This window comes from Ammospiza nelsoni, chromosome 23 (assembly GCF_027579445.1).
Source record: "Ammospiza nelsoni isolate bAmmNel1 chromosome 23, bAmmNel1.pri, whole genome shotgun sequence".
NCBI classification, from domain to species: Eukaryota; Metazoa; Chordata; class Aves; order Passeriformes; family Passerellidae; genus Ammospiza; species Ammospiza nelsoni.
Genome location: NC_080655.1, coordinates 5110892 through 5171450, shown reverse-complemented (window position 1 = coordinate 5171450; position 60559 = coordinate 5110892). Strand labels below are relative to the sequence as shown.

The 60559-nt window shown below is 50.4% G+C and overlaps 4 protein-coding genes across 4 annotated transcripts; 1 reads left to right on the top strand and 3 right to left on the bottom strand.

The window, feature by feature from the left end:
* Positions 1-272: 272 nt before the first annotated feature.
* On the bottom strand, positions 273-20306 carry SLC16A4 (solute carrier family 16 member 4). Its single transcript, XM_059488145.1, has 9 exons — positions 19943-20306; positions 19250-19431; positions 18000-18132; positions 16813-16956; positions 14770-14931; positions 12812-13342; positions 9813-10024; positions 6820-6913; positions 273-595 (listed from the first exon to the last, which is right to left on the bottom strand). The coding sequence occupies exons 1-9, from the start codon at positions 19950-19952 to the stop codon at positions 453-455; spliced, it is 1611 nt and encodes a 536-aa protein (XP_059344128.1). The 5' UTR covers positions 19953-20306; the 3' UTR covers positions 273-452.
* Positions 20307-23603: 3297 nt separating this feature from the next.
* Positions 23604-28014, bottom strand: LAMTOR5 (late endosomal/lysosomal adaptor, MAPK and MTOR activator 5). Its single transcript, XM_059488013.1, has 4 exons — positions 27824-28014; positions 26268-26329; positions 25214-25331; positions 23604-23902 (listed from the first exon to the last, which is right to left on the bottom strand). The coding sequence occupies exons 1-4, from the start codon at positions 27856-27858 to the stop codon at positions 23842-23844; spliced, it is 276 nt and encodes a 91-aa protein (XP_059343996.1). The 5' UTR covers positions 27859-28014; the 3' UTR covers positions 23604-23841.
* Positions 28015-32273: 4259 nt separating this feature from the next.
* On the top strand, positions 32274-39322 carry LOC132083357 (embryonic pepsinogen-like). Its single transcript, XM_059488015.1, has 9 exons — positions 32274-32329; positions 32657-32819; positions 33463-33580; positions 33962-34080; positions 35633-35832; positions 37276-37389; positions 38156-38300; positions 38833-38931; positions 39148-39322. Exons 1-9 carry the CDS (start codon positions 32274-32276, stop codon positions 39283-39285), a joined length of 1152 nt encoding a protein of 383 aa, XP_059343998.1. The 3' UTR covers positions 39286-39322.
* A 4857-nt stretch (positions 39323-44179) lies between these two features.
* KCNA10 (potassium voltage-gated channel subfamily A member 10) lies at positions 44180-45730 on the bottom strand. Its single transcript, XM_059487998.1, has one exon. The coding sequence runs from the start codon at positions 45728-45730 to the stop codon at positions 44180-44182; it is 1551 nt and encodes a 516-aa protein (XP_059343981.1).
* Positions 45731-60559: the final 14829 nt, after the last annotated feature.

Here is a 60559-nt window from a genome sequence, read left to right as displayed (position 1 = left end):
TGGCCCCACTGCAGCATCCTTGCCCCAGAGAGAGGAGCCCCTGCAGGATCCTCATGGAAGGAAGGATCTCCCTGCCCTCCCTGTCCCTGCCCTCGTCCCTCCCCAGGGCCAGTGAGCAGAAATGAGCTGCAATCTCTGGCACTGGGAGCTGCTCATGCCACCAGGTGAGTGAGTCAGGACAGAGCTGAGGATTCAATCTGAGAGGCACAAAAACCCAGCTCAGGAGCAGAGGCACCACCATGGGCTGCATTCCCCCCATACACTTCACACTGTGCATTTCTCAGCTGGCTTTAATCAGCACAAATATCCAGCTATCCAAACTGAATCTGACATCCAAAAATTCCAATTCTTTTGGAATATTCTGGTATTTTCAGTGTTGCTGCTGTTGATCCTTCCCAGTTCAGGCAATGGCTTTCCCACGTAGATATGATCAAAGCCCAGCCTTTAAAACTTCAGTTTTTGTTCAAATTGGCTTTTTTTAGCTTCCATTTTTGGGCTGCAGGCTCGAAGAAGAAGGAAAGGGGTGAGATGAGAGCACAGGCTCCAGCAAAGAGGAAGGAGCAGGCGTAGGTCTGGGTGTAGTCATAGAGCCACCCTGCAGGAGAGAAGGTTGTTATTAAAGCTGGAGGATTTTTCTCAGGGAAAAAAATAATTCAGGGAGGTGGGTGGGAGGCAAAGGATGTGTGTTCTCATCTAAGAATTGCTCAGATATTTTCCTTAAATTATTTTAACTCTTCCTGGGCAGCATTTCCTGTAAGGAAATGACATGCAGGTCATTTTTCCCAGAGCCAACTTTGATCCTTGTAGTGGACATGGTGTTTAATTTAATGTGAATTTAATCCCTGATTTTTATTTTTTTTCCTGTTTAAGTAAGTGGGCCAAAAGTGGCTGATGGAAGAGTCTCTTGGATTGAAGGGATGACTTGCACATGTTGGTATTTGCAACATCTGGGCTGCAAACCAGATGTTCTCCAGCCTTGTCTTCTGTGAGCAGACCCACTTTCATGTCCTTTGTCTAACAGGAGACACCCCAGGCCAGGAGCTGGAAGTGAACTTGATAAAAGTAGCTCTGGGAGGACTTAAAAGGAAAAGCTGAATTCCACTGAGCCTCAGGAATGTCTGGAGGGTTCAGGTCACCTTTTAAAGTGACCTCCAAGTGTTGGGTTTGGTCCTGGCAAATCATCTGGGCTCTGGGCAGAACTTTGAAAGGTGGAGAGTTCCTCTCTTTGAGTCTAAAATCTGCAAAGTTTTAGATTCTGCTAAATTAGATTCTTCTGGGAGATGCTGCTGCTGCACATAAAACCCCTAATCCAGTCCCAAATGTGGGGTGGGGTGGGTGGCTGTGGGGCAGCAGCTGAGCCAGATCTGCTGCTAGTGTGAAATGCAATTCCTCTGGAGACATCCATGGAATCCAGACATCCATGGAATCCAGACATCCATGGGCTTCCCTGAGTTTACAAACAGCAGATCTGGCTCAGAATTTGGCTTCTTAACCCAGGAAGGGACAGGATGCAGTCCCTGAGGTCCAGAAACAGCAGATCTGGCCCAAACCTGGCTTCTTAACCCCAGGAAGGGACAGGATACAGTCCTGAGTTCCACAAACAGCAGGTCTGACCCAGAACTGGGCTTCTCAAACCCAGGAGGGGACAGGATACAGACCCTGAGTTCCACAAACAGCAGATCTGGCCCAGAATTTGGCTTCTCAAACCCAGGAAGGGACAGGATGCAGTCCCTGAGGTCCTGGGCTCAGGGAGGGTGCCAGTGAGGTTTGGGATCTGTGCTGGAGCAGAGGCACTGACATTCCCTGCCGTGGATTTCCACAGAAGGGTTTATAAAGCACAGCTCAGCTGCTTTTGCCCAGTTTCAGTTTGTCCTGGCTCACTGCTGTCTCAGGGGGAGTCCCTGTGTGTGTTTGCTCCTCAGGGATGGCCTGGGAGCCACGTGCTGGAGGAGCTGCAGCTGGAGAAGAGGATCCATCCCATGGTGGGATCTGTCCTGTGGTGGTATGCAGCCCCTGCTGGGATCCATCCCCTGGAGAGATCCATCTCATGTTGGGATCTCTGTCATCCATCTCTGCCCTTTGGCAGTGGTGGGATCCATGCCCTGCTGGGATCCACCTGGTAGGATCTATCCCATGGTGGGTTCCATCTCCTGCTGGGATCCACCTCATGGTGGGATCCATCCCTGCTGGGATCAGTCCTGTGGTGGGATCCATCTCCTGGTAGGATCCATCCTCTCCTTGAATCCATCCCTTGATGGGATCCATCCTGTAGTCGGATCCATCCCCTGGTGGGATCCACCCTTTGGTGGGACCCATCCCATGGTGGTACCCATCCCCTGGTGGGATCTATCCCATGGTGGGATCCATCCCTTGCTGGGATCTGTCCTGTGGTGGGATCCATCTCATGGTGGGGTCCATCGCCTGGAGAGATCTATCTCATGATGGGATCTCTCCCATCCATCCCTGCCCTTTGGCAGTGGTGAGATCCATTCCCTCCTGGGATCCACCCCTTGGTGGGATCTATGCCCTGGTGGGATCCATCCCCTGCTGAGATCCATCCCATGTTGGGATCCATCAATCCATCCCACAGTGGGATCTCTCCTGTGGTGGGATCCACCTCTTGGTGGGATCCATGCCTTGCTGGGATCCATGCCCTGTTGGGATCCACCTCTTCATGGAATCCATGCCCTGCTGGGATCCATCCCCTCATGAGATCCATCCCATGTTGGGATCCATCCTGTGGTGGGATCCATCTCCTCCTTGGATCCACCCTTTGGTGGAATCCATCCCCTGTTTCCCATCCCCTGTGGGATCCATCCCCTCCTGGGATCCATGCCCTGCTGCTGCACTGGGGGCCTCTCCCCTGACCCTGGGGTTCATTCCCAGGAGTTTCTGTTCCTGCTGCCTGGAAGTCTCTGGGATTTGGAAAGAAATGCTGACGTAGTTATTTGTGAGAGGAACAGAGTGCTCCAGTAGAGCTCTGATTCATTGCAATTCTTAAAATATCCTTCAGGATATTTCTTTCTTTTTTTTTTTTTTTTTTTTTTTTTATTTTTTATTATTTTTTATTATTTTCCTGGGTTTTTTTGGTGCTGGATGGGATTTAGGTGCAGTGGGATTTACCAGCATTGCCTCACTGGCAGCACAGCCACCAACTCCATCACACCCCAACCTTCTGAAGCAACTCCAGTCTCTGTGCCCCAAATTAATTTCCAAAACAAAACAATAATCACTCCTGCTGCAGAAAGCTGAATTAGGAGCTTGTGGTGTTCAAACCCCAGCAAAGCAGCAGTTTTTTGAGGAATGCTGGTAAATCCCAGCAATGTAATCCAAACTAAACATTCCCAGCACTGCTGCTGCTACCAGCTGGCTCAGGCTGTTTAAATGGCACTGCTGATCTTTAATCAGAATTTTTATTTATTCTTGATGCCCTGAGGAGTAAAATTCAGTGGAAGGAGAAGGTAAAATTTAGCAAACATCTAAATACGTGTGGCAGCAGAGCTTTTGATGACTCCATCCTCTCCCTTTTCACCACCCAAATTTCTTGGGACTGTAGTTTGTCCTCTGGTGGCTGGAATATTTTCTAGAATTTTCATTACATGCTTTGGTTCAGCTCTTTTGCATTTTGAGTCAGTGATTTGTACTGCTTGTGAAAATAAACTGTGCCCTTCTCTCCTCAGCTTGCTCCAGGCTGCCAAAATTATGTTTATTCTGCTTTGGGCTGGGTTATTTCAGCATCCAGAGGTGCCAGTGCATGGGGAGCTCTGAGGGAGACTCCAGACTTTCCCTTTGGGTCCTGCCCTGGATTTCAGGGCTTTCAGCTGAACAGATTTGCAGGTAAGTCACCTTTTCCTTGTGTTGGGCTTTGGTCTAATATGTAAATTAGGCAGTTTTAACCTTTGCAGTTCTCATTGTCCATCATCATTATTTCCACTGTATAAAAGCATTTGAGTTTGATGAAATTGTAATACTGAACTCAAATTTTTTGGGAGGTGAGAGCACCAAATCCCAGGGTCTCACAGAATATTTAAATCCTGCATTCTGCAAGGAGCAGATGGTTTTGGACACTTCATCAGGAGTTTTTGGTCTCACTCATTTTTCACACTTAAAACTGCATTGCAAGAGAAAATTGCAGAATTTATCCTGGATCCTGAGCTCTGGATTGTTTCAGGTAAGTCACCTTTTCCTTGCATTAGGCTTTGGTCTAATATGTAAATTAGGCAGTTTTAACCTTTGCAGTTCTCATTATCCATCATCATTATTTCTACTGTGCAAAAACACTTGAGTTTGATGAAATTGTAATTCTAAACTCAAGGTTTCTAGGAGGTGAGAGCACCAAATCCAGAGCATTTAAATCCTGCTTTCTGCAAGGAGCAGATGGCTTTGGACATTTCATTAGGAGTTTTTGATCTCACTCAGTTTTCACACTTAAAACTGCATTGCAAGAGAAAATTGTAGAATTTATCTTGGATCCTTGAGCTCTGGATTGTTTCCATCTTGCTCTGCCTGTAATGAGATGGATCAGGAATTGTTTTGCTCCTTGGCTTTATTTGGCCTTTATTTATCCCACCTGCCTTAAGCCTGATTTCTGTGCAAAGCTTTTTGCAGGAAACCTGCTTTACAAACCCACTGCAGAGAGCAAAAAGCTTCCCATTAGTGCAGAAATATTGCAGCTGGATGGAAATTTAACTTTTTTAACTGCAATGTGAGTGTGGATAAGTGACAGCCAGGGTGTTTAGCCCCTGCTGTGTTGCTGTGCCAGGGGATTCAGGGGAACTGAGGGATTGTTTTGTGCTCAGTGCACACCTTGTGCAGCAGCAGGGATCTGCAATCCAGGCTGTGCATCACCCTGACACCGGGGAGCTCCTGGTCAATGAAATGTTTTGGCTCCTTGAAATTGCATCCAGAGGCAGGGCAGAACCAGCCCAGGGATGTTGATTGGGAATATTAATTTTTTTCCTGTGCTTGGAGCTGGAATTTACAGAACCCTTGGCAGCTTTGAGCTGGGTGCCTCTGCAGGCTGGGGGCGGCTGATTTGGAGGGCAAGGAATGAAAAATGATGGTTTGGGTTGGAAAGAACCCTAAAGTTCTTCTCATTCCACCCCCTGCCATGGCAGGGACACCTTCCATTGTCCCCGGCTGCTCCAAACCCATCCAGCCTGGCCTTGGACACTTCCAGGGATCCAGGGGCACCCACAGGGAACTGAGGGATTGTTTTGTGCTCAGTGCACACCTTGTGCAGCAGCAGGGATCTGCAATCCAGGCTGTGCATCACCCTGACACCGGGGAGCTCCTGGTCAATGAAATGTTTTGGCTCCTTGAAATTGCATCCAGAGGCAGGGCAGAACCCAGGGGTGTTGATTGGGAATATTAATTTTTATAGAAAGAATAGAATTTTTATAGAAAGAAAGTTGCTGAAACTTTGCATGGAGCTGGAATTTACAGAACCCTTGGCAGCTTCCAGCCAGGCACCTCTGTGGGCTGGGGGCAGCTGATTTGGAGGGCAAGGAATGAAAAATGATGGTTTGGGTTGGAAAGAACCCTAAAGTTCTTCCCATTCCACCCCTGCCATGGGCAGGGACACCTTCACTGTCCCAGGCTGCTCCAAGCCCCATCCAGCCTGGCCTTGGACACTGCCAGGGATCCACAGCTGCTCTGGGCACCCTGTGCCAGGGCCTCCTCACCCTCACAGGCAACAATTCCTTCCCAATATCCCATCTAACCCTGCCCTCTGCCAGCAGAAGCCATTCTCTGTGTCCTGTCACTGTCATATTTTATGAAAAATCCCTTCACCAGGATGTTTCATAAAATATGACAGTGACACTGTCCCTCCTTCCCTTGTCCCAAATCCCTGTCCAGCTCTCCCCGATCCTCTTTAGGCTCTGAGCTCTCCCTGGAGCCTTCTCCTCTCCAGGTGAGCGCTCCAGCTCTCCCAGCCTGGCTCCAACCCTTGGAGATCTCCATGGGCTCCTCTTATCTCCAGCAGCTCCAAGTCCTCCTGATGTTCCCCAGGGTTGGAGCAGCTCTGAATGGGGCAGAGGGGCAGAATCCCCCCTCAAATGCTGCCCACGGCTGCAGGGAAGGGAAAGCTTTGTCCTGGCCAAGCTGTTTGGATGAGAACAATTCCTCTGCTCCTTAGAGATGCTGGACACTCATTTCTAAGCACTTGAAATCTCCCAAATCCTCCCAGCTGCCTTGGTTTCCTGGCAGAGGGAGAAGAGCAAAGGCTTTTCATGCTCCTTATCTCAGGGCCCAGAGCTGTGGTGGCTGAGCTGTGTAATCTCTGTCAAAACAAGAGATTACTGAGCCTTCTCCTGGTGTGTCAGTGCCTCTGCCTGGTGGGAACCTTGCTCAGTCTGTCCTTTCTTCCCCTCCAGTCCCTCCAGTCCAAGTTCAGTGTTATTTTAGCACCACTGGGAGTAAAATCCATGGAAATGTGCTTGTTACCCTGCTGTGCTCAGGGCTGAACTCTGCACATGGAGCTTCACTGCATTTTCCAAATATTTCGGGCATCATTTTTCAGATATTCCAGGCAGCATCTTGTAAATATTCCAGGCATCATTTTCCAAATACTCCAGGCATCATTTTCCAAATACTTCAGGCAGCATTTTCCAAGCTGCTGGTTGGATTTTGCAAATTCCCAACCAAAATGTTGCCTGTCTATACAAATACATTTCTGAAATAGGATTTTTTGTTTTCTCTCTCTCTGTTTGAACAGAAAACCCATCCTGGGATGAATCCCTGTAGGAGAGTGAAGCAGCAGCATGGTTTATCCCTGGATTTCTGGGGTGGGTGAGGGTTTTATAAATCATCACTCACCTGCCAGAGGGGGTCCTCCCATGGCTGCTATCCCTGCAAAGAAAGCAGCAAAGCCCAGGTTGCTGTGGAGCTTCTCCACACCCACCAGATCCACCTGTTTGGAAACCAAAATGGATAATTAGTGACTGGCTTCATAGGAATGCATTGCACAAGAGATTAATTGATTTTTTTTTTTTTTAAGCACAAGAGATTATTTAATTCTTTTTTCCTGAGGAATTTCCTCTCCAGCTGCAGCTTTGGAAGGACTTTGCCCCTGTAGGGCTGATCCAGACTGGAACCTGTTTGCCTCCCTAAGGCAGCTGTGGGAATGGCTGGGATGGGAGAGGCTTCTCTGCCTTCAGAGGAAGGAGTTTGACACTCTGGATGCCTTGCAGAGAGAAATTCCAAATTATAATGGTGCCTCCCTGCCTGGATCAGGGAATCCTGGGTATCCAGAGATATCCTGGGAGAATGGTTTGGGTTGGAAGGGACCTCAAAGCCCATCCATTCCACCCTTGCCATGGACACCTTCCACTGTCCCAGGTGGGTCCCAGCCCCGTCCAGCCTGGCCTTGGGCACTGCCAGGGATTCAGGGACAGCCACAGCTGCTCTGGGCACCTGTGCCAGGGCCTCAGCACCCTCAAGAGAAGGATTTTTTCCTAAAATCTAATCTAAACCCGCTATATTTCATTATTTGGGAGAGTTATTTCATATCTCTTTTATTATTTGATGTTTCAGAGGATTTTCTTTGGCTGGGCCCACACGGGAGGGAGCAGGAGCAGTGGCCAGGCCCCAAATTCTGCTCCCCTCACTCAGGTGTGAATCCTTCAGCTGCCCCTTCAGTGTGAGGGTGCTCAGTGCTGGTGCTGAGCCCAGGGACACTCGGGGAGCCCAGAGCCAGCCCTGGGCTCAGGGGACACCACAGCCCTGGGCACAGCAGTTCCCCTGCCAGGGGAGCCCAGGAGCAGCCCTGGCCTGATGGGCTGAGCTGGGGGCAGCCAGCTCTGAGATGTTGCAGATTTTTGCATTTATTATAGAATGGTTTGGCTTGGAAGGGACCTTCAAGCCCTTCTCATTCCACCCCACCATGGTGGGTACACTTCCACTGCCCCAGGCTGCTCCACGCCCTGTCCAGCCTGGCCTTGGGCACTGCCAGGGTATCCAGAGATATCCTGGGAGAATGGTTTGGGTTGGAAGGGACCTCAAAGCCCATCCATTCCACCCTTGCCATGGACACCTTCCACTGTCCCAGGTTGGTCCCAGCCCCATCCAGCCTGGCCTTGGGCACTGCCAGGGATCCAGGGGCAGCCACAGCTGCTCTGGGCACCTGTGCCAGGGCCTGCCACCCTCACAGGGAACAATTCCTGCCCAATATCCCATCCATCCCTGCTCTCTGACAGTGGGAAGCCATTCCCTCTCATCCTGTCCCTCCATCCCTTGTCCCCAGGCCCTCTGCAGCTCTCCTGGAGCCCCTTTAGCTCTGGAAGGGGTTCCAATGGGATCTGGATCCCATTTAGGCTCTGGAAGGGCCTCTAAGGGAATCTCCTGGATCCCTTCTGGGCATTGAAAGGGGCTCCAAGGGGATCTCCTGAAACCCCTTTAACTCTGGAAGGGCTCTGAGCTCTCCCTGGAGCCCCTTAAGGCTCTGGAAGGGGCACCAAGGGAATCTCCTGGATCCCCTTTAGGTCCTGGCAGGGGCTCTGAGCTCTCCCTGGAGCCTTCTCCTCTCCAGGCTGAGCACTCCCAGCTCTCCAGGCTGGCTCCAGCCCTGGGAGCATCCACGTGGTGTCCAGGGGAGCCCTGCTGCAGGTCTGGGTGTCCCTGATGATTTTGGGGTGTTCTGGGACACCCAGGATGATTTTGGGATGGTTCTGGTGTCCCAGGTGGTTCTGGAATGGTTCTGTGTGTTCCAGGTGATTTTGGGATGGTTCTGGTTCTGGGTGTCCCTCTCAGGTGGTTCTGGAATGGTTCTGGGTGTCCCAGGTAATTTTGGGATGGTTCTTGGTGTCCCAGGTGATTCTGGGATGGTTCTGGTTGTGGTTCTGGAATGGTTCTGGTGTCCCAGGTGGTTCTGGAATGGTTCTGGTGTCCCAGGTGATTTGGGGATGGTTCTGGGTTTACCAGGTGATTTGGGGATGGTTCTGGGTTTACCAGGTGATTCTGGAATGGTTCTGGTTCTGGTTGTCCCAGGTGATTCTGGGATGGTTCTGGTTCTGGGATGGTTTGGGTGTCCCAGGTGATTCTGGGATGGCTCTGGATGTCCCAGGATGGTTTTGGGATGGTTCTGGTGTCGCAGGTGATTCTGGAATGGTTCTGGGTGTCCCTCCCTGGTGATTTTGGGATGGGTTTGGGTGTCCCAGGTGATTCTGGGATGGTTCTGGAATGGTTCTGGGTGCCCCAGGTGATTCTGGGATGGTTCTGGTTCTGGTGTCCCAGGATGGTTTTGGGATGTTTCTGGGTGTCCCAGGTGATTTTGGGACAGTTCTGGTTCTCGTTCTGGGTGTTCTAGGTCAATCTAGGCTGGTTCTGGGTGTCTTAGGATGATTTTGGGATGGTTCTGGTTCATGGGTGTTCTAGGTGATTCTGGGATATTTCTGGGTGTCCCTCCCAGGTGATTTTGGGATGGTTCTGGTTCTGGGTGTCCCTCCCAGGTGATTTTGGGATGGTTCTGGTTCTGGTTCAGGGTGTCCCTCCCAGGTGATTTTGGGATGGTTCTGGTTCTGGTTCTGGGTGTCCCTCCCAGGTGATTTTGGGATGGTTCTGGTTCTGGTTCTGGGTGTCCCTCCCAGGTGATTTTGGGATGGTTCTGGTTCTGGTTCTGGGTGTCCCTCCCAGGTGATTTGGGATGGTTCTGGTTCTGGTTGTCCCAGGATGGTTTTGGGATAGTTCTGGGTGTCCCTCCCAGGTGATTTTGGGATGGTTCTGGTTCTGGTTGTCCCAGGATGGTTTTGGGATGGTTCTGATTTTGGGACAGGATCAGCACCCCCAGCCCTGTTGGGCCCATCAGCACTCACCAGCACGGGCAGCACCAGGGCCATGAAGCCCCCGCAGAAGGTGGCCAGGGCCACGGTGTAGGCCAGCAGCAGGTGGAAGGAGGTGGCCAGCGGCCCCAGCAGGTTGGTGGCCCCGCTCAGGAGCAGGTAGGTGACATGGAAATGGTACTTCTTGGTCCAGTTGTGGTCGGCCACCCAGCCCGAGAGCAGCTGGCTCAGCATCTCCGTGATGCCTGAGGGAACAGGAGCGCTCAGAGACTTCGTGTCATCTTTAAATTCTGTTATTTCTAGGTATTTTTATAAATTATTTATAAATTATTATTTCTAGATATTTCTATCAATTTTATTTATTTTTATAAATTATTATTGTTTTATAAACTATTTTATAAATTATTTATAAATTATTATTTCTAGGTATTTCTATGAATTATATTTATTTTTATAAATTATTATTGTTTTATAAACTATTTTATAAATTATTATAAACTTGTTTATAAAATTATTATTTAATAAATTATTTATAATTTATTATTATAAATTCTTTTTATACATTATTAGATATTTTTACAAATTATTTTTATGAATTATTATTTTTACAAATTATTTTAAACTTCATATAGATTTATTACATATCATAAATTTAGCTGGATTTTACAGTATTTTATATGATTATATTTATTATTGGTAGTATATGTAATATATTAAGACTTGACTTTGTGCAATATTGAAATTCTGTTGTTTCTAGGTATTTTTATATGTTATTGCTTCATATAAATTCATTAGATATTATAAATCTAGCTGTATTTTATAGTATTTTATATAATTATTTTTATTATTTATAGTATATGTAATATATTGAGACTTGACTTTGCGTAATATGGAAATTCTATTATTTCTAGATTTTTAATAAATTATTACTTCATATACATTTATTAGATATTATAATTTTAGCTCTATTTTATAGCATTTTATAGTATTTTATTTATTATTTGTAGTATATGTAATATATTGATACTTGACTTTGTGTAATATAGAAATTCTATTATTTATAGATATTTTATATATTATTATTTCATATACATTTATTAGCTATAAATTTAGCTATATTTTATAGTATTTTATTTATTATTTGTAGTATATGTAATATATTGACTTTGTGTAAGGTTGAAATAGTATCATTTCTAGATATTTTTAGATATTATTGCTTCATATAAATTTATTAGATATTATAAATTTATCTATTTTATATTTTATATTTTTCATAATGTTCTGTATTATTCCAATTATAGTTTATTATCAGTAATATAATTAATATAATATACATGTATGATATTATATTATATTTTTTCTACTATATTACTATATTAACTTCTATAAGTGTATTTCATATAGGTAAATAATACTTTCACATTACTGTATTTATTATTTAGTATTTGCATATTTTTAATATTTTTCTATTTTTACTATACATTATAATACAATATTACATATTATATTTTCTAATATAGTTCTATTTTACAGTATTTTATAATATATTATTTATATTATTTTTATACATTATTTGTGTTACACTTGAATATTTATACTAACCCTAATATTTTATTTTCTATTTATTTTATAATCATTTAAATTCTTAAATTTAATTTTTCTAAAACCCCAGGCGTTTTATAGAAACCCAGACATTTTAGAGGCTCAGCAGCCTTTTAGTTGTTGGGGTTTTGAGAGTCTGGGTTTTCAGAGTTGGACTTCTGAGAGTTGTTTTTTACATTTCTTGTTACATTTTTATGAAGCAAAGATCAAGAGCTCTTGAATGAGCTCATGTCCCACTGAGCCCTGTGTCCCTCCCACTCCTAATCCCAAATATCCCAGTAATTCTTGGGGATCCTAACACCTCCACAACCCCACACTGCTGAATATTCCCCAACACTGCAGAAATAAAAGTTTTGTATTTTTGTACAATAAAATATTTGCTGCTGACTCAGGCTGGAGCCACTTTCTTACCCCACGATGGCTTTAGTGTTAATCCTGGCTTAAAACCAGGCAGGGGTTTGGGTTTTGGGGAGTGTGCCTTAAAACCAGGCATGGGTTTAGGTTTTTGAGGAATGTGCCTTAAAACCATGCATGGGTTTGGTTTTTGGGAGTGTCCCTTGTTTTAACCCCACTTTGAGGTAGATATTCCAAATCCAAATACCTGGATCTGGGCATGGGTTTGGGTTTTGGGGAGTGTGCCTTAAAACCAAGCATGGGTTTGGGTTTGGGAACTGTTCTTTATAACCAGGCTTGAGTTTGATTTTTGGGGAGTGTGCCTTAAACCAAGCATGAATTTGATTTTTGGGGTTTGATTTTTGGGGAGTGTGCCTTAAAACCAAGCATGGGTTTGGGTTTTGGGGTTTGTGTTTTGGGAAGTGTGCCTTAAAACCATGCATGGATTTGATTTTTGAGGACTGTGCCTTGTTTTCCCCCAATTTGAGGAGGATATTCCAAATCCAAATGCCTGGATCTGGGCATGGGTTTGGGTTTTGGGGAGTGTGCCTTAAAACCAAGCATGGGTTTGGGTTTTGGGGTTTGGTTTTTAGGGAGTGTGCCTTAAACCCAAGCATGAATTTAATTTTTGGGGTTTGGGTTTTGGGGGATGTGCCTTAAAGCCAGGCATGGGTTTGGGTTTTGGAGATTGTGCCTTCTCTTTTCCCCACTTGGAGTTTGGGATGTGCCAGTCCAAATGCCTGGATCCTCATTAATGTGGGAGGTTTTCCCTCACTATTGAATTTCTCCCTTTTGGGTCAAACTGGAGGGTTTTGGATGCTTCTCTGGCCTGTGGGTTTAAGCCCAGCAGGGACTGTGGTGGGCCCAGAGCACCTTTTAAGGGAAGATTTGGGATTTTTGGGAGCAGGGAGGATGTGGGATCATGGCCCTGGGAGAAGCACCCAGGAGGATCCATCCCAGGACATATCTGGGGCCACTTTGGGGCAGAATTGGGGTGTTTTCCTGTGAGCTGGGGGTGTGGAGGTCCCTGTGCCTACCAGCCACGGCGATGAGGTAGGAGCCATCCCTGCTGCTCAAGCCCAAGGTCCTGGCTCTGGCCACCAGGTGGAAGAAGGGCACGAAATAGGCCAGGTGGCTGAAGAGGAAGGACCAGGTGAAGATGTAGAAAACGGGATCCTTCAGCGGGGAGAAGTCCAGCAGAGGCTGAGGAGGTTCCTTTGTGGTGGCTGCAGGGGTTTGGTGGCTTCTCCTGGCCTTGGTGAGGGTTTCTGAGCAGGAGCTCTCCAGGCTGGGTTTCTGCAGATCTCCCAAGGCAGATGGATCTGCTGGCTCTGAGACATCTCTGCCATGGGGCACCACCAGTCTCTCCTGTGCGTGGAGAAGCTGAAATTCCCTCTGGGTGCTTCCATCTGAACACCCACCAGGAGTTTCTGGATCCTTCTCTGCCCCTGGAGACCCCTGGTGTTGATTTTTGGCAGATTTCTGAGGCAGATGGGGGCTGGCAGGCCACAGCAGCATGCTGGAGGGCACCAGGTTCAGCATGATACCTCCAAAAATCAGCAGAGTACCTGAGGGGAGGAAAAAGGGGGTTTGTTCTTGGGTTGGAAGCGGGGAGCAGCAGGAAATGGCATTTTAGAACAGGGTGTGATTTTTGCTGGCCATGGAGAAAGCTCTGTTTGCCTTCTCCTTCTGCAGGAATTAACAAAACAGGGATTTTATTCCTGCTTTTCTAGCTGGAAGTTCATTTTGCTGTGATGCACAGAACAAATCCACAGCTACCTCTGGGCTCTGTTTTGCTTCTCCTCATTCCTCATGATGGACCTTCAAGATGGTCTTGAAACACTACAGTAAAATTAGGGATTTCTGGTTTTGATTTCTGAGATCCGTGCTTTGACTCTGATTTTAATGAGGGATTTCTGGTTTTGATATCTGAGGTCTGTGCTTTGACTCTGATTTTAATGAGGGATTTCTGGGTTTGATTTCTGGGATCTGTGCTTTGACTCTGATTTTAATGAGGGATTTCTGGGTTTGATTTCTGAGATCTGTGTTTTGACTCTGATTTTAATGACTGATTAAGTGTTTAATTATTACCAAGATGTCCCCAGACTATCGTAGAAGAGGGAGAATCATTCCTTGGTGTGTTGAATTTTAAGAAGAGCCTCTTAGAGCCTGCAGATCTCCCCAAATTCCCTGTCAGAGCTGATGAATTGGAAGGAACAGGATCCAGCTGCAGCTTTGGAAGGACTTTGCCCCTGTAGGGCTGATCCAGACTGGAACCTGTTTGCCTCCCTAAGGCAGCTGTGGGAATGGTTGGGATGGGAGAGGCTTCTCTGCCTTCAGAGGAAGGAGTTTGAAACTCTGGATGCCTTCCAGAGAGAAATTCCAGATTATAATGGTGCCAAATTACAATCAGAGAATCCTGGGTATTCAGAGATATCCTGGGAGAATGGTTTGGGTTGGGAGGGACCTCAAAGCCCATCCATTCCACCCTTGCCATGTGCAGGGACACCTTCACTACCCCAAATTGCTCCAACCTGGCCTTGGACACTTCCAGGGATCCAGGGGCAGCCACAGGGGACTCAGGGATTGTTTTGTGCTCAGTGAGAAGCAAGGTTCTGTACAGCAGCAGGGATCTGCAATCCAGGCTGTGCATCACCCTGACGCTGGCAAGCTCCTTGTCAATGAAATGTTTTGGCTCCTTGAAATTAATTTATATATTATATATTAATTTTTTCCTGTGCATGGAGCTGGAATTTACAGAACCCTTGGCAGCTTTGAGCTGGGTGCCTCTGCAGGCTGGGGGCAGCTGATTTGGAAGGCAGGGAACAAAAAAAATTATGGTTTGGGTTGGAAAGGGCCCTCAAGCTGCTTCCATCCCACCCCCTGTCATGGCAGGGACATCTTCCACTGTGCCAGGCTGCTCCAAACCCATCCAGCCTGGCCTTGGGCACTGCCAGGGACCCACAGCTGCTGTGGGCAGCCTGTGCCCTCTCACCTTGCCATCCATAGGCCTCGATGAGCAGCTGGGTGAAGGGGGCCATGAGGAAGGTCAGCCCCATGCCCGAGCGGGCCAGGGCATTGCTGAGCCCCAGGCGAGCCTGGCAGCGCTTGGCTGTGACCACTGCAGCTGCCTGGTACAGACAGGCAAAGCCCAGCCCTGGGGAAAGGGGGAAAATGAGAATTAGGGGCTTCCACCACACAGAAACTCCCACCAGGCAAAGCGCAGCCCTGGGGAAAGGGGGAAATGAGAGTGAGAGACTCCCACCCCAGAGAAACTGCATCCCTGAGGGAAGGGGGAAAATCAGAATTGGGTTCCCACCGCAGAGAAACTCCCATCAGGCAAACCGTGTCCCTGAGGGAAGGGGGAAAATGAGAGTAAGAAACTCCCACCCCAGAGCAACTCCATCCCTGAGGGAAGGGGGAAAATGGGAATAAGAGGCTCCCACCACAGAGAGTCTCCATCAGGCAAAGCCCAACCCTGAGGAAAGGGGGAAAATGAGAATTAGGGGCTCCCACCACAGAGAAACTCCCATAAGGCAAAGCCCATCCCTGAGAAGGGAAAAATGAGAGTAAAGGCTCCCACCTCAGAGAGACTCTATCCCTGTGGGAAGGGGGAAAACAATACGAGACTCCCACCACAGACTCCATCAGGCAAAGCCTATCTCTAAGGAAAATTAAAATAAAAGTTCCCACCACAAAGAAACTCCATCAGGCAAAGCCCATCCCTGAGAGAAGGGGGAAAATGAGAGTAAGAAACTTCCACCCCAGAGAACTCCATCCCTGAGGGAAGGGGGGAAACAAGAATAAGAGGCTCCCACCACAGAGAAACTCCCACCAGGCAAAGCCCATCCCTGAGGGAAGGGGGAAAATGAGAATAAAAGTTCCACCCCAGAGCAACTCCATCCCTGTGGAAGGGGGAAAACAAGAATATGAGACTCCCACCACAGAGAGTCTCCATCAGGCAAAGTCTATCCCTGAGAGAAGGGAAAAAATGAGAATCAGGGGCTCCCACCACAGAGAAACTCCACCCCTGGGGAAGGGGGAAAATGAGAATAAAGGTTCCCACCCCAGAGAGACTCATGGTGCCCCATGGCAGAGATGTCCCTGACCCAGCCTTGGGAAAGCTCCAGAAACCCAGCCCAGAGAGCTCCTCCTCGGACACCCCCACTGAGGCCAAGGGAAGGCACAAACCCCTTCCAGGCCCAAAAGGGGCTCCTGTGTGGGGATTCCATGTGCTGCTGTCCCAAGCTGGCAGTTCCTGGGTGAAAGGAGAGGATTTCTGCTCTCACACTCAGGGGAGAGCGAGATTTGGTGGGTGGGTTTGGTGTCTGGGAGGCTCTGCCCTTTTATAAGGGATTTTAAAAGGCCAGGATCTGTGTAGGTCCAGGAAATTATCAAGGTTGGTTGGGACTGGGATATTGAAACTGATGTTTTATTCTGAGCATGAAGCTTTGGGAGTTCACAGGGTTTCTCACAGAAAGGAGCTGGGGATGATTTGGCACTGAAGTTTCATGGAATTACAGAATATCCTGAGGTGGAAGGGACCCACAAAGATCACATCCAACCAGGATCATATCCAACCATGTACAGACACCCTCAAATCCCACCCTGGGCATCCTTGGGAACATTGTCCAAACCCTCCTGGAGCTCTGGCAGCCTCGGGGCTGTCATTCCCTGGGGAGCCTGGGTAGTGCCAGCACCTTCTGGGGAAGAACCTTTCCTGAGATCCAGCCTAAATCTCCCCTGACACAGCTTTTGCATGAGTCTCTGATCCTCACCCACCCAGGAGGGCCCTGGGCTGTTTTTGGGAGCACAGGGTGTCCCTGGCAGGGCAGGCAGTGCCAGTACTCCCCGGGGGAAGAACCTTTCCCTGAGATCCATCCCAACCCCCTGGCACAGCTCCTTCCTTGGGTCCTGTCCCTGATCCCCTCAGCTCCTCCAGCTGAACAAACCCCTGCAGAACAAAACCCCTTTTCCCCAGGTTTAAGGCTAAAGGAGCTGATTCACTGTCACTGCAGTAAAACAATGCCCATCTCACCCAGCAGGAAGCCCATGGAGAAGCAGAGGAAGGGGACACTGGTGGCCTGGGTGCTGAGCAGGCAGCCCCCAGCCACCAGCCCAGCGCCGAGGATGGAGATCGGCCGCTCTCCCAGGCGGCAGCACAGCACGGACACCAGCGGGGCTGCGAGGGAAACAGGGACACAGATCAGCATTGGGGACATGGATCAGCCATGGGGACACAGCCATGGGGACATGGATCAGCCATGGGGACATGGATCAGCCATGGGGACACAGCCATGGGGACATGGATCAGCCATGGGGACATGGATCAGCCATGGGGACACAGCTCAGCCCTGGGGACATGGATCAGCCATGGGGACACAGCCATGGGGACATGGATCAGCCATGGGGACACAGATCAGCATTGGGGACACAGCTCAGCCATGGGGACACAGCTCAGCCCTGGGGACACAGTGTTTAGCGGAGATAATCAAAACTCCACAACTTTTGTGAAAGTTGTAAAGCTGGGATGTGTGACCGTGTTCACAGGGGTCCCAGGATGAGGGAAGAGATGAGGATCTGACTCCGTGTTTCAGAAGGCCTGATTTATTATTTTATGATATATATTACATTAAAATTATACTAAAAGAATAGAAGCAAGGTTTCATCTCAGAAGGCTAGCTAAGCTAAGAATAGAATAGAATGTCAAAGAATCATAACAAGGGCAGCTGTCTTGGACTCTCTCCGAGCCAGCTGGGCTGTGATTGGCCATTAATTACAAACATCCAACATGGACCAATCCCAGATGCACCTGTTGCATTCCACAGCAGCAGATAATCATTGTTTACATTTTTCCTCCTGAGGCCTCTCAGCTTCTCAGGAGGAAAAATCCTAAAGAAAGGATTTTCCAATATCAAACCCCAATTTCCCTTTTTCCAGTAGAACCCATTCCCCTTTGTCCTGTCAATCCAGTTCCTGATGAAGAATCCCTCCTGATCCTCATACACAATCTTGTACAAGGGAAGGATTCCCTCACAGGAAAGGATTTCTTCCCAATTTCCAATTTTTTCCCACTATCCCATCTGAACATCCCAGCGTTTAGAGCACATTCCTGCTCAGACCCGTGTGGGTGCCAGCTGTGTCCAGCTGGGAGCAGTTTGGAGTGGGAATGGGATGGGAATGGGGTGCACAGAGCCCCCTCAGGGCCCTGGGACAGGAGCTCACCTCCCAGGAAGCGCAGCGAGGACATGATGGAGCCGATCCAGCTGAGCTGCTCTGAGGATCCCCCCATCTCCTCTCGGAAAGCCACGAAGAAAATCCCAAAGGTCTTGAGCATCCCCATCACGAGCACATTGACCTGGCATGAGAGGGGGTGCAGGGGAGGTGCCACAGGGCATCAGGAGGGAGGAAAAGCTTTTCCTTCTGCTCATTTTGTGGGGGTGTGGGAGAAACAAACGGGGACACTTTGACTGGTGCTGGGGAATGCCAGCAGGGTGGGTTGGGGGTGGCCATGCTGAGTTTGGCCTCAGCAGATCCTCAGAAAACCCTTTGAAAACTGATTTTCCAAAGGGGAGGAATAAAGTTGCCCTTTCCTTTTCCCTTTCCCCTTTCCTTTTCCCTTTCCCTTTCCCTTTCCCTTTCCCTTTCCCTTTCCCTTTCCCTTTCCCTTTCCCTTTCCCTTTCCCTTTCCCTTTCCCCTTTCCCTTTCCCCTTTCCCTTTCCCTCCAATCCTAGAGCTCAGTTTTCATAGGATCCTTTTCCCTTTGAAGTTATTTTTTAGTACTGCAGCAATGGTCAGATGGATCAGTGTGGAGCTCACTGGGAGGGGATGAGGGCAGCAGGGATGGACATTAACTGGGGCAGTTTCCCGGGATTTCTCTGCCACAGGGGCAAAGGACAGCCAGTTTGTGTCCTGAATTTTAACTCCTGCTGTCTCCCTGCTGGCAGGGGGTTAATGATTGCCAGTGAGTCACTCGGGGTGGATTTGAAGGGAGGAAAGCTCTCCTAGCTTGGGGGCATGGTGCTTTTTTACAGCTGGACTCAGTGACCTTAAAGGGCTTCTCCAAGCTTCACAACTCCTTGATTCATCACTGGTGGGAAGATAAAGCCTGGGGCACAGAGAATTGGTGGCTTTAAGGGGTGTTGAGGTGCCAGGTCCTCCCAGAGAGCCCCCAAGAGTGTGTGCTGCTCCCAGTCAGTGCCTGGCTCTCAGCTCACTGCCCTTGCTGAGGGGACAGAACACCCCTTTGGGGTTTGTCACTCTTTTGGGGTTTGACATACCTTGAGGGTGATGTGTTTGACCAGGGAAAAGCCATCCTGGCAAGGGGACCCTCCTGTCCATCACTGAGACGTTTTCAGGGGGCATTCCACAGGGAATGGCATGGCTGGGGTGTGCCCTGGGATGGATGGGGTCAGTCTGTCCTGGAGATCCCCCTGCCCCAGCCCCGGGAGGGTTTGGATCATTCCCCACTCACCAGGAAGAAGTGGAACACCACTCCCCAGGCCCACCCTGCTCCTGCTGCTCCTGAGCCTCGGCTCTTCCCAGCTGACGGAGCCTCCGGAGCCTCCAGCTCCTCATCCTCCAGCTCCTCATCCTCCAGCTCTTCATCCTCCAGCTCCTCACCCTCCAGCTCCTCATCCTCCTTCCCCTCTCCTGCTGGTGAGAGCGTCAGGACACATGAACACCTTCCACTGCTCTGTTCCCATTCCCAACCATTCCAAACCACTCCCAACCACTCCCAGCCATTCCCAGCCATTCCAACCATTCCCAACCCTTCCCAACCCTTCCCAACCATTCCCAACCATTCCCTGGAACCCCAGGGCTGTGCTGGGGCAGACACCACGCTCTGCACTCACTCAGGTGATGCTTCCACCAGACTCTCTGACAATTCCACATTATTCCTGTCTGGAAACAGTTCAATTTTCTTTCTCATTCCCACCAAATCACTGTAACCACTTCAGCTTTAAGTGCCTTAGTGCTGCTTTAGCAGTTTGGGCTGTGCCAGAAGCCCGGGGATCCCTCACAGCTCTCTGCCAGCTCTCCCACTCCAGATTTCTCAGCTCCCATCCTCTCACCCATCCCATACCCCTGGCAGGGGCAGAATACTGCCCTAGGGAGCAGCTGGACCCTGCAGCACCTGGGGCGATGAACTGGAACTTTTCCTTACCCCCTGGCATGCTGGAAAATCCTCCCCGGGACTGTCGACAGCAAAGAGGAATCTCTTCAGAGCTTCCTCAATATCTTCAGAGCTCCCTCAATATCCTTAGAGCTTCCTCAATATCTTCAGAGCCTCTTCAATATCTTCAGAGCTTCCTCAATATCTTCAGAGCATCTTCAATATCTTCAGAGCTTCCTCAATATCTTCAGAGCTTCTTCAATATCTTCAGAGCTTCTTCAATATCTTCAGAGCCTCTTCAATATCTTCAGAGCCTCTTCAATACCTTCAGAGCTTCTTCAATATCTTTAGAGCTTCTTCAATGTTTTCAGAGCTTCTTCAATATCTTCAGAGATTCTTCAGTCTCTTCAGAGCTTCTTCAGTCTCTTCAGAGCTTCCTCAATGTCTTCAGAGCTTCTTCAATCTTTTCAGAGCTTTTTCATCTGCCCCAAAGTTTAAATCCCCAGATTCTGCTCCTTCATTCCCGTGCGGTGAGGATGAGGATGGTGTCGGTGCTGAGCGGGACATGGAGCCGGGCAAGGGCTGGGGGGACGGACCCATCCTCCTCCTCCTCTTCCTCCTCCTCCTCTTCTCTGGAGGCAGAGCTCGGCTTGCGAGGCCCCAGGGCCGGCAGTCCCTCCCCTTGCCCAGCTGGGAACAGGAAACCCGGAGCGTTCGGAGCAGAAATCCCGCAGGGAAGGAAAAGGAGGGGGAGCCTGCAAAGTTGTGATCGCGGGGAAAGCTCCGGATCTCGGCCGAGCCGAGCCGAGCCGGGCTGGGGCTGAGCCCGGTCCCTGCCTGGGAACAGCATCACTGAGCGGGGACAGGATGGAAAACTGAGCGTGCGGCAGCCCCGGGGGTTGGCTCTGTGAAAAATACCTATTTTACGATTGGCTTTTTCCAAATATTAAAATGGATATTGTGAAATACCAAGCTGTGTTTGGTGTCAGGTACAAACAGGCAACGTGTGTGTTTGTGATTGTGAGATGTGTGGAGACCGACCACGGGACAGTTATAAAGATGAATTCTAACAATAACTGAGGAAAGTAAAGCATGGAAGAAGGCCTTTGAACCTATCTTTTGTTTGCAATTAACCTTGGTTGATTTAGGAACATTGGAATTAAAGCGTTAAGGATGTTGCTTTTTGCTTGTAGCTAAGCCTGAAAGAGTTTTGCAATAATAACCTTTTGAAGTATAATTTTAGAATATTGCTTGTATCCTTGAAACTATAGCTTTGGAATATATATAAAGGAAATATGCTTATCTCACACCTTAATAAAGCAGTGAAAAGCAGCTTGAGAAAGGAAGATGAACATCACCTCAAGGATTTATAGTTTTGACCAAGGGAAGCTGGACATCACTGCTATGAGATTTATAGTCTTTGCAATTAAAAGGTGGATCCACATCTGGAGAGCTGGACCTCACCAGATGGGATTCTTCTTCCTTCTTTCAGAAACCAGACCAGCACCATCTGGGGATGCTCCTTTTGGGATACATCCTGAGAAAAACTAAATCACAATAGTGTATAGAATTGTGACGTAAAAATTGGGAATAGAAATTGCTGATGAGTAAAAATTGGAATAGAAACTGCTGAGAAAGCTGATGAGTACCCCTATAAACACCTGTAAGCCCCAACTATGGGTGTGCAGTTGGAGGGAAAACTTCCCCCACTGCACCCAGCACTGTGTTGCTCATACTTTACCATATTAAATAATAAATTGATTGCTGCTTGAATATTGGCCTAATCAAGCTTCTTATTCATAACACTATTATACGTGTTGTGTTAAAAAGTGGTGCTGTATTAATTCTCTGAAGTAGCATGTTAAATATAGTTTTAGGTTGTAAGAAATGTTGAAATAGAAACTATGCTATGTAGGATACTTTTCTTTAAAGTATCTTGACTTTTTTTTTTTTTCTCAAATAACCATATATCCCTACATTATCCAAATCATTTGTCATCAATACACTTTCAATTAACCTTCCTCTATATTTCCTAGCATCAAAAACAACCGTCATCATCACTCCACAACCACCCCTAAACAAGAATAGAATTAACCCCAGAACTAACCCCCCCAAAAAACCAAACAAAAATACAAACCATGATGATAAATCATCAACCAATCACCCACCAAATTTTAGGTTCTTGTAGCTTATAAAAAGCATGGCACTGAAGATGTCAAGATAAAGGACTCAGATGTAAAGAAAGGACTCACAGAGGAATAGCAGCCACAGGACACCTCAATCTTAGAGAGAAAAATAATTTATTGCCCTCTTATCAGAAGATACGAACTCCTTCCTGCCTCAAAGGTGCTGTTAGGATTCAGAGGAAGAAGTTGAGGATGACCAGACAGAATCCTGTGCTTGAATGGAATTTATGCATCATGTATGAGGTGTATGAATATGCAACAGGCTGTTGCTTTTAAGGGTTAATCCTCTGTTAACGTGGGTCCTTTTTCAGGTTTATTTTGCCCAGAAAGAGGCACCCAGACTGTCTGTAGCTCTTTGTTTCTATTGTCTCATATTGTCCTAATCCAAATTGTCCAATTTATTATTACTGTAATTGTATTACTAATTTTATAACCATTATATTACTATTAAACGTTTTAAAATTTAAATAAACCACAAGTGATTAGCATTTTTCACAGCTTCCTGCCTTGCTGTGAATCTGCCTGAGCTCCTGGGTGAGCACAGCCCTGCTGCCCCTGTTGAGGTGCCACCCCAGGTGGGGTTCACTCCTGAGGTCACAGAAAACTGGCATCAGTGTGGACAGGGATGGTCTCTGCAATATAATTATAATTTTATTGCTATATAACATTTTCTATGCAATATTTATATTCCGTATGTTTCTATAGTTGTAAGTAAGGATATGCCTTAAGAAAGTGAGAAACTGTATGGGTAAGATGGTGAAAGGTTTATAGTGTAGTAATAAAATAGTATGGAGTAGGCTGGGAGTTTAGAAGTTATAATAGAAATATTAAGTTAAAACTTGTGAGTTAAACACCCATTAGATAAAAGTATCTGCAGAAATAAGTAAAGAAGATAGGTCAGAAAAGCAAAATAAATCCTGTAGCCTTTTCTGTTGGGTTAGAAAGTTCCATATTGCCTTATAACAAAAAATCTTGTGCTACTCTTGAGCTATGGCTGACTGCTGGCTCCTCTAAAATCTCACAGCCTCTGAGACTGATGTTCATCTGAGCAATAAATCATTTTAGCTTGAAAATAATCCCATCCCTTCATTTCTAGCAGTGACAATCTCCTGTTTTTCCCTCATGCTCTGCTGTGAAACTCCCCTTCCCCTCCCCTTGCTGCAGCCCAGCTCCTTTTCCCTCCCCAGCACACACGAACCATTGGGGTGCAGCAGCTCTCCCATTTTTTGCAGGATTGTTTCCTGTAGCATTTAAAATCTGTGAGAGCAAGAGGGGCCTGGATTTGTGGGGACATTGCCAAGATCCCTTCACATCTCCCAGGGCCAGGTTTGAACTTCAACCCAAGGCACAGTGAGCAAGAACTCCCACAGAATGTTTAACTTGGGGAGGTGAAATGTTTCCTGGGAGAAATTCCTCAGAAAGCTTTTCTGGTGAGGAGCCTCCATGAGTTCCAATGTTTCTCCAGAGAAATGCTAATGAAGGCAGTGGGAAAAGTTACCTTGCCAGCTAGAGCAAAGAGAAGGAAGGAAAGTTTTTACAGTTAATTTATTAATTTTTTTCAACAAATGAGCCCCCCCCAAATAGAGCAGGGAGGATCTGCTTGTTACAGGGCCTGGGGGGTGCCCATGCTTCATCCTCAGCAGCACAAGGGCTGAAATGTGAGCTGGAGAGGCAGGCAGGGAGGGAGAGCCTTCATCCCAGGTGAGGAGCTCCAGAGGGAGGGTGGCAGTGCAGGGAGGAGCTGGGGCAGAGCTGTGCCAGGGCTCAGGACAGCAGCTTGTGCACTGCCACGGTGATGCTGTCGTGCTTCTGGATCATGATGTTCCTGCAGCAAGGACAAAGGCAGCTGGGCCAGCAGTGGCTGTTGGGGGTGGGGAGGGGGCAGGGGAATCCCTGAGCAGCCCCCACTGAGGGCCCATCCCCACCCCAGAGCTTGGCTGCTCCATCTCCCTGCTCCATGGGCAGCGATGGAGACATCTCGGCTGCCCCAGGGACTGATGGGCTGTGCCACCCACAGGGACCCAGGATTTGTCACCCACAGGCTGTGCCACCCACAGGGACCCAGGATTTGTCACCCACAGGCTGTGCCACCCACAGGGACCCAGGATTTGTCACCCACAGGCTGTGCCACCCACAGGGACCCAGGATTTGTCACCCACAGGCTGTGCCACCCACAGGGACCCAGGATTTGTCACCCACAGGCTGTGCCACCCACAGGGACCCCAGATTTATCACCCACAGGGACCCCAGGATTTGTTATCACAGGGACCCCAGGCTGTCACCCACAGGGACCCCAGGATTTGTCATCCCCAGGCTGTGTCACCCACAGGGATCCCAAGCTCTGTCACCAACAGGGACATCAGGCTGTGTCACCCACAGGGACCCCAGGATTTGTCATCCACAGGGATCCCAAGCCTGGTTATGCACAGGAATCCCAGGATTTGTTACCCACAGGGACCCAGGCTCTGTCACGCACAGGGACCCCAGGATTTTTTATCCAGAGATCCCAGGATTTGTTACCCACAGGAATCCCAGGATTTGTCGTGCCCAGGTTGTGTCACCCACAGGGACCCAGGATTTGTCACCCACAGGGACCCCTGGCTCTGCTATCCACAGCAACCCCAGGCTGTGTCACCCACAGGGACCCCAGGATATTTTACCCACAGGAATCCCAGGATTTGTCATCCCCAGAGACCCCAAAATTTGTCACCCACAGGGATCCCAGGCTCTGCCACCCACAGGGACCTCAGGCTGTGTCATCCACAGGGACCCCAGGATTTGTCACACATAGGGACCCCAGGATTTGTCACCTACAGGGATTTGTCATTCCCAGGGACACCAGGATATTTTACCCACAGGAATCTCAAGCTCTGTCACCCATAGGGACTCCAGGCTGCGTCACCCACAGGAACCCCAGGATTTGTCATCCCCAGGCTGTGTCACTCACAGGGACCCCAAGGGGGTGAGAGCTCCTGAGCTGCAGTAACCAGCAGCCCCTGGAAGGTTTCCCCTGCCTTTCCACCCCCATTATCGCAGTCCCTGTGGCAGTGCCTCCCCCAGGGCTGCTCCAGACTCTCCCTCAGGCACTCCCAGGGCAGGGGAGGGCCCAGGGGGGGCTCAGAGGGCTGGGGCTCACCCGCTGTCTGACTCCAGGCACACCACGGGCGTGTCCGTGGGGTCCGAGGTGAGCTTGGCCGCCTGCTGGGCCAGCACGGAGATGATGCCAGCGTGCTCATCTGACAGGGTGCCCCTGCCTGCAGGGGGGAGGCCATGGGTAACCCCTCCCTGTGCCAGGGCACTGCTCTGGGACAGCCCTGATCACCCCCCAGGCCCAGGGGGTGCTCCTGCCCCAGGCATTTCCCTCCCTGGTCCTTCCTGGGCCCATTTCCCTCCCTGGTCCTGCCCAATTCTCTCCCTGGTCCTTCCTGGGCCCATTTCCCTCCCTGGTCTTGGCCCATTTCCCTCCTTGGCTCTGCCCAATTCCTTCCCTGGTCATGCCTGGGCCCATTTCCCTCCCTGAGCCTATTTCCCTCCCTGGTCCTGCCCATTTCCCTCCCTGGTCCTGCTCATTTCCCTCCCCAATCCTGCCCTGCCCCATTTCCCTCCCTGGTCCTACCCTGGGCCCACTTCCCTCCCTCAGGGCTGTCCCAGCACCTCCCCAAATGCTTCCTCTCCCTCCACCCAAAATCCCAAATTAAGGTGTCAGGAGGAGCTGGCCCTGGTAGGGACAGGCAGGTGGTGGCCCTTGGGGACACCCAAAGGAGTGGACAGGGCACTGGGGCAGGGCAGGTGTCCCCAGGGTGATGCAGGACAGGGAGGGTCTGTAGGGCTGGGCCTGGTGCCCCCAACCCCAGAGCCCCTCAGAGGGGATGGGCAGGACCTGGGGCACCCCAATCCCTATGGGGCAGGACCTGGGGCACCCCAATCCCTATGGGGCAGGACCTGGGGCACCCCAATCTCTGTGGGGCAGGACCTGGGGCACCCCAATCCCCCCATGGGGCAGGACTTGGGGCACCCCACTCTCTGTGGGGCAGGACCTGGAGCACCCCAATCTCTGTGGGGCAGGACCTGGAGCACCCCAACCCGTATGGGGCAGTGCCAGGTGCCCCCAGCCCCAGGAGCCCTGGAAGTGCCCGGGCAGTGCCAGGAGCGCCCCCCAGTGCCCCCCATGCCCGGAGCTCCTCACTCACAGCCCAGGTTGAGCCCCTGTGAGTCGGTGCACAGCACACCCACCACGGCCGGGCTCTTCATGCTGGGGGAGAGAGAGAGCAGAGCTCAGAGCAGGGACAGCTGGGACAGAACAGCCCCCTCAGGGGGACAGCCCGTCCCCATGTCCCCATCGTTCCCCTGTGTGGGGGACACCCCCAGTGTTCCCCGTGTCCCCCCCATCCTCCCATATCACCTCACGTCTCCCTGTGTCCCCCCGTGTCCCCCATATCCCTCCATGTTGCCCCTATCCCCCGTGTCCCTATGTCCCCCCTGTCCCCCCTGTCCCCTACATTCCCCGTGTCCCCCTCTGTCCCCCATATCTCCCCGTGCATCCATGTTCCCCCCGTGTCCCCATATCCCCCCATGTCCCTCCATGTCCCCCCATATCTCCCCATACTCCCCTGTATCTCCCCATGTCCCACATATCCCCCCTCCCCGTGTCCCCCCATGTCCCCATGTCTCCCAATGTCCTTGTGTCCTTTCCATATCCCCCTGTGTTTCCCCGTATCCCCCCATGTCCCCCCTTGTTTCCCCATCCCCCTGTGCCCCCCATATCCCCCCACGTCCCTCCATGTCCCCCCATATCTCCCCATGTCCCACATATCCCCCCTCCCCATGTCCCCCCATGTTTCCCTTTATCCCCGTGTCCCTGATGCCTCCCAATGTCCTTGTGTCCTTTCCATATCCCCCTGTGTTTCCCCGTATCCCCCCATGTCCCCCCTTGTTTCCCCGTCCCTCTGTGCCCCCCATATCCCCCCACGTCCCTCCATGTCCCCCACATCTCCCCGTGCCTTCATGTTCCCCCGTTCCCACATGTCCCCCCCACATCCCCATTGTCTCTCCATGTCCCCCGTGTGGGGGACACCCCCAGTGTTCCCCGTGCCCCCCCAATCCCCCCGTCCCCCATGTCCCTATGTTCCCCCACGTTCCTGTGTCACCATGTCCCTCCCGTGTCCCCCATATCCCCCGTGGCCCCCCCACGTCGTTTCCATATCCCCCCGTGTTTCCCCGTATCCCCCCGTGCCCCCCCATATTCCCCCCTGTCCGCCGTGTCTCCCCATGTCCCCCCGCCTCCATATCCTCCCATGTCCCCCTTTATCTCCACATATCCCCCGTGTCCCCCGTGTTACCGACATCCCCCGTGTCCCCCCATGTCCCCCATATCTCCCAGTGCCTCCATGCTCCCCCCGTCCCCCCGTGTCCCCCCACATCCCCCGTGTCCCTCTTTATCCCCCCATATCCCCCTCTGTTCCCTCATGTTTCCCTATCCCCCAATGTCCTCCCGTCCCCGTGCCCCCCACATCTCCCCTTGTCCCCTCACACCCCCCCAAATCCCCGTTTCCCCCGCGTCCCCCATATTCCCCAATGTCCCCATGTCCCCCAGTATCCCTCCGTACCCCCTCATGTCCCCCATATTCCCCTATACCTCCCCATGCCTTCATGTCCCCCCACATCCCCCCGTGCCGCCCACATCCCCCCGTGCCCCACACATCCCCGGTGTCCCCCCCGTGTCCCCCTGTCCCCGCTGTCCCCTCACGTCTCCTCCAGGTGCTGTTCCAGCGTTCCCTCCATCGCCGCTCGCCTCCACTTCCGCACCGCTCACGTGACCCCCGCCACGGCGGCTCCGCAGGGCCAAAAGCGCTCGGGGCGCGCTCGGCTCCGCTTTGGGGACGCCCCGCTTTGGGGACGCCCCAAAATCCGCCGGCACCGAGATCCCCCGAGCCCGCGGTGCCGCTGCCGCCTCTCCCGGCACCGAGATCCCCCGAGCCCGCGGTGCCGCTGCCGCCTCTCCCGGCACCGAGATCCCCCGAGCCCGCGGTGCCGCTGCCGCCTCTCCCGGCACCGTGCCCGGCTCTGGGCGTTCGCAGCAAACCCGCCCCCCCGAAACAGCCCTCCCCGCTGGCTGTTTCCCCCCAGAGCACGCGGCACAGTTGCGATATTTTGGTTTTTTTCCTTCTTTTTCTCGACTTTCTCGTCCAGTTGCGTCCCTCCTTCCCCGCAGCGCCGCCCGGGTTTGCAGAGCCGAAGGAAATTCAAGTGGGGTTTTAAGGATCCTCCTGGATTCTCCGCGGCATCACAAATCCCTTCCCCAGGTGTTGGCTCCTGGATGCTGCCCGTCAGTTTCCACAGCCCCTCTTTATTTCCTCCAAATTATTTTCTCCCAGCAGAAATATATTTCTCCCCCCACAACAAAACATCTTAGCAAGAAACTTCTAGGAAATATCCTTGGGAATATCCTTTTGACTTATAGGAAATATCCTTTTCATTTTTAGGAAATGGGAAATATCCTAGGGAATGTCCTTTTACTCCTAGGAAATATAATATAATATAATATAATATAATATAATATAATATAATATAATATAATATAATATAATATAATATAATATAATATAATATAATATAATATAATATAATATATATTGCCATTATATGAATTATAATTATATAGATACTATTGTATATTATATTAATATAATGATTACAACACTTAATAATTGTAGTAATAATTATAATCTATTAATTATAGTAACATATTATTATATATCATTATAATACAATATAGTATTATTATAATATCATGTAACATATCATATTAGAAATTATTATATTAATTATATGAATTATATTATATTATGACATTATATGACATCGTATGACGTAATATGACGTTATGCTACATTTTAATAATGTAGATATTATCATATATTATTATAATGATAGTAATTATATTATTATAATTACATAATAATTATAACGATTATAATAGATTAATTATAATTATATAATAGTCTATATTAATATAATAGAATAAAATATAATTATAGAAATTATTGTATTAATTATATTAACTATATTAGGTGAAATGTTATATTATATTATATTATATCATATCATATCATATCATATCATATTATATTATATGAGATTATATGACATTTTATTAATTGTAATTATATAGATATTATTATGTATTATAATAATAATACATGCATGATTATAATTATATAATAATTATAATGATTATGATAAAATCTTAATTATAATAATATATAATTATATATTAGTATAATATAATAATATGTAATTGTATATTAATATAATATAATATAATATAATATAATATAATATAATATAATATAATATAATATAATATAATATAATATAATATAATATAATTTATATTAATTATATTAGATTATGACATTATATGACATTTTATGCCATTATATTAATTATAATAATATAGATAATAGCATATATTACGTTAATATAATGATAGTAATTATATTATTATGGTTACATAATAATTAAAATAGTTATCATCATACATTACTTATAATTATATATCATTATATATTAATATAGTTTAATATAATGTAATATAAATATAATGTAAGTACAGAAAATATTATATTATATTATATTATATTATATTATATTATATTATATTATATTATATTATATTATATTATATTATATTATATTATATTATATTATATTATATTATATTATATTATATTATATTATATTACTAAAGAAAGAGAAAGGAGACATCAGAAGGCCAAACAGGAATGAATAATAAAAACCTGTGACTGACCAGAGTCCCAACACAGCTGGACTGAAATTGGTCATTAAATTAAAACAATTCACATGCTGAGTGTGAATTCTCCAAATCACATTCCAAAGCAGCAAAACAAGAAGAAGCAGAAGCTTCCCAAGAGAAGAAATCCTAGCAAAGGGATTTTTCATGAAATATCCCATTGGCACGGGGCTCCCTGTTCCAGGCACAGCCTGGCACCAGCCCAGCACCCACAGGGTCACCTTGTCCTGTTTGCATCCCGGGGTCAGAGATAAGGGGGGGTCACCCACGTCAGCAGCCACAGGGGCCCCCTCGTACCAGCCTGGGGGGCTCCTGCAAACAGGAGAGTCCTGCACACAGGAGTCCTGCAAACAGGAGTCCTGCACACAGAGGAGTCCTGCACACAGAGGAGTCCTGCACACAGGAGTCCTGCACACAGGAGTCCTGCAAACAGGGGTCCTGCACACAGAGGAGTCCTGCACACAGGAGAGTCCTGCAAACAGAGGAGTCCTGCAAACAGAGGAGTCCTGCACACAGGAGTTTGAATAAAGCATGGCCACTCCACTGAAATCTGATGGGACCAACAACAGACCCCCACCATTCACCGTCCCCTCGTCCCCCAGTAACCCCAACTCACACCCTACAGCAAGCCCCACCACCACAACCAACCCCATTCCAAGGCCATAACCAACAACACCGCAGCTGGCCCAGGTTCTGGGTAAGGATCCGCCACCAACAACACTGAATAAACAAACACTACCAACATCCCCCCTAAATAAACCATAACAAGCACCAAAGACACAAAAGAAACCCCCAAATTTACCAGCCAGCCACACCCTGCAACTGCTACTGCAACCAGCCCCAGCACCCCGTAATAAGGGGAGGGGTTAGATGAACTGCCAACCCCACTAAAACAAAGCACAACGCTAAAAACAAAACAAATTCTATCATAAATCTATCATAAATTCTTACTCGGCATCTCTCTGAGATCTATGGCCTGCAAACAGGAGAGTCCTGCACACAGAGTCCCTCTGCTCTTTGAAATGGCCAAGGGTGCCAGGCTGAAAAGCCCAGACGGTGTCTCCAGCTCTGGGGTTTTCAGCATCAGGGCATGGAGATGCTGGAGCAATTCCAGAAGAGGCCACAGGGATGATCCCAAGGTTGGAGCTCTCTGCTCTGCAGCCAGGCTGGGAGAGCTGGGGGTGCTCACCTGGGGAGGAGAACTCACAGAACTCACAGAATGACCAGGTTGGAAGAGACCTTAAAGATCATCTAATCCAACGCAGCCCCAATGTGGTGGTGTTCAGTGGGGTCCCAGGATGAGGGAAGAGACGAGGGTCTGACTCCATGTTTCAGAAGGCTTGATTTATTATTTTATGACATATATATTGTATTAAAACTATACTAAAAGAATAGAAGAAAGGATTTCATCAGAAGGCTTGCAAGCAAGAAGAAGAATGATAACAAAAGCTTGTGTCTGACCAAGAGTCTGAGCCAGCTGACTGTGATTGGCCATTAATTAAAAACAGCCACATGAGACCAATCACAGATGCACCTGTTGCATTCCACAGCAGCAGATAATCATTGTTTACATTTTGTTCCTGAGGCCTCTCAGCTCCTCAGGAGAAAAAACCCTAAAGAAAGGATTTTTCATAAAACATGTCTGTGACACTCCAACACCTCAACTAAACCCTGGCACATAGTGCCACATCCAGAGAAGGCTCCAGGTAGAGCTCAGAGCCCCTTCCAGAGCTAAAGGGGATCCAGGAGAGCTGGAGAGGGACTGGGGACAAGGGATAGAGGGACAGGACACAGGGAATGGCTCCCTCTGGCAGAGAGCAGGGATGGATGGGATTTTTGGGAAGGAATCCTTCCCTGGGAGGGTGGGGAGGGGCTGGGATGGAATTCCCAGAGCAGCTGGGGCTGCCCCTGGATCCCTGGCAGTGTCCAAGGCCAGGCTGGATGGGGCTTGGAGCAGCCTGGGACAGTGAAGGTGTCCCTGCCATGGCAGGGTTTGGGACTGGATGAGCTTTAAAGTCCCTTCCAACAGGCATTATCCTGGATTTCTGGATCCATGCCCACAGCCAGGCAGTGCCTGGTTGGGATGAAGGATTTGGGGCCTCAAGGATGGAGAGTTTGGATTTGGGATCTAGAAGGGAGCATGGGGTCCCAGGAGAGGACCATGGTTGGCATTAGGGGACAATTCCACCCTGCCAGGTGATGTGTGGCTCGTGTGTGCTGTGTCCTTCAGGCCCTGGCTGTCACCTGCCTTGGCTGGGTGCCCAAAGGAGGGGAGGGGGCAGCTCCTGCTGGTCCTGGCTGCTCTTGGCACGGCACAGGGGGTGGGCAGGGGCTTTATGGGCTTTATAAACCTGAGGGAACTCGCCCTGGCTGTCCTGGCAGGATGTGGTTCCTCGTGCTCCTCTGTGCTGCCTCTGCCCTGTGCCAGGGAGTCACCAGGTGAGCCAGAGCAGCATCACTGCCAGGGACACTGGGAAAAGTGAGGGGGAAATGGGAATTTGGAGGCTTTTTGTGGCTTTGGGGAGCACAGGTGAGGTCTGAGGCTGCAGAAAGCTGCTCCTGGGGTGCAGAGAATGAGGGTGTGCCTGGGGAGGGGGCAGATTTCTTAGGCTGTTTAGGGATTTTTGAGGAAATCCCAGATTCAGAGTTTTGGGGGAGTTTCCTGTGCTCCTGCTGTTGGATCAGGGCATTGGAAGTGTCAAACACTGGAGCTGCAGGCAGCAAAATCCCATCTCCCTCTTTTATTTCCCTTGTTGCTTGTGCCAGGCTGCCCTTGGAGAGGGGGAAGAAGCTGAGAGATGTCCTCAGGGAGAAGGATTTGCTGCACCAGTTCTTCCAGCATCACCACTACGACATCGGCACCAAATTCCCGCACGCTTTCCCCAACGGAACCGGGTTGGCCACCGAGCGCCTGCTGAACGCCCTGGACGTGAGTATGGGCTCCAGTCCCCCAGAACACAGCCCTGGCAGGGCCTGTGGGATGTCCATCCCTATGTCCAAACCAAATCCTTCATCCCAAAACCTTTAACTCACATCCTTCACCCCTCCTTGCCCACACTGAACGGAGAAATATCCCCCAGGAGCTCTGCTGGAAGCACGGGTGTCACAGACATCTTTTATGGAAAATCCTTTCCTTAGGATTTTTCCTCCTGAGGAGTTGAGAGGCCTCAGGAACAAAATGTAAACAATGGTTATCTGCTGCTGTGGAATGCAACAGGTGCATCTGTGATTGGCCCGTGTTGTTTTTTCTAATTAATGGCCAATCACAGTCCAGCTGGCTCGGACAGAGAGCCCAAGCCACAAACATTTGTTATCATTTCTTTCCTATTCTATTCTTAGCCAGCCTTCTGATGAAACCTTTTCTTTATTCTTTTAGTATAGTTTTTTTATAATATATGTCATAAAATAATAAATCAGCCTTCTGAAACATGGAGTCAGATCCTCATCTCTTCCCTCATCCTCGGACCCCTGTGAACACAGTCACACAGGGAGTCTCCATGAAGCAGGGGACCAAGCCCCTGGAGAAGGTCCAAGTTTGGTTTCATGCCTCCAAATCCATCTCTGGCCTGCAGGTGGAATATTATGGGACCATCTCCATTGGCACCCCCCCGCAGGACTTCAGCGTGGTCTTCGACACCGGCTCCTCCGACCTCTGGGTGCCCTCTGTGTCCTGCCCCAGCCTGGCCTGCCGTGAGTAGGGCCCAGCTGCATGTTCTGGGTTTGGAATGGCTCCACCAAGCCCAGAAATTGGGGTGACATTGCCAGGGGAGGGGGATTCACCCAGCTGGGCCATGGCAGCTGTGAGTGATGAGTATTTGGGCTGTAGGGGCTGCTCAGGGCTGCATTCCTCAGGTGATGTGATTTCTGCTTGGTGCCTCAGTTTCCCCATGTGCCCAAGGGGGGTGGGAATGCCTGTAGTTGCTGGAGGAGGGGAAGGATGAGCAGCAAATGCTCACAGCTGAATTATTCTTGAAGGCAAGATAATGTACAGCAATTCAGGGGTCCTTCTCCCACACGTCCCTTAGGCTTGGCCTTGCTTGAAGGTTTAATTCTGTGTTTTGCCACTTATAGAAACCCACCAGATGTTTGACCCATCTCAGTCCTCCACCTACAAGAGCACAGGGCTGAGTCTGTCCATCCACTACGGCACAGGAGAGATGGAGGGGACCGTGGGTTCAGACACCATCACTGTGAGTGTCCCCATGGCACGGCTGGGGAACATCTGTGGGGAACATCCAAGGGGAACATCCATGGGGAACATCCATGGGGAACATCCATGGGGAATATCCCACATCCCACCTGTAGGGCCAATGGGGGTAGGACAGTCTGTTGGGGAAAATGAAGCAGAAAAGCCTTATAAATATGATTGCCTGGCAAAAGATTTTGAGAATATAGAAACTATAAGTGAGATTGAAATGAAAGCAAGCTTTGAGATACCTCAGTTACTGAACAACTGGAAAACAATGGTGTGGCCAGCTGAAGGTGATCCCCTTTTGATGGAACAACACCCTCTGCTTGCAGACAGGCCCAAGGGTCAGAGCAGACCCTACAGCTTGGCAGAAGGGCCCAAAGAGGAGTTTTTAGGGTTTAAAATGTAACACAGTGTGGTAATGTAGTGATTCTTATAGGCTGTATGTAAATGCTATAGGATTTGTATCTTGTACTGGATTGGTTAGTGAGAATGAGAATATTCAACACAGAAGAAAATTTATGGTATTGTAACGGGAACTCCACTCTTTTTACTCTTCCTTGTTCTCTCTCATCCTCTTAACCACACTCTTGCCTTCTCTCTCTTTATGGCTCTCTCCCTCTTTGGGGCTACTCCAAGCTGTGGCTGGCAGCTCCCAGCAGGGCCCTCCGTCTGTCCCCACTGTTGTAGGAGCGTCAGGGGTGGGATGGTGGGGATGGATGGAGAGGAGAGATCTCTGCAGCCAGGGCTGGGAACTTGTGGGTTATTGCAAAGGGCCTGGGTGCAGGGCCCTGCTGGGAGCTGCCAGCCACAGCTGGAGCAGGGCTGAGAGAAGAGAGGGGCAGAGAGGATGAGAGGGTAAGAGAGTAAAAGGCAAGAGAGCGAAGTTCCCGTTACAATACAATAAATCTCCTGTGCTGAGCATTCTGATTCTCACTAACCAATCTAGTACAAGATACAAATCCTATAGGATTTCCATACAGCCTATAAGAACCAATACATTACCATACTGTGTCAAAATCAAATCCCCAGATGCTCTGGGCTCTGTGCCAGGGTCTCTGAGCCCCCTGGCGGGGTCCTGGCAACTCTGGACACCCGGAGGGATGCACTGAGCTCTGACAGCTGAAGAGACCCAGAGTCTGTGTGTTACTCATTCATCTGCAGTGGTGTCTGCAGGAGCCTTTTCAGATGCAGGAGGTGCTGGGGCTTCTCCTGCTGGGGCTGGGGGTGCTGCGAGGGAGGGAGGCTGAGAGAGGAATCCCTGAGCTGCCTCCTCGCTGTCATCCCTGTGACAAGGAGGGAATTCCCAGCTGGGCACCTTGTACATCTCTCCTCTGTCAAACCTCAGTGAGAATTTCAGCCTTAGAAGGGTTTTATTTTGTATATTTAACAAAAGAGATTATTTCTGTTCCACTGGAGTGAATGGGGCTGGTGTTTGGCAACTCTGGACACCCGGAGGGATGCACTGAGTTCCGACAGCAGGGGATCCCCAAATTAACCAGATTAACACCAGAATCCCAGTGCCTGCTCAGGCCTCACCTCCCTGTCCCCAGGTGGCCTCTCTGGTGGACACCAACCAGCTCTTTGGCTTGAGCACCGCTGAGCCCGGCCAGTTCTTTGTCCACGTCCAATTTGATGGGATCCTGGGCTTGGGATACCCAAACCTGGCTGCTGATGGCATCACCCCTGTCTTTGATAACCTGGTGAACCAGAGCTTGCTACAGGAGAACCTCTTCTCTATCTACCTGTCCCGGTGAGCCACGTGGACTTGGGGGGCTGAGGAAGGGGGGATTGTCTTGGTTTGGAAAGACAGGAGTCTGCTAAGGAAGGCAGGAGCCTCCCCTGAAAGGGAAAATGTAAACCCTCCGCACCCCTCTTAATTGCTATAAATTTTATATAAATTTTAAATTAAGGGGCTCTCAGGTAAAAATATGGGAGCAGGAAATAACAGTTCTTTAATAGGGAAGAAAATAAAAGGATAAAATAAACAATGCAGTGCACTAAACCAACACTGCCAGAGTCAGAACACAACCTGACACCCTGTGGGTCAGGCTGTTGGCAGCAGTCCCATTGGAATTGTGGCTCAGCCCTCCTGCAGTGTCAGGACTGGTTCTGCTGGAGCAGGGATCCTGGAGAAAGGTGCAGTCTCTGCCTCTGAAGATCCAGGGGAAGAAGAGGCAGCTGCTGTTCCTCTGGGCAATCCAGTGGAGAAGCTGTGCTGGTGTTCCAGAATCTCCAGATTCTATCCGGGTAGGAATGCTTGGCTCCTCCCTCTGGGCTCACATCTGCCAATGGGATGCTGTAGTTCTTATCAGCCATGCAGGGACATTCAATAGCTGTTATCTGCAGAGGACTCCTCAGAGGGAGGTGTGAATGTGGTCACTGAAAGAGAGAGATAAGCCAAACTGCCCACTTGACAATAGATGGTAATTGAAAACATTTTGCATTGCAATCTTCAACAGGGATGCACCTCATGCACGGTGTGCTGGCGGCTCTGGCTCCTCCCTTGTCACTGCTGCCATCAGATATTGTGTCTGTGCCACCATGTGCAAGGGTTGGGGGCTGTAGGAATGTGCTTCTTGTTGATAGAGTGACAAAGCTATTTTTTGTCTCTTTAAAAAGGAAATAAGCTCAGAAGTTTCTCTTTTCCCTTAGGTGGAAAAGGCATCACATAGGTTTGGGGGACTTCACCTCAAACTTAAGGATGGTTAATTGGACAGGAGCCAAAAAGATCCTGTTTAGGCAATTTACCAGAAAAAGAAGAGAACAAAGAAAATAATCGCTTTTGTGAGGTTTTTTACTAGGAGCAAGAACCTCTTGCACTTGACTCAGTTTTTCTCTGTAGACAGTTTTGTTATTTTGCCTTTTATTAAAACCTTTTTGTTTCCAACACTGCAACAGAAGGCATCCTGCTGATTTTATGCCTTCTAAAGTAGCTGAGCTATCTTGGGTGTCAAATAGACCTCCAAGAGCTCATGAGACCTGGCTCAAGGAGGCTCCTATTTCCAGCCTCCCCAGAGGGCTCAGGGCTCACTGGGAAACAGTTCCCAGCACTGCTCCTGGTGCCAAAGTCTCTGGCCCTGCTGCTTTGCTGTGTGAGGAGGTGGGGACAATCAGTGTCCTACCCTTGGGACACACAGCCCTGCATTGAACCACAAGGCAAATCTCCCTTGTTTTTGTTTCCTGCACCATCCAGGGAGGCAGCAGGGAGCGTGGTCATCTTCGGGGGCATCGATGAATCCTATTTCACTGGCCCCATCAAGTGGATCCCTGTCACTTACCAGGGCTACTGGCAGATCTCCATGGACAGGTGACAAACCAGCTCTGTTGCTCTGTGATCGCCTCAAAGCATTGCTTCTAAAGAGACATTGGGCCCATCAGCACCAGAGGCTTCCAGTGACATCCCCACCCCAGGGCTGAGGGATGCAGGGGGGTAAGGGGACAAACTCCGTAGTGCTTTGGTAACTGACACCCAAAATGAGGATGCTTTGTGCCTGGGGCACAGCCTAGTTCCTGTCTTGTGATTTAGGGAATGTCTGGTGATGAGGAGAGCAAAATCATGGGTCAAAACCTCATTTTGTTGGGCTGGAGTGGGTCCCAGCTGCTGGGATGTGTTCAGTGCCCACATCTGCAATGGTGGCTCTGCAACTCCAGACAAGAGCAGGCTCACAGGCAGCACTCGGGGTTACCCAGCTTCAACTCTTATGAAAGAAGTTAAAAACCAACCCTGAGGCCCGTTGGTTATTTCACGGCCCCGTTGGTTATTTCACAGCCCTGTGGGTTATTTCACAGCCCCGTTGGTTATCTCACAGCCCCGTTGGTTATCTCACAGCCCCATTGGTTATCTCACAGCCCCGTTGGTTATTTCACAGCACTGTTGGTTATCTCACAGCCCTGTTGGTTATTTCACAGCCCTGCTGGTTATTTCACAGCCCCGTTGGTTATCTCACATCCCCATTGGTTATTTCACATCCCCATTGGTTATCTCACAGCCCCTTTGGTTATTTCACAGCCCCTTTGGTTATTTCACAGCCCTGTTGGTTCTCTCACAGCGTCTGCTTGGTCTCTCTCCACAGCATCATTGTGGGCGGCCAGGAGGTCGCGTGCGCTGGTGGCTGCCAGGCCATCATTGACACCGGCACTTCCCTCGTGGCCGGGCCCCCCTCGGGCATCAGGAGCATCCAGAGCACCGTTGGGGCCACGAATGGCGAGTATGGAGAGGTGAGAGCTCACCCTGCTGGCCCTGGAGGCAGCTGGCACAGCAGAGCCCAGCCAAGGGCTGGGGAAACCGTGTGGGGAAACCACCCCGTGCTCATGGCAACCCTGACAGGGACACCCTGGGGCTCTCTGGTTTGTGTCAGTGGGACAGAGAATCACAGAATGTCCTGGGCTGAAGGGACCCATCCCTGACCAGGATACCCCAACAATCCCACCCTGGGCATCCCTGGCAGCGCAGGGATGTGTGTGTGTCCAAACTCTCCTGGAGCTCTGGCAGCCTTGGGGCTGTGCCCATTCCCTGGGGAGCCTGGGCAGTGCCAGCACCCTCTGGGGGAAGAACCTTTCCCTGATCTCCAGCCTGACCTGCCCTGGCCCAGCCCCAGCCCTTCCTTGGGTCCTGTCCCTGCCACAGACATTGGAGCTGTCCCTCTGCTGCCCCTCAGGAGGAGGTTGGAGGCCCCAGTGAGGTCTCCCCTCACTCCTCACCCTCTGAACACGTTTCCCTGCTGAGAGCCCTCTCCTCTGCTCCCTGCAGCACAGTGTGAACTGCAGCTCCATCCCTGCCATGCCTGATGTCATCTTTGTCATTGATGGGGTCCAGTACCCCGTGTCAGCCTTGGCCTACACCGAGCAGGTAAGTGGGAACCAGCTGCTCCTGGCTGCAGGAGCCTCTCTCAAGGTACTTCTGTTCTCTCCAGTGAGAGATCAGAAGGACCTTGGTCTGGTGCTTCTGATCTGGTCACCTTGGCTTCTCCCATTCCCCTGGGAGATAAATGGCCAAAGGCCTCCAGGGCAATGCAAGAAGAGATTTCCCACATCTCCCCAATTTCCTTCTCGTGCTCAAATGCAGCATAGTGAAGATTCTTGCATGAGCAGCTTCCAGGACACCTCTGGGGACCTCTGGATCTTGGGAGATGTCTTCATCAGGGTGTACTACAGCGTCTTTGACCGGGCCAACAACCGCATTGGGCTAGCCAAGGCTGTTTAGATCCACCACGATGGGAGAGCTGCTGGGGTTTGAACACACCCAGCCCCAAGCAAGGCTTTTGGCACAAATAAAGAGCTGGTGGTTCTGAGCTGGTGGCTGTGTGTGTATTTCTGATGGAATGGCAGGAGGCAGGAGGAGCTGCTTTGTGGTGGCCAAGGATGGTTTGTCCATCACAGCTCTGCTGAGGGCCCCTGGGAGCTGTGATCGCTGCAGGGCTGAGGGGTGGAAGACAAGGTTGGCTCTTTTAGTGGGGCTACAACAAGTAGGGGATTCTGAAATGCTGGGGAAGATGAAATGGGAAAGCCTTATAAATATGATTGTCTGGCAAAAGATTTTGAGAATATGGAAACCATAAGCGAGATTGAAATGAAAGCAAGCTTTGAGATACCTCAGTTACTGAACAACTGGAAAACAATGGTGTGGCCAGATGAAAGTAATCCCCCTTTTATGAAACAACACCCTCTACTTGCAGACAGGCCCAAGTGGAATTGCTCAGCAAGAAGCCAGGAGAGAGATCCAGGTCCCTGCTGTGTCTTCATTTCTGCAGCGCTGAGGGACAAGGGGCTGCTGGCTTTATTTGTTGGTAAATTAAGGCTCCACCACTGGTGGGGCCTGGAGATTCCATCCCCAGCAGGAGCAGGGATGTGGAGGGGGAGATCCAGGTGATTCGGGTCAGAAATTAATTATAGTCTTCTTGCACTGTGTAAGAACTGAGCTGGCTGTAGAGGAGGATGTGATGTAGGATGGTGGGAGTGGGGTTTACCCCCCACATCCCTGGGATTCCAAATCCCTGGGATTCCCAGCCCAGCTGGTGGGAATCCCTTGTGTCCAAGCACAAGAGTGATCCAGACCTGGATTTTGGGCACATGGGACTTGCCCTCAGGTCTGTCACAGGAATTTTCTCATTACTATTGATGCCTCAGGTTTGGCTTTTATATTTTTCAGGTTCTGTGCTGCTTTAGTGTGTAGGTCTGGGTTCACATTAGGGGATGGAGAGCTCTGTGCACAGAACAGGGAGACAAAACAATTCCTGCTCCAGCTGGGGACCAAGGACAAATGATCCAAATCTCAGCACCAAGAGCAGAAAAAACGTGGGCTGAAGAGAGAAAAACAAGGATGGGACTGCATGGGCTAAAGCTGTAGTTGGACAATTAACTCCACTATGCAAACGGAGCAGAACTGATAAAAGTGAGAGACCCCATGATCTGTCATGCATTTTGTGACCATTTTGGGTTCACCTGGGCTGGGCTCTTGTGCTGCCCAAGGTGGATCCATTGAGGCCTCCAAATTTATTCCCTTTTTAAAATCCCTATTTTATCCCCCTTATTTTTCATTTCTATTTTTATATAATTTATTTACTCCCTGCTTCATTCTTTAGCTCTGTCTGGTCTCTATTCCAGCTCAGCCTGCACAAGGCACCACCATGACCAAGAATAAATGAGGCAGGTGCAGGGGGAACTGTGACTCTGAAGACCAGCCCTGCCAGGATGGACAAGATCTGGAGGAGCAGCCAGGGCTGGACCTGCCTTTTCAGAGCGGGGTGGGATGTTGGTCCTTATTCCAGGCAGGACCGACCTGGCCTCAAAATCCAGCAGTTCCTAAATCCTCCTCCTGCACTGGTGCTGAGAATTCCCGATAAAGGGATTCCTTCCCCTGGCCGGGACAGCCCTTCCCAGCCGTGTTTGCATTCCAATAAAGGGATAAACCAAGGGAAATCTTCCAAGCTCGGATTGCAGAGCGGGGAGCGAGCTAAGACTGCCGATCCTGGAGTGCCATCTCGTGGCTCTGGTGCCAACCCTGAAATCCTGCGTGCTCCAGCCTTGGAAATGCCCAAGGCCAGGTTGGACAGGGCTTGGAGAAACCTGGGATAGTGGAAGGTGTCCCTGCTCATGGCAGGGTGAGCTTTGAGGTCCCTTCCAACCCAAACCATTCTGGGATTCTCGGGAATTTCAGCTCAAAGGAGGGAGTCACTCCTACCTGCAAATATTTCACACCTGGCCACAGGTTTTGTATTGCTCCAAAGACAAAAAAACCATGGCCAGGACACCTTTCTGATAGAGTAAAGGGGGTTCTTGTCTACTTTTAGCTTTTCCTGAGGCAGTAAAAACCTTGAGGAGGGAATTCAACCTCTGTGCAGAAGGACATGCTAGATTGGCTCATTAGGGCTTGGCTCTGGAACAGGACAGGTACTGAAGGCTTTGTATGGATTTTGTTGGGCTCTGAGCTCTGGGGCTGTGTTTGGGAAGGGACAAAGCTGCAGATTGTGCAGGAAAATGGGGTTTCTTGCAGGTTTTCATCAGGGTTGACACTGGGAGTTCATAGCCTGTTTTTCCTCCTCTTTGGGGCAAACTGGAAATAGGTTGGTGTGTCTGGGGAGGTTTAATGCCTCTGATCCCCTTTTCATGGCATCAATCAGAGATTTCCCCTTGGACCTGATCTCCCAGAATGGTGTGAACCAATCTGCAGAGTTTGTCCTCATCTCACAGAGCTGGAAATCTGCAATTTTCTGTTTTCTAGAGCAGCTGTGCCTGCCCCTTCCCTGGATTGCCCAAGGCCAGGCTAGACAGGGCTCAGAGCAACCCAGGATAGGGGAAGGTGTCCCTGCCTTGTGGAATGAGGTGAGCTCTAAGGTCCCTTCCAACCCAAACCAGTCTGGGATTCTATATTGCCCCATGTCTCAACCCTCCCACACACAATTCCCAGCTGGAATTGCTTTGCCATGGAGCAGCACAAAGCCAGGAACAAAAAAAGTTGAGTCCAAACAAAACAATATTTTCTGCATACCAGATTTTGAAGCATTTATTCTTTTATTTGAGGATAGTTTACAAGTTTATAAGAATCAGGTTGTCCATCCATCCATCCATCCATCCATCCATCCATCCATCCATCCATCCATCCATCCATCCATCCATCCCAGCACCATTACAGTCCATGTTTGCAGGAGGAATGGAAATGTGCTCGTGGCTGATCAGGCTGAATATTTCCCAGCCCAAACCTTCTCATCAGAGTTTTTCATGGTGATTTCCCAAGGAAAAACCACCAAAAGTGCTTCAGATTAGAGAGGCTGGGAGACAATTTGGGGAGGGGAGCAATAAAAATACAAAAGAATGGAAAAAATCAAGTTTATAGAAGGAAAGGAGAAAGAACCTGCTATGAAATAAAAGTAGTGATGTGAAAGAGCTGCTGGAGAGAATTGAGGGGTGAAAAGAGAGGAGCTGGGAATGTTTGAGTGCTGTTCCCAGCTGTTCCCAGCTGTGGCTCCTCCAGCTGTGCCCAGCTGTGTGTTCTCCAAGCGTCCCCACAGAACTTGGACACAGTGGGAAGGAGATAAAATAGCTCTGACAGTTCTTCCTGTCTGAAATGATGGTGTGAGGGCTGCAAGGGAGGGGAAAGGGATGGTGGAGGGATGGGCATAAAAAACAACAGGGAGAGCAGGTGGTAAGTGGGATTTGTCCCAGAGGGAAAAGGGATTGTACTGGTCATGTCTCAGATCCATCTCTTGGGGTGAAAACCACCTCATTGCAGGGCACAGGGTCCCCTAAAACCAAAATAACAACCCCCTCCTATCAGGGCTGTGGGATTTCTGCTACAGGGAAAATCCCAGCGAGCCCAAAGCGACATTTTCCAACAGAGCAGGAGCAATAAATCCAACCTCTGTTTCACCTCTGCTTTCTGAATGAAATTGCAAACCAGAAATGCTGGCAGGCTGTGTGATGATCAGGGGGATCTGCCAGGAGATGAGACATCTGTGCAGCAGGTGTGGGACATCAGAGTGGATGAGACACTGCACGAGAAGCTGGGATTTCAATGGAGGCAGAAACATTAAAAAAAAAAAAAAGAAAATCGAGTGAAACAGTGAAGTGGGAACAAGATGTTTTTGTCAGAAAAACTGCTGGCATTGGAGAGAATGGCAAAATGAGCTGCTGCTGGCTGCTCCCATCCAAAGTGCCACTGGAAATTTGCATTTTTGGAAAAGCAGAAGTGCCTTGTTACAACAGGGAGCGGAGCTGTCAGGAAATGTTGGCTCTTGTTGCTCTCTGCCCCCTTTGCAGCACCAGAAGTGACAATAAAAGCTACAAGGTCACAGTGGCTCATCCCCCGGATTGTTTGTAAACCAGATAATGAGCATTTGTCGCAGGAGAAATCCCATTCCCTCTCTCAGAGCTCAGTTTTCCAGCAGAAACCCCAGTGGGCTTTGAGCTGCAGTGCCCTGGACCTTTGGGGTGGCTGTGCCCCCGTGTCTGGTCAGCAACCTCAAATCCCCTCCTGCTGCCTTGGGCCCATCCGTGACTGCCCACCCTGCTGTGCCATCAGAATTAATGAGTCAGGCAAGCCAGGGAACTCATCCAGCTGAAAATATCCCTTCTCATTTCTTTTTGCCTTCTCATTTATTTTTGCTGTCGCAGGCCTTGGGGAATTTGTCAGACCCCCAGATGTGAAGTGGTGGGCAGGGAGGAACTATTTAAAATATTTAAAACTATTTTTATAAGAAAAGCAGGGAACTCGACCCACCTTCATCCTTGGACAGCTGGGTGTCACCAAGCCAAGCATTTAATGTCATTTTGCCCTTTTTCCTCTCCAGTAAATGGGGAAATCTCTGTATGTGGGGGAATTCCACTCTGATGCCGGGGAGTGTGGAAGAAGAGAGAAGACAAATGTCAAGCAGATGAGCATCAAATAAAAAACACCAGACCGATGGGCAGGGCAGAGAAATAAGAAAGATGGTATTTATTTGAACAGCCACAGGAAATCAGAGATTGAAAAATGTCTAAAAAAAAAAAAGAAAAAGCAGCAGCACATTATTAAAAAAAAAAAAAATCAGAGCATGCAGATGTTGGATGCATTTTCCAGCCAATCCCACCTGACCGTGCCCAGTCCCTCAGGGCCTCCAGCATCATTTTTTGGCCTTGTCTCGAGGGTAACCCCCATTGGTCTTATTGAGTGACTCCATGCTGCCGTTGCCCGTGGCCACGCTGGCCAGCAGCCGCTCCACCTCCCCGGGCAACATCTGCTTCTCCTCGTTCTCCGTCTCCCGGTGGTAGAAATAATTGAAGTTGGAGACGATGACGGGCACGGGCAGGGCGATGGTCAGCACGCCCGCGATGGCGCACAGCGTCCCCACGATCTTGCCGCCCAGCGTGGTGGGACACATGTCCCCGTAGCCCACGGTGGTCATGGTGACCACGGCCCACCAGAAGCCATCGGGGATGCTGGAGAAGTGGGACTGCGGCTCGTCGACTTCCGCGAAGTAAACGGCGCTGGAGAAGAGGATGACGCCGATGAAGAGGAAGAAGATGAGCAAGCCCAGCTCCCTCATGCTGGCCTTGAGGGTCTGCCCCAGGATCTGCAGCCCCTTGGAGTGCCGGGAGAGCTTGAAGATGCGGAAGACCCTGACGAGGCGGATGATGCGCAGGATGGCCAGGGACATGTTCTGCTGCCCGTTGAGTTCGCTCTGCTGGATCAGCTCGGTGGTGAGTGTCACAAAGTAGGGGATGATGGACACGATGTCGATGATGTTCATGATGTTCCTGAAGAACTCGGTCTTGCTGGGGCACACGATGAACCGGACAAAGAGCTCAAAGGAGAACCAGACGATGCAGGCGGTCTCTATGACGAAGAAAGGGTCTGTGAAGGTGCTGTGGGACACCAAAGTGTCTGTCATATTCCTAGAAAGCTCCTGGGTGGACCTGAACTCCCTCTCCTCCCGGAACTCCGGCAGGGTCTCCATGCAGAAGATGATGATGGAGATGACAATGACCAGGACGGAGACTAAAGCTACGCCTCTGGCTGCACTGGAGCTCTCAGGGTACTCAAAGAGCAGCCAGAACTGCCTGTGAAAGTCATTGGTTGGTAAGAGGGTCTCAGGATCCTTGATGAACCCTTCATCCTCCCGGAACTGGTCCATGGCTTCATCACCCAGCTCATAGAAGGTGATTTCATCAGCAAAGACGTCGATGGGGACATTGGCTGGGCGCCGTATTTTCCCCCCAGACTGGTAATAGTACAGGATCCCATCAAAACTGGGCCTGTTCCTGTCAAAGAAATATTCATTCCTCATGGAGTCAAAGTAACGCATCCTCTTTTCCGGGTCCCCGAGCAAGGTCTCGGGGAACTGGTCCAGGGTCTTGAGCCGCGTCTCAAACCTCAGCCCAGCGATGTTGATGATGACTCGTTGGTCCCCCTCATCCATGCCCACCCTCTCTCCCACCAGGTGGTCGCTGAACTCGGCGGAGAACCTGGAGAAGATGGTCTCATTGTTGGCATTCTCACTGTTGATGAGGATGCGCAGGTTGGACAGCAGGTTGGCGCAGCTGGGGTGGCCCTTGCGCGACTGCCCGGCGGGGCTGAGGTCGTTGGAGTAGCAGGGGTCCTCCACGATCTGATCAGCGTTGTCAAAACTGACTAGTGCCACCTCCATCTCCTTCCAACTGGCCACGTCCATCATACACTAGTCAGCTCAGCAGCAGAAACCCCCGTGGCCGACACCGGCTGCCCGCACCTGTCCCACGCTAGGAGGATCTGCAAGGGACAGGGACACAGAGCTGAACTGTGCACGAGCAGGGTGAAACAAACCCTGAGAGGCCATGCCACCCGGTTAGGGCTTTTAATGGAAGCATTATTGCCGTTGAGTAGTATGACTTCCAGCAAATCGCTCATTTTTGGATCCTGCACGCCCTTTTGGCACGGCTTTGCCTTTGTAAACCTCCCTAAACCACCTACAGAACCCAAGGATGGAAGGTCAGGCAGCAGCAGAGGATGGGGGTGAATCCAGGTGTCCCACCCAGCCTCTCCCCAGTGATCCCACAGCAAGGGGTCATTTCATCCATTTCCAGGTGTGGATCCAAAGCTCAGAGCATGATTTGGAGGTTTTAAACCATGGCTGTCCCAAGCTAAGGGCAGCCCTTGTTCCAGGTAGGAGAAGCACTGGGTCAAACCCCAGGAGGTCCTGGGCATGTTGTAGATGGGTCAAGCATTGTTTGGAAACAATTCCCAAAGCAGGAACCACACTGGAATTTGGGGAATGCAGCCTGGGGAGAAGCAGGCCAGGAGGAGAAATGTCCACCAGCCTTGGAGAACCCCTTTGGTGTGGGAAGAGGGGTGGGAACAGGACCCCTGGCCTCAGGGCAGGCACAGGATGGGGTGACATCCCCCAGAGCTCTCCTAGCCCTCCTCCACAACAGCTCTGAAATTCCCAGCCCCAGGAAAAAGCTCAGGACTAAGCTCAGGACTAAGCCTTTGGATCCCTTGGAGAGCACCTTTCAGGCCATGGGGTGGATTATTTCCCAACCCAACTCTGAGAGGCACTCAGAGACAGTCCCCACATCCCCAAATGTCCCTTGGCACACATCTCCCCACACACCAACATCATTCTGAGCTCAGCAAAGTCAAAGAGGAGCCCAGGGACCAGGCCAAGTTATGGAGCTGGGAAATTACCTGTCCTGCCTCAGGGAGAAGCACAGAGAGAAATTAGGTGTTAACAGGGAGCAGTTCTGTGGAGATTTTCCCCAGAATGAACTTTCTAAGTAAATTCAGTGCCCTGATTTATTTCCCCTCCAAATGTATTTCCCAGACATGAGGCACCACAGGAGGACACGTGGGGCTGCTCTGCGTGACCGCTGCTCACCAAGGGCACTCTGGCTTTCTTACCCAGCCAGTGAGAGGGACACAAAAAACCCAAATGCCCTCAACTGCCAGGAATAGCAACACAATTTAGGCCACGGAGCAGCAGCAGTGGTGCCGGGGCTGGTCCTGGGATGAGGATGGTCCCCAGTGCTGGGTTTGCTTCCAGGGCTGGGCAGGATCTCATCCCCCTGTGGAACCTGAGCTGCTCCCTGTGCCTCGAGCTCCCTGTTTCACTGATTTGGGGTGCTGGAGGTTTTGCCTGCCCAGAAGCTGAGGATCCATCCTTGCTGACGCACATCTGGGGTGGGGTTTGCTTCCCAGAGCTGGGCAGGAACTCATTCCCCCATGGGACCTGAGCTGCTCCCCAAGCTGATTTGGGGTGCTGAAGGTTTTTCCTCCCCAGAAACTGAGGGTCCATCCTTGCTGACACACAGCTGGGGTAGGACAGGCCAACGCCCCCCCAATCGGTTGCAGAAATGGGCATGAAGAGCCTGATTTGCCCAAATCTTCCTTCTCCTCCTCTCAGTTTTACAGCCCCGAGAGCAGAAGCTCATACAGGACCCGGCATCCATGGGTCAACCTCATTCTCTACTCAGTAGGAGAGATTCTGGATTTGGGGACAAATCCTACAATTTATCATAAGCTATTTACAGACCAGGTCTCTTTGCTTGAGCCAAACCCACAAAGCTTGGCTGTTCTTAGAAATCCAGCCCCGAGGAGCTGCTGCAGGCTGGCTCTGTGCCCAATTTCCCTCTTGGGGATGTGTAGGGAGGAATGGCTGGGGCAAGGGACAGAAATGACGTCTGGAGCAGCAGCAGCAGCGTGGTTGTGTCCTCAAAGTAACCTCAGGCAAAGCTGGGGAGCCTCAAGGACTCCAAACCTGAGTCTTCCTCCAGCCCCAGCTGGACATGCCCAAGGTGCAGCTGCTCTCCATGGGGCTGGAATCATCCCAGGCTGGAATATTTGGTGGCTTTGTGGGAAGCTGGTGCTGGCAGGATGATTTGTGGCATCAGAGCTGAGGATAACCCTGGTTTCAGGAGCATCAGGAGGCCTACAAAGGGATACTGCAAACCTGGCCCAGATAAAGCGCTTTCAAGGGAAAAATAAGTGTTAAAGGAAAGTAGAAAAGCAGCACATATGGTTCCCTTCTTGCCTACTTGTTTTTTCTTGATATAAATCCCAAGCTGATTTTTAAATCAGAATAAAATAAAGTTTGAATCAGAGTTCAGTGTTCAGTGGCAGGGTGAGCTGACCTGGCCCACCACACCTTTAGCCAGGGGGAAGACCCAGAGGGGACCACAGGGACAGGGACTTCTTTTGGCAGTGGAACAAAGCTGACCATGAAATTCCCAGAGCACTGAACTCCATTTCAAGTCCTTGGAACAGTTTCCCATGGGATGTAGGGCTCTGAGGTTCCTTTCCTTACCTTAAATCCCCAGGCCATGCTGATGTCTGGAGGGAGGTGCCCCACCTGACCCCAAACCACCTTGTCTGTCTCGTTTTTAATTAAGACCAAAATTAACAGTGCATCCCAAAGCCACAAAACATCCTCCCTAAGCTTTGCACCGGGCTCCAGCCGAGGCTTGAACTAGAAAGTTGCCTCGTTTTTTCCTCCTAAATCACCCAACATCTGCTTCTCAGAATCTGATTAACTAATATCCTTCAGCGGAAATCCCTGCCCGTGGAAAATCATAATAATAACAAAAAACCACGCAAGGCAGAGCGGCGGTGAAACAGAAAGGTCATTTGGAGGGAGAGTTGGTGTTTTACCCATCACATCCCAGCAAGTCGGGGCTGTGGCTTCCACCAGGCTCTCTGCACCCAGTCAAACCTTCCTCCCTGCAATCCTCCTCCTCCTGTGACCACCCTGTGTGAACAATCTCCATCCCTGTGATGGTGTTCACAGGGGGCTGAGGAAGAGGGAAGAGATGAGGATCTGACTCCATGTTTCAGAAGGCTGATTTATTATTTTATGATATATATTCCATTAAAACTATACTAAAAGAATAGAAGAAAGGATTTCATCAGAAGGCTGACTAAGCATAGAAAAAGGAAGGGAAGGGAAGGGAAGGGAAGGGAAGGGAAGGGAAGGGAAGGGAAGGGAAGGGAAGGGAAGGGAAGGGAAGGGAAGGGAAGGGAAGGGAAGGGAAGGGAAGGGAAGGGAAGGGAAGGGAAGGGAAGGGAAGGGAAGGGAAGGGAAGGGAAGGGAAGGGAAGGGAAGGGAAGGGAAGGGAAGGGAAGGGAGTGTCGGAAGGAAGTGTCGGAAGGAAGTGTCGGAAGGAAGGAAGGAAGGAAGGAAGGAAGGAAGGAAGGAAGGAAGGAAGGAAGGAAGGAAGGAAGGAAGGAAGGAAGGAAGGAAGGAAGGAAGGAAGGAAGGAAGGAAGGACAAGGACAGAGAGTCCAAGCCAGCTGACTGTGATTGGCCATTAATTAAAAACAGCCACATGAGACCAATACCAGATGCACCTGTTGCATTCCACAGCAGCAGATAACCATTGTTTACATTTTGTTCCTGAGGCCTTTCAGCTTCTCAGGAGGAAAAATCCCCATAAAAGATGTCTGTGACATATCCCCAAGGTTTTTCCAGGTTATTGGAAGTGTGGAGCCTCTTCTCCCCCTCTCCTGTCCCCTCCCCTCCCCATCATCATCCCTGGGTGGGATGAGAAAGGAGATTGTCCCCTCTGCCCGCCCCCACCAGCACCTGCAAGGACTTACCTGGCCAGGACATGGAAGCACCAAAGCTCTCAGCATCTGGGGAGAGAGTGATCAAACACAGGCAGGGACGTGCAGGGTGAGGAAAAAGCCCGGCCATACCCTCGCACAGCGCCTTTGGGCGGACAATGTCATTGGAAAGGCTCCTGTCTCCCTTTGCTCCAGCGGGGAATTGGCAGCCCCGCGCCTAAGCCGGGCTTTGGCAGGGGGACCTCGGCCCCCAAATCCCCCCGGGAGCCCTGCAACCAGCCGGGGCTCCATGGAAAGGCTCTGGGCACACCCTGTCCCCACTCCCCATCACCCAGGGAGGGGGTTCGGGCTCCCACCTCCTGTGCCCACCCGCCGGCGGCGAGACGGGAGCAGAGGACGTGCCCTTCTGGCGGATGGATGCCACCTTTAATCCCCAATAATGCTGCGGATGCTCCAAGTCTTGTCCGTGACGTGGCGAGGTCTGAGCTGGTCCCCGCCAGAGGGGGGACAGGGACCCGCACACCGGCAGAGGGATTTACAGCTCTTTTTGAGGTGTTATTATAAAATATTAAAAAGAGGAGGAGGGGAGGGGAAAGCCCAAGGGTTGGAGCATCCCCCGCTGCCCACCTACCTCTGGCCCGCGGTCGTGGGGACGGGAGGGGACAGTGCCACCACCGCCACGTGGGACGTGTCCGTCCCCGCCCCGGGGGGACTGGGACCAGCTGCGGTACAGCTGGCACTGCCCAGCAAAGGGCATCGGTGCCAGGGAGAGGGAGAGGAGGGACCTGGCCCTTCCTCACGCCAGGGTGCAGCTGGGTGCTGGCTCCGGGCTTGTTCGCCTCCAGGAATTAATTAATAAATAAATATTTATTTATTAATGGGCAGGAGCGGGCAGGTTGTTGACAGGAGTGGTTAAAATAAACCGGGATTTTTGTTTTCTTTCCCTATTTTGATTTTCTTTCCATTCCGGAGCCTGCTGCTGCTCACGGCCATCTCGCCTTGGGTGCTCCAGAGCGATTTCATCCCCGCTGGCCTCACCCAGGGCTGGATCCTGCCTCCACCTTCACCCAGGTTATCTCCCCACCCTCCTCTTCCTCCTCCTCACCCTCCAGGCAGGGGAGGAAGGCAGAGGAGGGGATGGCACATTTCCACCCGCAGGCTTCAGCCTGAATTCCTCAATTCCTCCTCGGTGACGTTCCTTTGCTCTTGAGGGACCCGCTCACCTCGATTTCCCCCCCTCCAGCATCCTTTTCTGTCCTCTGAGCTATTTCTCCTCTCGTGACGTTAATGAGCACATTAAACCTTGCTGTCCCCGAGGAGAGCCCGGCTTGGAGCATCCTACAGACATCTCCAGCCTCCTGTGATGGAAAGGGGACAGGAGATTATCCAGACCTTTGATCAGGTCCTTCAGGGAGGCTTTATCCTTTTATACACCGTTTCTCCACCCCTACAAACCACAGTCCTTAAATTTACCCTCATCCCGGCAAGGGTATAAATTAACAAAAAATAATTCAATTTATATTCCTGGCACCTTGTGTCCATCTCACTTCCAACCCCAGCTTTGGAAGGGTTTTCACCACAGGGTGATGGGGGCTGTAGGCAAAATCTGACCTTTTTTGGTGTTTTGTTTTGGGGTTTTTTGTTTGTTTTTGGGGTTTCTTTTGTTTGTTTGTTTGTTTGTTTGGGTTTTTGTTTTTATTTTGGTTTTGGTTTCTTTGTGGTTTTTTTGTTGTTTTGTTTTGGTTTTGTTTTTTTTGGGGGGTTGTTTTGTTTTTTGGGGTTTTTTTGAAAATTTTTTGTTGGGGTTTTTTGGGGGTTTTTTTTGGGTTTTTTTTTTTTTTTTTTGTGGTTTTTTTTTTGTCTTTTGTTGGTTTTTTTTTCCCCCAAAATCTACTTGGAACTAGCCAGGATCACTTCCTGCACCCGGGCAAAGAGCAGCTGTGGCTGGGGGAAGTGCGGAGCATAAAAAGCACCCAAAAGAGCAGCAGATCCAGGTTGTGCTGGGGCTGAGGAGTTTTAGCAAGATCTCTCTGATAACAGGGATATCCCTGGAGTGAAATCAGTGCTGTGGTCCAGGGGAGACGGGCATGGAGGGAGATGCCTGGTATAACATCAATGCTTGCCATAAACGGGGCAGTTACACAACTCCCTCCTCTCCGGGGAGCTCGGCTGCACCCCGGACACCCCCGGGACATTTCTGCCTTTGTGTCCCACCAAGGTGACTCCAAACACCCCCTTGGCTCCAAGGATTTCAATCCCCCTCCAGCCAGGCTGCCCCAGGCACTTCTCTCCCTCTAATCCCCGCTCCTGGAATCACCAGCTCTGCTGGGATTGATCCCACAGAAAAATTTGGCCCCTGAGGGTGTCGAGCACCCAGGATGGAGCAGAATCCGCCCTGGATGCTGGACACCATCCAGGTGTGCATCCATCACAAGTCCTGGGTGGGATCACTCTGGCACCAGAGGGGAGACAAAACACCCCCAAGCCTGTCCAAAAGCAGAGAGGGATTAGCTGGCAGAGGAGGAATTTTTGGCAGCAGGTCCCTGAATTATTGTTTGGACAGGGAGCTTAACTTCCCCTGTGGGAAATAGTGTAAGATGAGCAGCTCATCCCTCCCCTTCCCTTTGATGTGACATGGGATGGGCAGGAGGAGGCTGGAGGGGTCCTGCAGGTCCTGTCCTGTGTTGGAACCAGGCAGCTGAGGCAAAGTGGACATTTTCCAGGGCAGAAATCCATTTTGATTTAGGTGAAATGTACATTTTTGAGTTGAGTCTGCGGTTAGAAAACATCACTATTTAGCCTGACTGCAAAACCTAGGCTCAGAGAAACTGCTTCAGTGAAAGACAGAGATAAGAGAAGAGAGAGAGTGATAGAGACAGAGAGACTGCTGTGAGAGCAGTTCAACCTGACCTAGGAATTTTTCTGATAAAGAAAATGAATATGTATGAACCTATTGTGAAATTGTATGCATATGTATCTGAGAGGGGGATAAAAAGGGACCTAAGTTCCCAGAAGTACACATGTCATTTTGAGGGGAACGATTCCTGTAATAATAAACACCCCGGCTTTACAACTTTCACAAAAGTTGTGGAGTTTTGATTATCTCCTCAAAACACAGGGACATTTTATTTGCTTTTCCCGAATTCCCGAGCAGAACTGTGCAATCCGTGTGAGCCTGCACCGGCTCCGGGCCACGGAGCAGCTCAGGGCACTAATGAGCCTCTGCTAATTGTCCTCTCTTTGCAGCACTAATTACCTGGGGTTCGCTAATTCCAGCCCTGCGGCTCCGGGATGGAGCTCAGGTGGCTCCACCAAGGGAATTTTTCTTATTTCTCATTCCAGCTAATTGAAGGGCCCCTCAATTAGCAACATCATGAGGGCTGGATTTTTCAGGGGGGTTGGATTTTGGGGGGTCAGGGTATAAAACCACACCCCAGACCCTTGAATGCCCTTGATTAAGGGTGGGGTAATTAATATTGGAGCTCTAATTGCAGCAGGGAGTGTCCTTGGAGGCTCAGGGAGGTGCCCTGGGCATCTGGCACTGATGGAGCAGGGCAGGAATCATCTCTGGAAGGGAAACAAGGAGCTGCTGGGCTTGCTGTGAAAACCTGTGGCTCGTCCTCCTCCTCCTCCTCCTCAGGAGAGGAGTTTGCAAATGGAACTCTCTAAATTCCAAGCAAATGTGTGCAGCTTATTCCAGCTGAGGGAATAAGCAGGGGAAGAGATGGTGGTAGTTTACGAGTGATGAAAATACAGGAAAGAATAATTCAGATCTTCCAGGGGATGATGGGGTCTGGCAAAAGCTGCATCTGCTTTTGAGTCCTGACTGTGGGAACAGTGGAGAAATGGAAAAAGGGCCAAAATCCACTGAAATAATGGTGTGGCTCAGAGCAATCCCAGGGTTTCTGCAGCCCCAGGGCTTAGGAGCAGCCAGACCTGAAACCTCTTTGCTGCTGAAAGCAGAGGTTAAAGTTTGTCTGTGGCACGGGGAGGCAGGATGAACCTCAACATTTAAACACACAAATTGTCTTTAAACTGAAAGAGACTAGGTTCAGATGAGGTATTTGGGACAAATTCTTCCCTGGAAGGGTGGGGAGGCCCTGACACAGAGCGCCCAGAGCAGCTTTGGCTGATCTCTGGATCCCTGGAAGCGTACAATGCCAGGCTGGGAGCAATTTGGGACAGTGAAGGTGTCCCTGCGATGGCAGGGGTGGGACAGGATGGGCTTTGAGGTCCTTTCCAACCCAAACCATTGTGGAATTCCATGAAATTGCACCAGAAAACAAATTACGAGCCTGAGCAAACAGCCACCAACTCCTGAGAGCTGCTTCCATCTCCGTGCCTCAGTTTCCCCAGGGCTGCAGATGCCCATAAAGCCAGGCAGGAGCTCTCCAGGACAAGATGCACACAAGGAAGACCCCCAGCAGCATTCCCAGGGCTGGGATGGAGTGTCCATCACTGCTGTGTCCATCCAGACCCCTGCAGCCCTCCTCCTTCTGATTTCTCCACCCCTATTTTATTTATATATATATATTAAATAAATCTATACATTATATAGATATAATATATATATTTATATATATATATAAAAAAAATCTGATTATCAGAGAGCTCAGTACACACAGTACACACCAGGAGACAGATGAACCCTTTCTTATACCCAGCCATGGAGTCCAAAATTAATCAGCTATGGATTAACCGGGTCAGGGTGTAATTTAATAAGCAGCGAGGGCGAGTTCCTGCTCGGAGGGAGCCGGCAGGGTCTCTCTCGCTCGGGCTGTGCCCTGAGAGCCGCCCCAGCACAGCGCAGGTAGCAGGAAAAGCCAGATGGGATCAAATCAGCCCTGCGGCAGTGCCGGCTGCTCTAAGGGACAGGGACAGGACAGGGACAGGCTGGGACCCGGCCAGGCTTGGCTGCAGCTGAGCCCTGCTCATCTTCCCTGCACTCCGAGCCGGGGTTTAGCCTGATTCAGGGAAAGGTTGAAATGGATTTTGGGCTGTGAGGTGCTGCGGTGGCTCTTTGGGGATGCTGAGTGGGCACTTTGGGGCTGGGGCTCTGCCCCATTGGGATGGGATGCTGCAGTGGCTCTTTGGGGACTCTTTGGGGGCTCTTTGGGGGCTCTTTGGGGCTGGGGCTCTGCCCTATTGGGATGGGATGCTGCGGTGGCTCTTTGGGGACTCTTTGGGGGCTCTTTGGGGTCTCTTTGGGGCTGGGGCTCTGCCCCATTGGGACGGGATGCTGCGGTGGCTCTTTGGGGACTCTTTGGGGCTGGGGCTCTGCCCCATTGGGACGGGATGCTGAGTGGGCACTTTGGGGCTGGGGCTCTGCCCCATTGGGACGGGATGCTGCGGTGGCTCTTTGGGGGCTCTTTGGGGCTGGGGCTCTGCCCCATTGGGACGGGATGCTGAGTGGGCACTTTGGGGCTGGGGCTCTGCCCCATTGGGACGGGATGCTGCGGTGGCTCTTTGGGGGCTCTTTGGGGCTGGGGCTCTGCCCCATTGGGACGGGATGCTGAGTGGGCTCTCTGGGCCGAGGTTCTGTCCCACTGGGACAGGATGCTGAGTGGGCTCTTTGGGGGCTGGGGTTCTGTCCCCGTGGGATTCACGGAGCTGTTGCTGCTGCCAAGTGTTGGACACACTCTGGAAGCGGCTGATGGATAGACACACGGACACAAAGCGCTTGGGAAGCGCTTTGATCAGCCTGAACCAGCAGAGATGTGGAGAAGGAGGTGCATGGAGTGACCTTTTCCCCCTGGAGCATCCCGGCTCCGCCCGGCCGGGGCAGGATCCCCTCCTGCTTACTGCCCTGTAACATGAGAAAGAACCCGAGCCCAAATCGATGGGAAACTTTCCCAGCGTGTCCCAAAGTGCTGGGACAGAGGCAGAGCCTCCACCTGCTCCCCCACCCCAAGGCTCGGTGCTGTCACCTCACTCTGCTCCCAGGACTTTATTCCCCCCTCGAAATCTGCACCGGCAGCAAACTCTGAAGGAGGTCGGCGGCCGGAGCCAAAAATGGAGAGAAGGTATAAATGGAAAGCAATAGGAAGCCGCTAATGGGGTCAGACAGATCCTGCATTGATCCCGGTTTCTGCAAGAGCAGCACTGAGAGCAGCCTGAGAGGTGACAGCTTTGGGGTCCTGCTGTCACTCCAGGCTGGTGGCTTCATGTGCAGAGGGCAGGGCAGCCCCCAGCCCAGCCCAGCAGCCCCCACGGGAGAGGACACGGAAATTCGGACCCACAATAAGTAATTAGGACTTAAAGTGATTGAAATTACACCAGTGAGAGCTTCAGACTGCTGGTAAATCCAGGGTTCCTCGCAGCACTCACCCCGTACTCAGCAACACTTCGCCCTCTCTGCTTCTCCAAGGACAAACTAAACTTCCCCCCTGTCACCATCATCCAAAAATAACCCACAAAAAACCCCCAAAACCACCATCTGACTGCCCCGAACCCATCCACCAAACTCTCCTCTCCTCTACCCCCAAACTTCCCTCACAGCCACAACAGCAGCCGAGCCCAAGAGGGGAGAAACAAACCTGGTTTTGGCATCATCCTCATCTCCAGGGACAAACTAAACACCCCCCCTGTCACCACCATCCAAAAAATACCCACCAAAAAAAAAGAAAACCAACATCTGACTGTCCCAAACCCACCTACCAAACTCTCCTCTTCTCTCCCTCTAAATTTCCCCACAGCCATGACGGTGGCTGAGCCCAAGAGGGAAGAAACAAACCCGGTTTTGGCATCACTCCTCTCCAGGGTTCCTCGCAGCACTCACCCCATGCTCAGCAACACTTCACCCTCCCTGCCTCTCCAAGGACAAACTAAACTTCCCTCCTGTCACCACCATCCAAAAAATATCCACCAAAAAATAAATTAAAAAAAAAAAAAAAAACAAAAAACATCTACTGCCCCAAATCCACCCACCCACCGAACTCTCCTTTTCTCTACCCCCAAACTTCCTGACGGCAGCTGAGCCCAAGAGCTGAGCAACAAACCCGATTTTGGCATCATCCTCATCTCCAACTAAAGTTCCCCCCTGTCACCACCATCCAAAAAATACCCACCAAAAAGAGAAAAACACCATCTGACTGTCCCAAACCCACCCACCAAAGTCTCTCTCTAAACTTCCCCTGGCCACGACAGCAGCTGAGCCCAAGAGGGGAGCAACAAACCCGGTTTTAGCATTGTCCTCATCTCCAAAGACTAACAAAACTTCACCACCATCCAAAAAAGAAAAATAAAAAAGAAAAAAACCCCACCATCTGACTGCCCCAAACCCACCCACCAAACTCTTCCTCTAAACTTCCCCCGGCCACGATGGCAGCTGAGCCCAAAAGGGGAGCAACAAACCCGGTTTTGGCATCATCCTCATCTCCAAGGACTAACAAAACTTCCCCCCGGTCACCACCATCCAAAAAATACCACCTCCCCCCCAAAAAAAAAAAACCCCAAAAAAACCCCCCAAAAAATCTGACTGTCCCAAACCCACCCACCAAACTCTCCTCTTCCTCTAAACTTCCCCCAGCCAAGACAGCAGCTGAGCCCAAGAGGGAAGCAAAAAACCCAGTTTTGGCATCATCCTCATCTCCAACTAAACTTCCCCCTGTCACCACCATCCAAAAATACCCATTTAAAAAAAAAAAAGAAAAAAGGAAAACACCATCTGACTGCCCCAAACCCACCCACCAAAGCCTCCTCTCTTCTAACCCCAAACTTTCCCCGGCCACGATGGCAGCTGAGCCCAAGAGAGGAGCAACAAACCCGGTTTTGGCATCATCCTCATCTCCAAGGACAAACTAAACATCCCCCCTGTCACCACCATCCAAAAAATACCCACCAAAAAAGAGAAAAACACCATCTGACTGTCCCAAACCCACCTACCAAACTCTCCTCTCCTCTACCCCCAAACTTTCCCGGCCACGGCAGCGGCTGAGCCCGAGAGGGGAGCAACAAACCCGGTTTTGGCATCATCCTCATCCTCCTCGGGCGTGCGGGGTGCCCGTGCTCCCATGGCCGCCTCCCCCCGGCCGGGGCTGCCCCTGTGCCCGTGCCGGAGCTCGGGGATGCTCCAGCCTCGCCTCTCCTGCGGGGCAGCGCGGGGCTGCTCCAGCCTCTCCTGCGGAAAGGCGATGCCGGTGCCCACGTGAGCCCGGTGGGACTCCTTGCCCTCGTTCTCCTTGTGCCTGAAATGGGTTTTTGTGCTCCCTCGCTGGTCCTGCCCGGCAGCAGCAGCGGCAGTCAGGGCTCCAGAGCTCCTCTTTCATGTCTGCAAAGGGGTTTGAGGCCTCTGCTTTCCCTGTGAGGAGCAGGGTGGAGCAGAGGAAGAGGAGGTGATGCCCAGATGTGACCCTGTCTGTCCCCTCCGAGCAGGGCTGCTCACTGGGATGCTCTGGACAGAGCTCACAGGGACCTGGTTCTTTGCATCTACAGAGAGAAAATCTGGAAAAGCAGGACCCTGCAGTGCTCTACGGAGAGAAAAGCAGGAAAAGCAGGAGCCTGCAGTGCTCCATAGAGAGAAAATCTGGAAAAGCAGGAGCCTGCAGTGCTCCCTTGTTCTCCTTGTGCCTGAAATGGGTTTTTTGCTCCCTCGCTGGTCCTGCCCAGCAGCAGCAGCGGCATCCAGGGCTCCAGCACTCCTGTTTCATCTCTACAAAGGGGTTTGAGGCCTCTGCTTTCCCTGTGAGGAGCAGGGTGGAGCAGAGGAAGAGGAGGTGATGCCCAGATGTGACCCTGTCTGTCCCCTCCGAGCAGGGCTGCTCTGCACAGGCAGCAGGACAGGGCTCACAGGGACCTGGTTTTTGCATCCACGGAGAGAAAATCTGGAAAAGCAGGAGCCTGCAGTGCTCCACAGAGAGAAAATCTGGAAAAGCAGGAGCCTGCAGTGGTCCAGTGCCAGCACAGACTCACACCAAGCACCAGGCAGGTGGAGGCACCCCCAGAGACCCTCCAGGCTTTTGTCCAGGCACTTCCTCCCCCAGGCCTGGCTTTTCCCTGGGACACAGGAAAATCCTCTGTTCCCAGAGCTGTGATTGCCAGCACTGAGCTCCCAAACTGCTGAAGCTCCAGGAGCTGGAGCTGCCTCCGCAGGGCTTTTCCCATCCTGTTTTTCGGTGGCCAGGGGGAGTTGCTCACCTATGAGACCCTGTGGGGATGTCATATCTCCATGGACAGCTCCAGGTCCTGGCTGTGCCTTGCTCTGAGCCCACAGCAGCTCTCAGCAGGTGCTGGGCAGAGCTCTGGATGTGGCCACAACCCCTCTGTTATTCCAACGGGACTGTGAGCATCACCCACCATCCCAATGTGAGGCAGCCCAGCTGCTCAAACCCCTGCCTGTTTTTCCAGCAGGATTTAATGAAACCACAACAATTTCCCTTTCCATGTGTTCCCCCAGCTCTGCCTTCCTTCCCTGCCCCCAAACTCCCCAAGCAAAGCAAAAACATCACCCTGGAAAGGGATTGGACATGCAGGGATGGGGGAGCACAGCCAGGGCATTTCCTGACTGACCTCCAAAAGTCATCTGCATCCTGAATCCTCCTGCCAGCATCTTGGGATGCAGAGTTTTCCCTCAAGCTTTATTCCAGCCTGTGTAATTGGGGCAGGTTCCCATGCTGTGCTGCTGAACTGGGATAGGAAAATATTGAGATCAGCCTGCACTGAGCCCTTGCAGAGGCACTGGGGTGTGCAAAGCTGGGGTCCCAAGGAAATAAACCCAAGGAAATAAAAGGAATCCTGGAAAAACAGGTCTGGAAAATGCCCCCAAATGTGGGAAAATGATCTCAAAAAAAAAAAAAAAGCAAAAAAAAGCAAAAACCCTCCCCATGGGTCCCTCTTCCCCAGGCTCCTCTCAGGAGGCTGGAGCTGATTTTGCCTCGGAGCAGTTTCCCAATCCCCTTCCCGTGACCTTCACAAACAGAGGCACTGGGATGGGCTGGGCTGGTCTCCACTGCTCAGCCAGGCCAAAGGCACAGCTGCATCCCAGGAGCTGAACCCCACCTCGGGATGCAATGGGAGATCAGTCACAGGGCACAGACACAGAGCCTGGCCTATCAAAGCTGCAGCTTTAACCCATTTTGGGGTTGGAACAGCTCAGCCCAGGAACCCCAATCCTGTCTCTCTGGGAATCAGCAAGACAACAATTTATCTCCCATTAAAAATGTGGCTTTATTTGGTTGAGGCTTTGTTTGGCTTGAATTTCTGCAGCCTCTTGAGCCTGTGAAACTCATCACACATCAGACCCAAATCAGTTCTTACTGAGTAATCCCAGGGTGGTGCTCGGCTGGACCTGAACCCAGCACCACCTAAGCAAAGCCTCTGATCCCTCTGACATCTGCCACCCATCCCTGACCCCAGGGACTGGTTTTCCATGGACTTTTGCAGTTATTTGAAGGATGGAAATGTTGGTAGAGCAAGCAGGGAGCACTGAGACAGCACCAGGACTGGCTCCTGCACTGACCCACAGCACCAGGGAGGACATCCTAAATCAGACCCTCAGAAAATCAAGTTATTCCTCACCACTAAGTACCAACTGTACCAAATCCATAGAGCCAGCAGCAGTTTTGAGCCAATATTCCCTCCCGACACCCAGCTCAGTGTCACTGGGGATTCCCACATTCCCTCACCTAAAACGTCCCTCTTATTCCCAAGCCAACCTAAAAAGAGACATCCCATTAACTATTATTATTACTAATATAACTATTACTATTATTATTACTATCATTATTACTATTATTATTGCAGCCTGAACCTGACATTATCTTTCCTGCAGCCCATCCCCTCCCAGTTTAATTCATCCACACGCAATGGATGCTCCCAACACTGTTTTGGGATTTAAGTGACTCCTTGGCAGCCATGGATTTCAGCCTGTCAGAAATCCTGGTGAATTATTTCACTCCAAGTCCTCACAGTTTAATTGGAGCAGGCTGAAGGCAACCAATATTTCCTCTGAATGTTCGATGCCCTCGCTGTT

Excerpts from the sequence above, each read along its gene's own strand:
- SLC16A4 (XM_059488145.1), bottom strand. Across the intron at positions 16,957-17,999 it reads CTCGCTGCGCTTCCTGGGAG|CCCCGCTGGTGTCCGTGCTG; the intron begins GTGAGCTCCTGT and ends TTTCCCTCGCAG. Across the intron at positions 596-6,819 it reads GGGAGGACCCCCTCTGGCAG|GGTGGCTCTATGACTACACC; the intron begins GTGAGTGATGAT and ends TCTCTCCTGCAG.
- LAMTOR5 (XM_059488013.1), bottom strand. The coding sequence starts at position 27,858 with ATGGAGGGAACGCTGGAACAGCACCTGGAGGAGAC. Across the intron at positions 25,332-26,267 it reads ACAGGGGCTCAACCTGGGCT|GCAGGGGCACCCTGTCAGAT; the intron begins GTGAGTGAGGAG and ends TCCCCCCTGCAG. Across the intron at positions 23,903-25,213 it reads TGCCTGGAGTCAGACAGCGG|GAACATCATGATCCAGAAGC; the intron begins GTGAGCCCCAGC and ends TCCTTGCTGCAG.
- LOC132083357 (XM_059488015.1), top strand. The coding sequence starts at position 32,274 with ATGTGGTTCCTCGTGCTCCTCTGTGCTGCCTCTGCCCTGTGCCAGGGA. Across the intron at positions 32,330-32,656 it reads CTGTGCCAGGGAGTCACCAG|GCTGCCCTTGGAGAGGGGGA; the intron begins GTGAGCCAGAGC and ends TGCTTGTGCCAG. Across the intron at positions 37,390-38,155 it reads TGGCAGATCTCCATGGACAG|CATCATTGTGGGCGGCCAGG; the intron begins GTGACAAACCAG and ends CTCTCTCCACAG.
- KCNA10 (XM_059487998.1), bottom strand. The coding sequence starts at position 45,730 with ATGATGGACGTGGCCAGTTGGAAGGAGATGGAGGTGGCACTAGTCAGT.